The 72,089-nt window shown below is 35.4% G+C and overlaps 4 protein-coding genes across 4 annotated transcripts; all 4 read right to left on the bottom strand.

Moving 5' to 3' along the window:
• Positions 1-17,504: 17,504 nt before the first annotated feature.
• LOC110775332 (putative EG45-like domain containing protein 1) lies at positions 17,505-26,620 on the bottom strand. The gene is made up of 3 exons (XM_021979944.2): positions 26,464-26,620; positions 24,982-25,300; positions 17,505-17,788 (listed from the first exon to the last, which is right to left on the bottom strand). Exons 1-3 carry the CDS (start codon positions 26,576-26,578, stop codon positions 17,782-17,784), a joined length of 441 nt encoding a protein of 146 aa, XP_021835636.1. The 5' UTR covers positions 26,579-26,620; the 3' UTR covers positions 17,505-17,781.
• A 542-nt stretch (positions 26,621-27,162) lies between these two features.
• On the bottom strand, positions 27,163-52,757 carry LOC110775333 (transportin-1). Its single transcript, XM_021979945.2, has 30 exons — positions 52,560-52,757; positions 51,795-51,996; positions 50,137-50,424; positions 48,730-48,819; positions 48,536-48,613; positions 48,380-48,460; positions 47,952-48,002; positions 47,674-47,759; positions 45,336-45,402; positions 44,806-44,862; positions 44,684-44,713; positions 44,538-44,597; positions 44,283-44,393; positions 43,027-43,140; positions 40,872-40,970; positions 38,538-38,663; positions 38,384-38,458; positions 38,227-38,298; positions 37,975-38,085; positions 36,661-36,744; positions 32,704-32,811; positions 31,511-31,612; positions 31,312-31,374; positions 31,160-31,234; positions 30,042-30,113; positions 29,839-29,963; positions 29,076-29,127; positions 28,922-28,990; positions 28,775-28,834; positions 27,163-27,897 (listed from the first exon to the last, which is right to left on the bottom strand). The coding sequence occupies exons 2-30, from the start codon at positions 51,987-51,989 to the stop codon at positions 27,814-27,816; spliced, it is 2,685 nt and encodes an 894-aa protein (XP_021835637.1). The 5' UTR covers positions 51,990-51,996; positions 52,560-52,757; the 3' UTR covers positions 27,163-27,813.
• Positions 52,758-59,768: 7,011 nt separating this feature from the next.
• LOC130467557 (uncharacterized) lies at positions 59,769-62,385 on the bottom strand. The gene is made up of 3 exons (XM_056836099.1): positions 62,217-62,385; positions 60,353-60,606; positions 59,769-59,975 (listed from the first exon to the last, which is right to left on the bottom strand). Exons 1-3 carry the CDS (start codon positions 62,383-62,385, stop codon positions 59,769-59,771), a joined length of 630 nt encoding a protein of 209 aa, XP_056692077.1.
• Positions 62,386-66,739: 4,354 nt separating this feature from the next.
• On the bottom strand, positions 66,740-71,847 carry LOC110779435 (26S proteasome regulatory subunit 8 homolog A). Its single transcript, XM_021983951.2, has 9 exons — positions 71,502-71,847; positions 70,170-70,267; positions 69,311-69,535; positions 69,132-69,194; positions 68,851-69,014; positions 68,430-68,586; positions 68,239-68,337; positions 67,382-67,492; positions 66,740-67,144 (listed from the first exon to the last, which is right to left on the bottom strand). The coding sequence occupies exons 1-9, from the start codon at positions 71,656-71,658 to the stop codon at positions 67,004-67,006; spliced, it is 1,215 nt and encodes a 404-aa protein (XP_021839643.1). The 5' UTR covers positions 71,659-71,847; the 3' UTR covers positions 66,740-67,003.
• Between the last annotated feature and the right edge of the window lie 242 nt (positions 71,848-72,089).

The following is a 72,089-nucleotide window of genomic DNA, read 5'->3' as shown; positions in this document are numbered from 1 at the left end:
TTTATGAATTATTTAAGGTTGAAAGAGTATGAGTTTATATTTCATAAATGGCAAGGTTATTAAAGGTTCAAAGCGTTTAAGGTTGATTTATGGGTTATTTTCCCGCACCCTTCATAATGATTGTTTTGTGGTTATAAGCACCTAAATATATTTTCAGATAGGTTAAGGAAGCTAAGCTAGAATCTTAAAAAGTTATGCAAAAATATTATGTGATCGAGACCAAACATAATTTATGGTGAAAATATGAAATTGAGGCTACACATGGAGTTCTGAGGATTATACCAAAGGAAGTTATCAGGAATTAGTCTGTCAGTAAGGTTGATGGTGTTTTTAGTATACCTTTCCGCATCATTTATAGGGATTGTTTTTGAAAGAATGCTTGATGATCTACATAAAGAAAGATAAGCAAGGGAATGTAAGGTTTGCAAAAATGTCATGTGGAAAAATATGATTGATGGTGAAAGCATGAGATTGAGGTTGCATATTAAGCTTTAAAGGATTTTACCAAAATAAGTTATTGAGAATTAGTCCGTCCATCATGATGATGATATCAATGAATGTTATGGAATTCGAAAAGAATTATGAATGAATGAGGAATACGATGGAGTTGAGAATAGAAATCGACAAAATGGCATGTCTGTAAAACCAGGTAGTCTAAACTAAGTTTCTGGAAGCTAGATTGTTTATGATAAAGGCACATGTGATGGCTTAGAATTATCCGCCAAAACCCAAGTGTTTGTCGACTTAAAATACTAAGGATAAGTAACGAAGTCGTACGTCTAATGATGTAGTTCTTGTCACGTGGTTGGACTCAAACCCCCGCAACGAACGTAGTCAACGAAGTTGTTTGATGTAGAAGAAAAGATTGGAAATCGAAATCGAAACGAATCGAATAACGAAAGTCAACGATAAGTTTCCTGCAACAAAGAAGCCCAATGGCAAATGAAAGTGAAATGTCTCTAATTGTTCGCCATAAACGATATGATGTATGAATGACTATGTTTTCTATGGTCAACCATGCTCGTGTGTTAGATCAAATGATTATGAATGTTATGCTTATGTTGAATATGAAAATTTTCAGTTTATGAATTAAGCCCTTATGATATGGATTATGTTTATGCTGACATGATTGTACTGGTGATCTAATTGTTATACATGGATGCCGTCTCCGATGGAAGTTCTACCGAGCTCAGAGTACGAGATTGATATAATAAATAACTTTTACAAATTATTCGAGTATTGCAATTGATAGATAAATATTTATTTTCATTATATATATACATATATTTTCCGTATTATAATTTTGCATTAAATGTTACTATTTTTGGTGGAAAATATTTTCAAACAAGATATCACAAGTAAAATGGGAGCCTAGTCTATGCTAACAAGTTTGCCCCTTTATGTTCTTTGCTCCTCGATCCTATTTTATGAAGTAAAGTGGAGATACGAAAGACGATGGCGGAATGTAATTGACCTTAATGACGATTAAGGATCAATATATAATTTTGCCCCTTTTGTGCTCTTTACTCTTCGATTCTAGGTCTCGAGTTGAAGCGGAGTTCTAAAAGATGATGGCGGAATGAAGGCTAGACATTGTCAGAAGTGAAATTGTGAGATCTTGGTTTTAAAATAAAACATTATACTTTTATTCGAGTATTTTCAATTTCATCAATCATTTTTATAAATCTCATTTTCAAGTTTCGAGGACGAAACTTTTTCTAAGGGGGTAAGAATGTAATACCCCAAATTTTTAAAACTCGATTAATTATGCTTAATTATTTTTATTTAGCTTAAAATCGTTTTAAATCCAAAAATTTGAACTTTATTTTGATTAACGAAGTTTTATTTTTGAAAATCGTTACACGATTTATTATTTATCAAATTTTATAATTTAATTTCATAATTACGAGATTAAGCTACCTTTAAATTTTAAATTATATTTCGTAATACGTAGAAGATTTTAATAATTTCAAAAACGTTCTTATCAACGACTAATTCTATTCAAAAACTAAATTTATTTTGTTAGCACTTTATAAATGGAAATTAATTTTAGTGATCCTATTTTCATTCAAAAATAGCAATAAAATTCTGAAAATTTGTCCTACATTGTAGATTTACTAAAATGCCCTTTTGACTCATTAAAATCAAGTCAACCCTTCTCTCTTTTTCCTCTTCTATGTCGTGTAAACATGAGCATTTGGCAGCCATGGAGTTTGCCATCTAATTACATCTACAAACTTTAGGCTTGCTGATTCACTCACCTAAAGTCACTAGATTTCATTACTCATCACTACTTTTCTCTATTTTCTTACATTTGTCATCTAAAATCCTTCCAATCTGGATCATCAATCACGTAACTTGCTCAATGCCATTGCTATAAATAGCTGTTCAACTATACTGGAATTTCAACCCTCAAACCACCAACAAACAATAAACATTCCAATTTCAATTTTGATTTTTGATTTCTAAATTTACCTCTTAAATTAATTCAAAAATAAAAAAAAAATAGAAACCACCACAATCACCACCGTCTGCCTCGCCGGAAACCACCACCACTGCGACCAACCAACACCTCCCTAACTTCCCAACACCACCACGACCGCCCGGAACCACCACGCACCCACCCCCTTCGCGTCCCTCTCCTCCGCGCCAGCCTCCCCTGCCTCCCTCCTCAATCCCGACTCCCATGCCCTCTCTTCCATTCGCAGCCCTGCGCCGCCGTGCCGTTCCTCTGCGCCGCCTGACCGCGCCTCCCACTTCTCCCCCCCTCCAGTCGCGGACCACCGCCGCACCTTCCTCCCTTCTCTTCTCCCTCCTTCGTGCTCTGCTGCTCCCTCCTCTCTTTTTGTCGACTTGCAAGGAGTCAGGAAACCCAACTTCCTGACTCTTGCTTCCTTGTTCTATTATAATCAACCCAACTTAATAAAAGTTGGCCCAATCCTTATATTTGGGCTTTGGTAAGTTTTTAACTCCTTAATTTCCATTCCAGATTTTCTAATGTATTAAAAATTCTTTACGTAAAATGACTACGAATAATTATTCATAGAGGCTATAGTTTATTTCTGAATTTCTATTAAAATAAATTGAAATGATTTTTATGCAAATGGATTTATAATATAATTATTATTTCAAAGTTATTGATTTTAAATTGTTTATCGCTTAATATTAATTCAATAATTTAATATTTTGAAAGAATTCGGACTCGGAGCTCAGGAAGAACGAACCAACAAAAAGGCCTAGCAAATCGTGGAATTGAGGTAACGGTTATTGCTAGTACCCGCATTCCCTTCGAAATGTATTTATGAATGATGTTATGAATGATTGATGTTTTATAATGATGTTTTATGAATTGCGGGATTACAATTATGATTTGATTGAATTGTTTTACGATAATGCAGCTTTATGCAAAGTATTGATTTAATGAATTATTATTATTCCTGAAAGAAATGATTTTATGAAATAACGAGATTTAATGGTTTATTGAACCACCCTGAATGATTGAGATTTTCCTGATTAATGTTCGATTAAAAGAAATGTAAACATGATAAATAAAAGTGTAAGAACTGGTCAACTTCCCCTGATATGGAGCCCATGCTCCCCCTGATAAGAAGCACTGGCTTCCCCTGATATGGAACCAAGGTTCCCCCTGAAATGAAGCACTGGCTTCCCCTGTTATGGAGCATTGACTCCCCCTGAAATGAAGCACTGGCTTCCCCTGTTATGGAGCATTGACTCCCCCTGAAATGAAGCACTGGCTTCCCCTGTTATGGAGCATTGACTCCCCCTGTTAAGAAGCACCGACTTCCCCTGTTCGTAGGAGACGTCCTACCATGTTTTCCTGTAAAGTCATGAAGACCAGAATAATACTGTTAAAAGGAAAAAGATTAATGAAATGATGTTCCTGAAATTAATGTTCCTGAAACGATGTTTCGAAATGATGCTTCTGAAATGTTGATTTATTAAATGTTTTACTATATTCTATTCTCCCTGTTTATTAAATAAAATGAATTGAAATGATGTTACGATGCTAGGGTAACTCGTTACTGAGTCTTCGGCTCACCGTTTTGTTTTCCGTTTTAGGTACTGCTGGGGACCACGGAAACGAGTAGTGGCGAGGATTTCACTATTACCAAGTTTACCTAAGTTAATGTTAAGTTGTTTAAGTAAAGATTCTTGATTAAGTTATGTACTTTTATTAAGGAATTAAGAAGGATTATCATGTTAATTCTGGAGTTTAATAACTTATGATTGATGGTTGCCTGGTAACTCCTAAGAGGGAGTTACGGCGGGTAATGTCCCGACCGAATTAGTTTAATTCCGCTGCTAATTATGATTAAATAAGTGAATTAGAGGTCGGGGCGTTACAGTACACTTTTTAGTTTTTTTTTTTTTTCTTTTGGTCATTCTTTGGATTTTCGAAACACTTGCCCGTGTGACATTCATAATTGTTAGCATGTTCGGTTTTTTAGTGCCGAGCATTGTCGTCGTAGGAGGCCTAACAACGACGCAAAGAGTTATTATTTGTTTTACGAGTCGCTTTTGAAATCGAGTGCTTTTCTTACGCCCTCGTAGCAATTCTTTTTACAAACATTTTTGTGCTACGTATTTTCCTTTTGCGCGGGCACCGAGGCTGCTGCGCCTGACCAGAAGGCCAAGCAGCAACTTCAGCGCCCAGCGTGGGGCGTGAGAAATTCTGGCGCCCAGTCAGGGGCGTTGAAAATGCGTCCCTGGCTGGTTCTCGTTTTCTGTTTGCGTCTACTTCTGTTTATGCGACTTTGATTTGCGTGCTTGCCTAATAACGTCCTTTACGCGTTGCAGCGTTTGTGGGATTCGTTACAGGCCATCCCGAGCGTCGCTTATTTTTGTGGCGATCATTCGGGTTTGCGGAACACGTATTTCGGTATAACTCTTTGGCAAATTAGTCTATGAATGTTTGGGCAATTTTTAAGGTCGTTGGTTTTCTAGGATAGTTTGTCACACACAATCACATATTTCGCTACACATAACTAACATTCATCATGAGGCGATAATAACATGTCATGTAGTTTATGATAGGCTTCTATGGGTAGTTATTTGCGCCTGGCTTGGTACCGCTTCTATCGTAGATCCAACACATGCCCCCGTCGAGGTAGTGTCTTCAACAGACGAATTTCGCTCAAGAGGCCAAACCGCAAGTGCAAGCCAAGGGGGCATGCAGGCGAGAGGGACCTAATGAGCGAGCGATTGGGTTCGGGATAGGTGTACTACCTGCACAAGTACCGAGTGGGAAACATGCGCGGCGTATGCACCCCCCTATTGGCGAAAAAAGGTATCCTTAGTCCCAACTCCCGAGGGAGCCGAGATTCGTCATGCGGTTCTGCCCGTTCACATTAATATGCTGATTTTCAGGTCGTCCCAACTTGATGGGGAAATAAACGCGGGGTAGGATCGTTTCACCCTTCGGCTATTTTGATTACCTACAAGCACGAGTATTTCCTTCATTATCCCCAGTGGAGTCGCCACTGTGAGGGGGTCGAAACAGCACGAGGCTTATGCGTGACCTCGTCCCTCGTGGGTGTGACGATTCTTTTTTATTCAATCAAGTGTAATTTGGATTTCCTGTGAGTTTACACCCAATTGACTAGTAATATAGGAGTCGCCATTCAGTTTTTAACAACAATGAGAAAAACTGACAAAACCCGGTTATCGTGACATAAAGGGAGTGCAATTATGTTTGACCACGACGGCCGTAGGTTCCCTTGTGATCCCTGGTGTGGGGATCTCTCAACATACACCCGCAAGGTAGAGATTGAGGGTTCGGGGGACTGTAACTACCGAGAGGAGTACTCGCTCTTCGATAACTCCAGAGGCAGGATATCCTTACTAGCTCAGCATAAATAATTGAAGGGACATGCGTTAACTATTAAACTAATCTGAGTTGATTTTAGCAATATGCAACATATAATACTAGATCGATCGCGATTATCTGATTTAGATTGCATTAAGGGACCTAGCATGATAATCCAATTTCCCAAAAATATTATATTTGTTAGGCGTGGTAGAACAATCAGATTTAGTTAGTTTAACAGTTCATTAAAAGGGCGAGGAAAGCGATTAAATCATCGAAAAGGGACACATTACGACGCACCCTTGAGAGGTGCGTCACGGTTCTCAGAAAACTAACCACTTTGACTTTTCTATTTCTCCTTTTTATTTAATGAATCTCAAATTATGGGACAGGATACGTTCTGTTCGATTTATGGATCGATTGCGACAGAACGCGTGAACAATTTCGTAGCGTGAGGCTTAGGCTAAGGGTTGGAGTCAATACTCAGAATATGAATTGTGTGTTCTTTTCACGTCGAATTTGGGGCTGTATTTATAGGGAAGAGTTCGTGGAAAGATAGAATTGCAGAGTTCTAATCCACAAAGAATTAGGAAAAAACACGTACCCAGGTATTTTCAGCGCCCAGGCCTGGGCGCCGAAGATTTCGGCGCCCAGAGTCAGGCGTTGAAAATAGGGTCTGGGCTGTTTTCTTAGTCAGATTCGGATTCCTGAAATCCGTAGTGTTTGAGACTTTAATCGAGTCTTTTAGTGCGTATCAATTTCATGACGGAATGCGTCTGGGCCCGTTACGAACTCTAGGCTCGTTAGGATTTTAATTAATACGTAACTCTTATTTCCGAATCATATTAGGAATAGGATTCTCGCAGTTTTCTATCTCATTTAGGATTTATGTTGGAGTGCAACACCTAATTCTGACAGGTTTCTATCTTTTATGACTTGCCACTTTTAGAAGCTACCCTTTACGGCAGTTACTATTTTTAGCAGGTTTCCATAAATAGCAGGTTTCTATAAATAGCAGGTTTTGGGTGAAATGAAAAGGGGAATTGAGATTCGTTATTTTATAGGAGATGCGTTGTCAAGTGGAGATTTATGTTTTCATCATCGAACCTTTCCATTTCGGGAATGGGGACAAAAGTAGGTGTCTACAGCAGCTGCCCGTGCCCCAATGTCCTGAGCCCTGGAGTACGTCTGGACCCGCTTCAGCAACGAAACAACACCTTTCTCTAATTCCCCAAAGGAAGAGAAGGAAAAAGGAAAGAAATCGTAACCCAAAGCCCTACAACGCGCCGCATACTTATCCTGCTTCCGCTGCGCTGCAACCGCCACAACCCGACCCGGAACGAAGCCAGACAACCCAGATTGCGTCATAGGGGAAGACCCAGTCAAGTCAACACACACATCTAGACCGCCATCCCATGAATAAAGCAATATATCTGCAGGACGAAGAGCTCCATCACTCTCACTAGTCAGCCCAACATCAACCTCTTTGCGAGCAGAAATCCCCGACCGATAGCAAATATCCAAAAGGGTATCACGAACAACATTATGGCGATGTTTGATACCCACAACCCCAGCACCAGACACGGCATGATCTCCATAAATGTCCCCATCGAAAACCCGAGAGCAAGCAGAACACGGCGTCGAATCAGAGAACAACGGAATGCCCAACCGATAGCAAAGAACCGAACGATAAGTCTTACCCTTCATAGTCTGGCCTAAACCCGAAATGGGGACTGCCCACAACCAAGCTGAGGAGTAATCCCCCTGCTGTGATTTCCATAAGGCAACAAGACGTGAAGATAAGGAGTAGGCGGATTCCGCATCAGCAGTAACCTTCGTGAAATATATGTCTGCCAATTTCTTCATGAGTGTGGGGGCAGCGATCTCACTAGGGCTACTCATAAGGTCGGTGTCCACGGTCCTATTGAAAAGACCAAGAGCATCATCAAAGGCCGGTCCCGAACCATCAACACCTGAAAGCCGAAGAAGCGAATCCTGCAAACCAGAAGACTGCAAACGGGATGCAAGAAAAGCATAATGCCGAACATCACCAGCTGAATAAACACCCAATCCTCCATAAGAATAAGGCAAGGTGGCAAGACGCCATTTCCAGTCACCGAACCCAGGTCCCGAAGCACTCACGACACGCTCTAAAGAAGCCCGAAGAGCCACATCAAAAGATAATTGGGCCGCTTCGAAAAGATGAGGCGGACAAGTGCGCATAGCAAAGTAGAATTTAGAAACTCCAGTACACGCACGAAGAAGCAACAACTCACACTGGGGATCATTAAGCTTAGCTACAGCATCCATCAACACAACAGTCTTCGACACACGCTGCGAAACTAACTCCTTACAAAAAGAGGAATCCGTACTGACAGGACCACCAAGCAACTTAACACCAAGCGCAGGACGAGCAATATCCGTAGTAAAGACCCCCTCTAGACGACTGCGCAGGTCCTCTGAAGGCCAGAAAACCTCTGTCTTCTCAACATTAACATGGAGACCTAAATGAGGACCCTCCTCCAAAATCAACTCCACGACCTTTCCAACCACCAAAGTGTCACCAACGATAGTGCCATTGTCCAAGTACCAAGCATGAAGAGATAGATCAAAAGAGTCTCTGATTCGACACACCAATGGATGTAGAACCGGAGAAAAAAGCAAAGGGCCGAGAGGATCCCCTTGCTGCACACCTTGACAAGACCACAAGATATGCTCCCCATAATACAGCCGCGCTGGAGAAGAGCAGCAGAATTCAACCCAATGTGAAAGAGCAGGACAATGTAGCCGAACCTCACACAGAAAAGCCGATCGATCAACTAAATTGAACGCATTCTGAAAATCCACCAATAACATAGAAAGGCCAACATCAGCCCCACGAGCCTCAACCAAACGATTGACAGCATGGAGAATGGCCTCATCACCTGTTGGAACCCCAACTCCAAACTGAAGCCCTCCTAAGTAGTGTCCTAAACGCAGACCAATCAAAGCGGCCCCGGCCTTAGAAACAAGGCGCCTCCAAATAGTACCCACATCAATAGGCCGAATACCACCACCAGGCTTAACAAGTGGCGTAAGAGGAGCACTAGCAATATATCCTCCAAGCACACCAGGACACTTTCCAGCAAGAAAGAGATTAACTACCTGAGTAATAGAATCCACCAACTCATCAGAAACAGCTACAGCAGCACCACCCAAGCAATCCAAAAGGTGTTGAGCACGCAAGCCATCTCTACCGCACGAAGTACCACGCGGAAAGCCCCTAATCTGCTCCAACACAACAACGGAGGAAGCAGTAAGGTGATGATCAACAGGGATATCCGGTAAGGTAGGGCCCGGAAAGGAAGGGTGTTTTGCTTGCAAATCTGCAAGAGTAGCATCACTGTAAGGGGCAAGACCTGAGGACGAAAGAACTCTAACAGCAGCAGTGTAGTGACCGTCAGAAATCTTTCGCTTGCATTGCTTAATATTACGCTCCGCCGAATCATGGTCTTCGTCAACATCCAATGGAGACACGCTAGCCAATGTGTCTAGGACAAGCTGCTCAGAACCACCAGGCTCACACCAAGAACGAATAGCAGAGGTGATACTCTCTTCCTGTCGTCGCCGCCTAACACCAGAGGAACACTCACGATTACTTCGCGGTGAAAAAGTTGTGAGGACACAAAGAGGTAACACAAGCAACTGAACCCAACAAGCGATGTCATCTGGTCTGCAAATCACCTTATTAAGCGCCCCTTTTAGAACTCGCGAAAAACCCAAACGACATTTGGGAGGGATGGATTTCACAGAACGCAACCGCTTAGACAATAAAGTGTCTAGAAGAGCAACATCAAAGGAAAAATGATGTTCACGAGGCGCATCAGAAGAAGACAGCTTGGAAGTAGGAGCTTGTGGTTTTTTAATACCGTAGAGAATAAAACGAATAATACCATCCCCAGAATTAGGTGGGTTCACAAAAACAGTACTAGAACCACTGCCATGTCGACACCTAGTACGATGAGTATGTGTCTTGAAACAATCTCCACATAGCCAAATTCCCATACGACGGAAGGTCACCTCAGCCGTAGAAAAAACCTGCAAATTGGTAGTAAGGGAGTGACGGGTTACATCCCGCACACCAGAGCAACAATGACGATCCCGTAAGTGAGTGATCAGATAACTCCTCACCAAACCACGCCCACCTCCATCCTGGCACCCGCTAAGACCCACAAAAGGGCAATGAAACTTCTCCACAGCCGCCATATCAAAGCAACTCAACAGAAAGCCCAGAATTGCCAACACACCACAGCCAAAGCCACCAACACACCAACACACCACAACCACCCTAAACACCAACACACCACAACCACACTAAACACCACCGAAAGCCAGAAACACCACGCCACAAACAATGTCACAAACACTGCCAGAAACACACACGAGCAACACAAAATGCCTCCTCCGTACATCAACAGCTCCGCCCACTCAAACTCCGAACACCGACCTCCGTACACCAACAAAGTCCCACAACCAACAATATACACAACCAACAAACACCGCACACCAACTGAACGGCGCTGATCGGACAGCCTCTCGAACACAACAACGCACACCGGTAAAAGACAGCGACAAACCACTGACGAACACCACTGAACACCACTGAACGGCGCACAACACCCACACAAACCCCTTGTCGAACCTGATGACCGCCACTGACCTGATGAGAGCTCCGCCTGAAAAATAAAACCGCCACGTGGAACCGCCTGAAAACCCACGTCAAAACGCTCCCAAAACAGTCGCAATTCACGCCTGAAAACCGATAGAACCTCGCCTGAAAACCGAACACCCAATACTACCCTGAAACTGGACAAAAAAAAACGCCCAAAATACCGCTGAAACTGCACTGCTTGCCGACCAAAACAGCCCTGGAACCCGCCTGAAATGAACCCGAGACACCTGCAAGCCGCCTGAAAAACCCGAGACACCTGCAACCCGCCGCCGACCTGCCTGAGACCTTCCTTGAACCCGCCGGAATGATGAACTGCCGTGAAAAAAGCCCTAATCCCTAATCGCCCATTTTTGAGAGAAAAACGTGTTATTATATTGTTATTATTATTATTATTATATATCTTGTTCTCTCCTAATTTATATATAATTTTTTAATTATGTGTAGGTGCACGTGCTCGGGTTTTGGAGCACGAATTGAAAGGGCCTAAGGAATTGTACAATATGGTCGAGAAAACAGCTTAACCTACACCAGCCTATATCCAATCCTACACCACATCACAAGCCTGTCGCATCAACATACCAACACCAACCACCAAAACCCCTTCACGCACCACCTACCGCACGAACCCAGCCCCCCTGCAATATCACAGCAACAACAACGCAACACCAACAACAACATCATCCTCCAACATCTCAAATTCACTACAAACAAAATCACCCAAAAATCAGCAAGAAACAGAGTAAAAAAACAGAGTAATTGGGTTCGACCGAACCCGTATTAAGTTCGACCGAACCCGAATTTTTAGAGTTCCTGGTTGTATGAGGTTCGGTCGAACATCAATGGAGTTCGCCCACTGATATAGGGAAAAACTAGGTCGTTACTAGTCTTACACCTAAATCAACTTAAATACCTAAACTAAACACAAGAATCAAGTAGAGTGGCAAGCAAAGGGTCGATATCCACAGGGAATTGCGAGTTCCGTAGCTAGAAATGCTAACATAAGCTAATTCGAAAAGGGATTGGTTGTTGAAAAAGAAAGAAGATTCAAACTAAGCGATTAAAATGTTAAACAAGGATTAAAAAACACTAGGGGATTGGGATTCACCAAGGGATACATGCAATGGGGGAAATAAGGATTTGGGGATTAACTAAACTTGCAAAGACAAATTGGAAGGGGAATCGATCTTTAAAATCCTCAAGCAACGAATCATGCTTCCGCAATCAACCCAAAGCCTAAGAACTAATCAAAATAAATCCGATCGAAATCATACAATGCAATGACCTACAATCCCTTGCCAAATCCATGCATCGCGTTCCATTGACCAAGCAAAGTTACGTCTAACCAAGCAAGCAACAAGGACCCCCCAACTTATGCATTTAATTGCAAAACTAACAAATCCTACCTTAAAACCCCACACATGAAAACCCTAGGCTACACCCAAACCCCTAGATGAGAACTACTCACTCATGGATTTGACTACAAATTTCAACATGATGAATTCAATGGAAGTATGCATTTCCGAATAATCAAAGCAAAAATCCCTAACCAAAGAGTTCAAGCTAGTTTCATCATGGGAATCAAATCTATAGGCAAAACCATCATCCACAATACAATCAAAATCACCAAATCTCAAGAGATTAGCAAGGAAACTAATAAGTCTAATCATAAAGGATTAGGAAAAACTAAACAATCAAACAAGTAGGAAGGAGAAATATAAAAGTGCCTGTTTTTTGGGGTTTTTGATTAATGAGAAAAATAAGAGACAAAATAAGAAAATTCAGAAATTAATGACATTAAATAGAAATAAGAGTTGAGAATTTTTACAATGAAGCTTCAAAATCCAAGATTAGGGAGAATCCCAAGCAATATAATGAGCAATGAATGAAGTTCTCCTCCTTTCTCTCTCTAAAATTAATTTCAAACTACTTTTGTAAAAAACTAGGTTTTCTAAAAGCTCCTAAAATGCTTTAAATAGTCCCGAAAAGTGGCTCAGCACTGGCAGCAGGTTCGGACGAACATAAATGAAGTTCGGCCGAACTAAGAGGCAAGTTCGGCCGAACATAATGCAGGTTCGGCCGAACCTGGGAAGAGACAGGAGCTACTGAGTGCGATGTTCGGTCGAACAATAGGGGAGGTTCGGCCGAACATAGGTAAGTTCGGCCGAACTTTTGTGAATGTTCGGCCGAACTCTGGGCTTAAATCTTCAGGCTGTCCTGCTTTGGTTCGGCCGAACACCTCTGACGTTCGGCCGAACATCTTGAGTTTTGACTCCTCCCTTCCACTTCGAACTTTCCTTGGATGCCGTTGACTTCCATTGACTATTCCGTCCATTTTACTTGTTTCCCTACACATTAACAAACCCGTGAAAAGCAAAAGCTTGACAAAAATTAAGAAAAACAAGGCGAAAGGGCGGTAATTAGGGGAAACCGAGTCAACTAGCATGTAAGGGCAAAATGACTAAAATGAGCATAAAAGGGGAGGAAAACAAACAAAAACAAGAATAAAAAGATACAAAATACTATCCTAGGAGTGACATAAATGTCACTCATCACCCACACCGACAAAAGTTCGCCCGAACATCACAAGGGGTCGTCTGAACCTATTTAGCGCTCAATTTGGTATGGAATTAATGAAGCTCGACGGCTGCGATTAATTGGAATGGAACAGCACGTTTCGGCCCTTGGATTGAACGAATTGATGAATTGATGGTTGATTGATGAAGAATGAATGGTGATGGACGACGCTGATGATGGATGATGATGGACGATTATAATTGAGGAGGGGTGTGCGTTCGAATTGCTGGGAAGAAACCCCATGGCGGCTGCGAAGGAACGCCAGGAGCGAAAGGGACAAAGGAGAAGACGAAGTGCAGGGGCTGAGTTTGTTTGTTTTGGGAATTTTGATTCTTACATTTCTTTAGATTCCTTTTTTATTTTATTTTCCTTTTCTTTTAATCTTCTTTTAATTCTTTATGTTTATCTTTTCATAACTTCTAAATGCAGAAAAGATTTTCTTTTTGCAGAAATTAAAATTACCAAAATATCCCTAATTAATTAATAAAAACGGGAATAGTTTGGATTAATACAGAATATGCTCGGAACAGCTGTGATCCCTCCGCATTGAATGGGTACTCATTACTTTCTGAAGAAGCAATTCTACCATTTGGAACCCCCATAGATTCCGACTTGATGTACCATAATGACTCCGTATTACTCCTTATTTTAATATTATTCTGCCCAGCTTTAAACCAAAAAAGAAGAAGATGAAATTCTCATTTGAAGATTTAAACCAGTTACGGGTTTTATGCAAGTATAACTACAACATACTGTTAAACACCATAAACAATTTCATTGTAATCGTGGTTGAAATCGAATTATAGTTGAAATTTAGGAATGTGAAAGAAGGAAGATTATGGTTCATTAGAGCCATTTCCTGTTCACTGGAAATCTGAAAAACAAATTGCACAATCAATTGAACTTCAGATTTTACGAATCATTAGTTATTATCATAGTTGGAAGATGAGTTTCAGTTGGACATTTTATCGAACACTTGGTGTGCAAGCTCAAAACACCAAGAACTTCAATATCAAAGTACACAAAAGCCCACTCAACTAATAATCCCGTATGAATTGCAATCAATATAACCTCACATTTTCATTTTCTGATTTCTGAAGCGCTCTCTCTTTCACTAAGTATCAGAAGACAGCAGTTTGTATTCACCTCTTCTCAGGGGGAAGCTAAAAAAGAAAATTCTAACAGGAATTATCTAAACTGTTCAAGTTAATATTTTGAGTTTTGACCAATTTCTAGCTGATTGAAGGTTGAATGAGAATACATTTGGACTGAAAACTAATTCAACCTAGGTTCACGTATATTCTTTTAGTAATTTTTTATTAACTAATTAGGGACCTTATGGTAATTTCATTTTCTACATAAAGAAATTTTTTTCTGCATTTTAGTTTTACAATTTCTTTTTCTTTTCTTTTTTTCTTTCTTTTAGTTAGAGTAGTATAAATAGAACTTAGGGGCACAATTTCAAAACAATGTATTTATTTTAGTTTTAGTTCTCTCATTTTTTAGGGTTTATGCTTAGTTTTTTTAAGAGAGATAAAGTGAGGAAAATCAATGGAAATTAGGACTTTTCCATTTCAAGTGTGACAATTTATATTGAGCAACCAACAATCAATCAATGAGAACTTCTATCTCTCTCTTTATTTATTTCTCCATTTATTGCTTTATTTATTTATTGTTTTAATTAGTTTAATTGTTTTGGTTTAGCTTAATGATTAATGTTTGGATTAGTTTTTATTAATGTTTAGAATCGTGAATTAGTTGTTAATTTCGTTAAAGTTCATATTTTTAGGATTAGGGAGTAGTTTATTGATTAGGGTTTGGTGAAAACTCAACATTGATTGGTTTGGGTGTTTGTGATTAGAAATTAGGGATTTTCATGATTAAATTATTACATGTTTAAGCATTTCCGATAAATGTTGCATTTAACTTGATCAATTAAGTGTTCCATGATTGATTGGAGTAGTCTAGTTGGGTTGGAATGGGATTAAAGACCTAAACTTGACTATTTGGTTGAATTGGACTTTAACTTACCCCGGGATGATAGTGTAGAACGGGAGTTCATGTTTGATTCTTAGGGAAATTGCTCGCACGTCGGGAGATAGTTGGAGCTATTTGTGAATTCAAGGCCTATTCATGTAGTGCTTGTGAATCTTCCCCGTTTTTAGCTCTTTTATGTCCATTCCATGATATGTTGTTGTTTGACCCATTCCCTAATCTCGTTTACTTTTGGTTTCTTAGTTTAGTTTAATTAGTTTTAGTCTATTAGAATTTTCCAAAACCCCGTTTCGACCTAGCTTGTTGTTCGATTAGCATAAATTAGCGCACCTTAGTCCTTGTGGATTCCGACCCTTGCTTACCGCTTTACTTGTGTTTAGTGGTTAGTTTAGGTAATTTGTTTGATTAGGAGAGACTAGTAACGACCTAGTTTTCCCCTAGATCAGAGGGTGGTGGGAGGGTTATTTGGTCTTAGTGTGGATGATGATGATAGTGGGTTGGAGGAAGGAAGACTATGGACTATAGACTCAGACGAACGAGATGAAGGAGGAAGAAGACGCATTAAGAATAGCGACCTTCCTAGCCGGTTTCAAGTCACTTGTGTTCGATAAAAGTTAACAGCGTATAAAGGTTGGATTATTATATAATAATTCAAAGGTTGGAGTATTAACGGAAAATCGTCGAAAGGTTGGATTATTTAAAGTAATTTTTCCTAAACTTTATTAGTTACTATTTCTTTTCTCATTTGTGCAAAAAGTACAATATTTCTCATTTGTGCACTATATAACAACCAACTTTGACAAAAAAAAAAAAAATTCACCATTATTTAAGAAAAAACATAGTTAAGAGAGATCTTGTTAAATTTGGATCAATACGAGGAAACCAATCATCAACTTTTTATAATTTTACTTATATACAATTAGAGATATTAATGTCTAAATAAACTTATTTGAATACATGAAGAAAACAAATATTCCATGTATTGTGAAAAGGAAGTAATATAATCTTCCAAAAATAAAACCAAAAGATAGTGTATGTCAATTGAGATTAGCTCACTTATAACGATAGCTAATCTTATATTCCATTTATCCCACATTAGTCGTTACACTTCAATTTTCATCTGTCACACATTAGTTGTTAGTTGTTACACCTTTAAATTAAGTATGGTCCCACAATATTGTATTGTCTCTCCTATTCCAATTACAAAGGTTTGGTCCTCACACCCTTTTTTATTCAATTAAAAAATATATATATTTCACTAACTCCTATCACATTTACTTTTTCAATAAAATACAATTGATAATCAAACAACCACTCATCACCTAAAACTTTGTGAAAAATTAAGTGTAACGAGTAATGTAGAATGGAGGAGGTAAGTTGTGACGGTGTCGTCACTGTGAAGGTGTGACGGAATTTATGTAGTATTACATGATGTAGTACGGAGTAAACTGTTTTAAAAGAAGCTTAATGATATGTTACAGTACTCCCTCCGTCCCTTAATACTCGCCCTGGTTTGACCGGCACAGAGTTTTATACAATTTAATTAACTTATTAATTTATTGTGTGATAGTTGATAGTGGGGTATTTTTTAATATAGTTAGTGGAAAATGTGTCAAATTATTTTGAGGGATGAGTGGGGGGTTGAATTTTTTAATTTTTTTTTAGAAAGTTGGAATATGAGTAGGTACTTGATTAGGTGAGAGAAATTATATAATATAAGTAAAAGTATGTCATTTATAGAAACGAGGCGAGTATTAAGGGACAACTTTATAAAGAAAACGCGGCAAGTATTAAGAGACAGAGGGAGTATCTTTGTTTCATTTTGTTCTTTATGCTTTCCCCATTAGTCGGTACCTTTTTCTCCCCCTTATTACACTTCTACAGTTCTACTTGCATCGTTGCACACTTGCACCTCTTCTTGTTGTGTCTGTAATTACAAGAATTGCCACACTAGCTTATTAGCTAGGTTTTGTTGTGGAGGTTGAGTCCTTTCCCAAAGTTTTATATATCCCAGATATAAGGTGGAACACAGGGTATCATATTGGATTATGCTTTTTTTCTTCCCTGAGGGGAAGGGGGATCGGATTATGTTAAGGCATAGACCTCCAAGTGTATTCCTTATGTACATAATCTACCGGGACAACATATAAATACGATCACCGTAGTGTATACGTTAAAATAAAATTCTTAAGAATATACTTCCTCCGTTCCGGAAATATCGCACCATTTGTTTTTTACACTATTCACACACTATGACTTTGGCCATTTGTTGTGATTCTTACGTAAGAAAATTTAAGTCACGTGAGGTCATTTTAGATTCGTATCGATAAATATTTTCTTAATATTAATTTTTTATGATTTTTACTTGCACACAATTTGAGATATTAAGAGTCAAAGTAATGGTTAGAAGGGTAAAAGTCAACCATAGTGCAATATATCCGAAACAGAGGAAGTATATAGAGTATTTATCTATATATGTACGACCAACAACAACAAGCTATGTCAATCGTATTTTAAAAATAAGATCACAATAATTTATAAGTCGTTCATCTCCTCTGTTTGATAAGCTTAGCCATATTGAAGTTTAGCAGCAAAAAGGTTATAACGTAACACCAGGCCACCACCATGATATCAAATGCAATGTGCCACATATTTCCATAACCGGCCATCCTAGTCACACCCTGCATGCATTCAAAAATGCATTACATTATACTCACACTAGTCTATACCCGTGTTAATGCACGGGACTTATATAAAATTAAAATGCTATTAAAATAATGTATAACATTACATAAAAACAACTATGTATAATGGAAATGCCAATAAACATGAAGTATTATAGGTTGCAATTAATCAAGGATGTACTCATTTATGTGATAAATAATGTATTCTTAACGATGTTAGATAATTAAATTGGAATTAGATGTCTACGATAAAAAGTCATGCTCCAATTAATAATGACGCAACGTATTTTAAAACAGTTGGTAATGACTTTGCGGAATTAATTGTATGATTTTATGGCTGTTAGCTAATTTTTAGAAAATAAACTTTTCTACACTGATTGATCATTTATGTTTATGTGTAATTTGGTTGTTAATATATGAATTTCTATAATTGTATTGTGATTTATTACTTATACTGAGTTGGGTATAAATAATTTGGTCTACATTCTATTGAATGAGTTTCCATATTTTCTTTGTTTATATGATCTATATACCAAGCTCTGTATTTTGATTAAATGTGTATAATTGCAATAATGTTTTGTTCTTTCGACTATGTGTACTTATGCGATATTATCTACTTACTTACATGTTTCTCGTAACAATTTTTTTTCAAATGGCAAAAATTGAATATTGGTCAAGTGTGTAGTAATATTGGTAATACTACAATACTATCTTTTATAAAGGGGATAAGGGATTAGAATGTTATTTCATTCTATTTTTTTTATAATATACTAGTTTAGGGCCCGTGCAACACACGGCTACTACTAAAACAATTTATTATTTTAATAGTAACTAAAAGACTTGTGATATTAGGAAAACATGAAAGTAAAAAGGATATATGAAAAAGTATAAATTCAAAGTTGTGTAAAAAAATATTCAAATGAAGTAAATTTGCATATTACTATGCAAAGTTAAAAATTATAGGCGTTTACTTGTATGTAGAACGATCTAACAACGTTAGCAAAACCCGAATGACTCAAGACTAATTTTCGAAAAGACCTGAGCATAACCGAGTTAGTCAAATACAACATATTTTGAATTGAGTAAAATCTTGATAAATAAACTTATATGTTAGTCTACTTACCATGTATTATTATTTTAATTAACATTCTTACTTACCAGTTACCATGTATTATATTATTAATAGTAGACTAACATTAGAAGTTCATTTATCAATATTTTTTATATTTCTTATCAGATTAAAAAGTTATAATATTACATAAATAAAATTATATCATAAAGGAAAAAATAATATTGATTTAGGTTTCCTCCAATAATATATTATGCAGTACACATCTATAGTAATTAAAATATATTTTTATCTTAGTTTCCTAAAAAAACGTAATGTAATTTATTTATTTTAAAGTAAATTAAAAATTAAAAAACATTTTGGCGGGAAAAAATCGCACCAGGAAATGACACGTGTCATTCCTGGTGTCTCTTTTAGTATATAGTAATAGATACTACAAAAGTTATAATGGTATCACCAATGAGACAGAGCAGTTTAAATTTTTTAGACCTCAGTTGAGCCTCGACGATGATGATAAGCTTTAATTTGATCTTGCTAGATTGATTTTCTTCTTTTAAAGAACAACAAAGGGGTTTGGATCGAGCTCCTGTCTTACTTATGAAAATCCATTGCTCTACTAAACCACCAATAAACCCTACCCAACTACTTTAAAATTCTTCTCACCACCTACAAAAATCGTCTCCCAACCAAGCCATAACCAACTCATGCCATCAAAACCTCCGCCATCGATGAAAATCGTCTCACCCCATCCACGTACGACACAAATAACTATATACCCTGGTAAAAACCCATGAAACCACCCTTAACCCCTACCCACCCACCATCCCTCTAAGCCCACAAAGAATCATGAACTTTGGCTTTTGATGGTCAAATTCGATTATGAAAGCTCTAGTTAAAAGATTAATTGTGGAGGTCTAATTTGACCGAGTAAGATTCAAATTAGAAAACTAATAGTTATGCAAAAATTTATATTATCCACTTTGTTACATGTTTCTCATAACAATACACTAGATTAGATCCCGTGCACGCACGGATATTTAAAAATTATTATTGACCATCTTTTTTATAAAAATTTTAATGGAATTATTTATCCCTTAAATCTATTGCGTAATTAATAATCTCGAATGTACTCATTTTATCATATTTTAACATACTATGTATTATATATTTTATATGTTTAATATGATGATCTGACTAAAATATTTGATATATTTAATATGCTAATTTGACCAAAATATCGAGTAAGAATATTTTCTATTATTGACATGACAATTTGACTAAAATTTTATCAAACTTTTAATAATGGCATATTCCATAATCCTATATTTTTTTCCATATACAAACATTTATACAAAAGGAGAGAAAATAAAAAAAGAATAAAATAAATATGTCTTTTTAGGAAAGAGTTTTTGGCGGGAAAATTTTTCACCAGGAAATGACACGTGTCATTTCTGGTGTCTCTTTTAATATATAGTAAAATATATTCTTTTATCTTAGTTTCCTAAAAAAACGTAATGTAATTTATTTATTTTAAAGTAAATTAAAAATTAAAAAAACATTTTGGCGGGAAAAAATCGCACCAGGAAATGACACGTGTCATTCCTGGTGTCTCTTTTAGTATATAGTAATAGATACTACAAAAGTTATAATGGTATCACCAATGAGACAGAGCAGTTTAAATTTTTTAGACCTCAGTTGAGCCTCGACGATGATGATAAGCTTTAATTTGATCTTGCTAGATTGATTTTCTTCTTTTAAAGAACAACAAAGGGGTTTGGATCGAGCTCCTGTCTTACTTATGAAAATCCATTGCTCTACTAAACCACCAATAAACCCTACCCAACTACTTTAAAATTCTTCTCACCACCTACAAAAATCGTCTCCCAACCAAGCCATAACCAACTCATGCCATCAAAACCTCCGCCATCGATGAAAATCGTCTCACCCCATCCACGTACGACACAAATAACTATATACCCTGGTAAAAACCCATGAAACCACCCTTAACCCCTACCCACCCACCATCCCTCTAAGCCCACAAAGAATCATGAACTTTGGCTTTTGATGGTCAAATTCGATTATGAAAGCTCTAGTTAAAAGATTAATTGTGGAGGTCTAATTTGACCGAGTAAGATTCAAATTAGAAAACTAATAGTTATGCAAAAATTTATATTATCCACTTTGTTACATGTTTCTCATAACAATACACTAGATTAGATCCCGTGCACGCAAGGATATTTAAAAATTATTATTGACCATCTTTTTTATAAAAATTTTAATGGAATTATTTATCCCTTAAATCTATTGCGTAATTAATAATCTCGAATGTACTCATTTATCATATTTTAACATACTATGTATTATATATTTTATATGTTTAATATGATGATCTGACTAAAATATTTGATATATTTAATATGCTAATTTGACCAAAATATCGAGTAAGAATATTTTCTATTATTGACATGACAATTTGACTAAAATTTTATCAAACTTTTAATAATGGCATATTCCATAATCCTATATTTTTTTCCATATACAAACATTTATACAAAAGGAGAGAAAATAAAAAAAGAATAAAATAAATATGTCTTTTTAGGAAAGAGTTTTTGGCGGGAAAATTTTTCACCAGGAAATGACACGTGTCATTTCTGGTGTCTCTTTTAATATATAGTAAAATATATTCTTTTATCTTAGTTTCCTAAAAAAACGTAATGTAATTTATTTATTTTAAAGTAAATTAAAAATTAAAAAAACATTTTGGCGGGAAAAAATCGCACCAGGAAATGACACGTGTCATTCCTGGTGTCTCTTTTAGTATATAGTAATAGATACTACAAAAGTTATAATGGTATCACCAATGAGACAGAGCAGTTTAAATTTTTTAGACCTCAGTTGAGCCTCGACGATGATGATAAGCTTTAATTTGATCTTGCTAGATTGATTTTCTTCTTTTAAAGAACAACAAAGGGGTTTGGATCGAGCTCCTGTCTTACTTATGAAAATCCATTGCTCTACTAAACCACCAATAAACCCTACCCAACTACTTTAAAATTCTTCTCACCACCTACAAAAATCGTCTCCCAACCAAGCCATAACCAACTCATGCCATCAAAACCTCCGCCATCGATGAAAATCGTCTCACCCCATCCACGTACGACACAAATAACTATATACCCTGGTAAAAACCCATGAAACCACCCTTAACCCCTACCCACCCACCATCCCTCTAAGCCCACAAAGAATCATGAACTTTGGCTTTTGATGGTCAAATTCGATTATGAAAGCTCTAGTTAAAAGATTAATTGTGGAGGTCTAATTTAAACGAGTAAGATTCAAATTAGAAAACTAATAGTTATGCAAAAATTTATATTATCCACTTTGTTACATGTTTCTCATAACAATACACTAGATTAGATCCCGTGCACGCAAGAATATTTAAAAATTATTATTGACCATCTTTTTTATAAAAATTTTAATTGAATTATTTATCCCTTAAATCTATTGCGTAATTAATAATCTCGAATGTACTTATTTTATCATATTTTAACATACTATGTATTATATATTTTATATGTTTAATATGATGATCTGACTAAAATATTTGATATATTTAATATGCTAATTTGACCAAAATATCGAGTAAGAATATTTTCTATTATTGACATGACAATTTGACTAAAATTTTATCAAACTTTTAATAATGGCATATTCCATAATCCTATATTTTTTTCCATATACAAACATTTATACAAAAGGAGAGAAAATAAAAAAAGAATAAAATAAATATGTCTTTTTGGGAAAGAGTTTTTGGCGGGAAAATTTTTCACCAGGAAATGACACGTGTCATTTCTGGTGTCTCTTTTAATATATAGTAAAATATATTCTTTTATCTTAGTTTCCTAAAAAAACGCAATGTAATTTATTTATTTTAAAGTAAATTAAAAATTAAAAAAACATTTTGGCGGGAAAAAATCGCACCAGGAAATGACACGTGTCATTCCTGATGTCTCTTTTAGTATATAGTAATAGATACTAGAAAAGTTATAATGGTATCACCAATGAGACAGAGCAGTTTAAATTTTTTAGACCTCAGTTGAGCCTCGACGATGATGATAAGCTTTAATTTGATCTTGCTAGATTGATTTTCTTCTTTTAAAGAACAACAAAGGGGTTTGGATCGAGCTCCTGTCTTACTTATGAAAATCCATTGCTCTACTAAACCACCAATAAACCCTACCCAACTACTTTAAAATTCTTCTCACCACCTACAAAAATCGTCTCCCAACCAAGCCATAACCAACTCATGCCATCAAAACCTCCGCCATCGATGAAAATCGTCTCACCCCATCCACGTACGACACAAATAACTATATACCCTGGTAAAAACCCATGAAACCACCCTTAACCCCTACCCACCCACCATCCCTCTAAGCCCACAAAGAATCATGAACTTTGGCTTTTGATGGTCAAATTCGATTATGAAAGCTCTAGTTAAAAGATTAATTGTGGAGGTCTAATTTGACCGGGTAAGATTCAAGTTAGAAAACTAATAGTTATGCAAAAATTTATATTATCCACTTTGTTACATGTTTCTCATAACAATACACTAGATTAGATCCCGTGCACGCACGGATATTTAAAAATTATTATTGACCATCTTTTTTATAAAAAATTTAATTGAATTATTTATCCCTTAAATCTATTGCGTAATTAATAATCTCGAATGTACTCATTTTATCATATTTTAACATACTATGTATTATATATTTTATATGTTTAATATGATGATCTGACTAAAATATTTGATATATTTAATATGTTAATTTGACCAAAATATCGAGTAAGAATATTTTCTATTATTGACATGACAATTTGACTAAAATTTTATCAAACTTTTAATAATGGCATATTCCATAATCCTATATTTTTTTCCATATACAAACATTTATACAAAAGGAGAGAAAATAAAAAAAGAATAAAATAAATATGTCTTTTTAGGAAAGAGTTTTTGGCGGGAAAATTTTTCACCAGGAAATGACACGTGTCATTCCTGGTGTCTCTTTTAGTATATAGTAAAATAGATTCTACAATGCTTCAAAAAGTATAAATAATACATACTACAAATGACATAAACCGAATATTGGTGAAGTGTCTAGTAATATCGACAATACAAAAATACTCTCTTGTTTTTAAGAGGAGGAGTTTTGAATATTATTTTTGTTCTAGTTATTATTATATATAAAAAAAAAAAACTCCGTATAAGATATATTTACTACTCCGTATCATTCAACTAAAGTTTCAATTTTTATTAAAATGATTAGAGTAGAAGTAAGTTACTCATAGAAATAAAAAAAAAATGTAATGTTTTCTATATTTATTAGATTGATTGAAATTTAGAAACTTTGAAAATATATTTTAAAATTTTCAATCCATATTTTTTTTTTGTTATTCAAGTTAATTTCCAATTTAAACATTTGAAGGCATTTAAGTTGATTTCATTGTTTTTTTTTTCACAACATCACGTTTCTTTAAATAACAGTGTAGGAGAGATGAGTATTGGGATTTTGGAGCCCTCATAATCTCTACCGCTCCGCTTTAATAATGAGTAGATTTTTATGTTCGTTTAGAATTAATTGTACGTTACATAGTCCCAATAAGCCCTTTGTACCTATTGTCTAAATTTCGAACATTCTCGACTAAGCTACTCCGTACTTTGGTACAACTGTACAAGTTATTGTAAGATGTCCATACAACGTACGTATGTATTGCATGTTAGAACTCGATACAACAGTTAAATTGATCCACTTTTCATAATCAGCCGCATTTTTTTAATTGGTGCACTTTTTATTTATGTAAAATTTCCTTCTTACCCCAAATACCTCATTAGTCATTAGTAATATTGTATTATTTATTCATTATCTTTTCTTTTCTTCAAATACGTTATACGTTAATACCTCCACTATCTTTTATTACAATTGTTTATTATTTATTAACCAACTTACATCTCATTTTAATAAAATGAAGTCATTTTCATTATATTTGGAACCAGTTAAAGTGCACCAATTAACTATATACGAAGGGAGTATAAATTACTGAGAAAAGTGAGAAGATAACTTACTGTTGGAACTCAATATTGATTGAACTCGGAGGTGAAGAAGAAGAAGAAAGATTGAGTAGCATCGCGTAGGCGGTGTTGGATAACAACATAGTTGTGGCGGGAGTAAGCAGAGGATGTGAAACTGCAGAATTTGCATAATCAACAATTTTAAGTTGAATAGTCTCTGGATTTTCACAACTTGCTGGTTCTGGTGCACTTATGCATTTTACCAAATATTGCCTCCCACAAGCTGCCCCGTTGTCCCATATGCCGTCTCCGGCCGCCGCGAATAGGTTGTTTGATGGAAACTCTGCCGCATCACTTGAGTAGCATGATGTTGCTGCTTGCATTGTAACAAATTAATTTAATACTATAACTTTCTTCCTCAAACCTAATAGACGTTGTAACAGGCAAGTTGCAACAGGTTCATCAAAATTTAGAACCGAAATAACATGTCCAAAGATTTATATAAATTTTTATTGTCAAAATATTTATAAAAATTATCTAATTTACGGTTAGGATTTTGATTGTTTTATATTTTGGGTTTAAATTGTAATTCTATATTTATATTTTTCAAAAATGAGTATGGATTATATAATATTTTGGGATTATGTTGTTGTGAATTAAAAATGTTCAAACTAATTTGTGATACAAACCGTTAACAAAATTGAAGAACTACGCAAGAAAACCAAGCAACGAAAATAAGAAAGTTTACTGTGGAAACCCGAGCACCGGGAGGAAAACCTATCAATCCACTAGAAACTATGAAGATTTACAAAGAGATTATCAAGGACCCTGCACCCGCATTTTGGGGTGCGGGATTTGCCGAGTTGAAACTGTGAGGGTACGGGAATGGACCCCGCAATCGCGGGCTTCCCCGCGGCTCCAAGAAACGCTCCTCCAAGTTCCTCTTTCACAATGGCAGATCTTAGGTATGGCTGGGTATAACTTAGTTAGTATTTGGTTTGACTTTTTGACGGGGAAGTTAGTTGTTAATTACGAGTTTTTTGATCAGTTGATACACGTCTTAATCTATTTAATGTTTTTGGTTGGCTGAGAAGCTTTTAGCTACTGTACCTCTAGAAAAATCGAATGTATTTTCTTTCTAGTTTCCATTGTTTCTAGAATTACTTATTAGCCACTCCATTCATTTCAATATAACTGACCAATTAATACTATCTACACAACATTTTATCACTCTATCACATAATTAACAATGACCAATATATTTTAGTGTAATTACTTAAGTCAAGTTACTTAAGCTAAGCTTAAACCCAAATTCAAAATTGAAATACGAGGGAGGATCCTCTTCATTTCCTAAAAGAAACAGTATGGTCTATTTCTTAAACCAAATGTTAAAATTCTTGTAAATGCATGATGAGGGAAAATAAGAGATATGTTTGAAAATGTTCTATTTACTACGTGAAAGGTGTAAGATCTTAAGATAGAAAATGAAAGAAAAGAAATGAAATGAAAGAGGATTCTCGGTCGAAAAATACTTACGGAGATATGGAGAAGAATACTCGGCCGCAGCACCAATATCACCGGAGCATGTACGAAAAATATAAACAGTGGAAAGGATGAAGATGGAGAATAATTTAGAGTGAGACATGGTCATGGACTCGTTTCACCTAATAATAATTACAAGGAATAATTTTTGGATTTTATTATTTATTTTTGTTGTTTTGAGTCAACAGACTTTGCAATTGGTGGAGGGTCCAGTCAACGCTTGCATGGCAAATTATTATTCAAGGCAATAAGTGAGACGACAACTTAACTTTCAATGATTTTCAGCGTCTCCTTTCTTTTGATTCAAAGGAAAAAAAACATGCAAAACAAGACCCTTTTAAAAGATACACACAATGCGGGATGAATCCTTATGGAATAAAATATCGTACTGTCTTTCTCTTTTTTTGAGCAACATATCGAGAGAGAATTAGATTTGACTAAACAATGTTGGTTGGTATATAAGACCCGGACTAATATACTAGAGATCATACCCTTTGTTTCTACTCTTTCCAATTGTGTAAAAGCTTACACATAATGACCAATCGCTCTTTCGAATAAGGATGTATAGCTACCACGCCGATCATTCGGGGAAGGTGGGTAGTTTATCCGGGAAAATCGCCGGATCTTCAAATTTTACGCAGAATTAGGAAATTTGCTAACATTCAGTCATCAGACTCAACGTACCATCATCACTGGTCAACAAAATAAATGAAGATTTTTTTTATCACAAGTGAATAAAATGTAATATCACATTACACTTTGAACAATATCTCGGAACCTTGAAGAATAGTAACCAGAGACTAGACCAAAACTAATGCAATAAGTTGCACTCTTGATCAAAACACCCATCCCAATATGGTTTGTAACCAAAGACAAAAATGTTGATTGTAGGACTACGTACATCAAAACTTATCAGACGCGAATAGGTACATCAAAACTCGTAGGAAACTGGTATAACGTTATCAAATGAATGGGGGGAAAAAGAATTACCCTCAAATGTGGAGAATGTACACAATACATAATACATTGCCTTCTATCCTAATATAGGAAGGAGAAGACAACCCTAAACCAAAGCTAATATAACCAGTTGACACATGTATGTCCCACGCCAAGCTTATATTCACTTGCTCATAGTTGGAAATATGACCCATCAGCATACCTGGGCACGATATATGTTGCCTTGCCTAAAATTGCAACCACCAGTCTTGGCGCACAAAGAATCAAACACTAGAGCCATACGAGACTTAAGATATGATAGAAGACTCACAAGTACAATGCAGTAGCAAACTCTCTTACTGTCAAGACAGTGAGACGCCTGTCTCCATTCAATACCCAACAAACTCATTATATCTGATACTTGAGTAACTTTTCCTTCATTGGCGGTTCCAAAGATGATATACATTGCTCCCATTGTCCATTTCCAAGCATCTAAAACATACAAGAAACAACACTCAACTTTCGCAGCCATTAAAATGTCACTGGTCCAGCCACTTATTCAGACACAAGAATAATGCAAAATTCACACTGCATACATTTAAAAAAAAAAAACAGGAAAAGCACAACCAAGATGCATGATGCACACCCTATTTTCCTAATTAACAATAAAATTGCCATAGTCTGATGTCAGATCAAGGTCGTCACAGCTTAATAATAGACTTTGCACATAATGCAACTGGTATGATGCACAAAAAGTATGATGCATGTAGCCTGTAGGAGCACTTAAACACATACTAATTCCCAAATCACGAACTCATTTGTACTGTTGTGCGTCTCAGTTTCATTACCAGCCAAATACCTAGGGAGCTACTCTTAGTTTATTGGATTAAATCAATTAAAAATGGTTGTGCCGCCATATTCATTTAACATACTTCCTCCAATTATTATTTACATGACACAATTTCCTTTTAGGGAAATTCCTTTTTAGTTGACACAATTCTATTATGGGAAAGTTTTATTTGGTGAATTGTCATCTTTGCCCTCACTTTTAAAGAGGTGAAAGTGATGGTTGGTTGTTGTTGTTAAGGGTCATTTTTGTCCTTTAACTTTCTCTATTACCTATCCTTAATATGTATGCCAAAATCAATTGTGTCATGTAAAAAAGAACGGAGGAAGTACTTTGAAAAATGATACAATAACATCAGAACTCAGAAGCCACCCATGATACCCTGTTGAGTAATATTGTTAAGAAGCACCATATAATGACAGTTGAAGTTAATTACAGCAATGACTGAATTACAGTAAATTGTTTTTAAAATTTTCTAAGGAAATAGAATGAATGGAAGACTGATATTGAAGCATTGCAGACCTGTTTATATCCATGCAACACCTGACATACTTCACTATGCAAATCCGGGCTTTTAATTTCCTGTGGTCGAAGAAGCAACAACATTAGCAGCTTAAAGAAATCAAGAATCATTCAATCCGTTTAAGTGACCAAACAAAATATTCTTACATGCCAGCTAGCAATTGCTTTCACCAAGACGGGAAGTGAACTCAAAGCTCCATTAGGATTCATTTTAACCTGAATGAAGTGAGATAAATACATCAACAACAAATTACGATACTAGGCCAGAAAATAATTCACGATCCATGAAAAATACACTTACCATCGCACATAAACCTCGAAAAGCGTCTTCCTTTTCGATGTCATCGCGTATCCTGCAATAACACAGTTGATTAGTTTAGCGCCAATATTCCAGTCATGTTCTTACCGGAATGCCAGAACAGTTTTACTTTTATTTTTTGGGTCAAGAAATGTGTATTCAGGTACGTGTGTGTGCACGTGTGATTGTATGTCATCAGTGCACAGCATTTCTTTTTAATTCATCTTTGCCCAATTTCTAAAAAAATTTAGAAGCTTTTCTCATCCAGCTCAAAGGAATGCCAAACAGAAGAAACAGCTTTAATACTCCATTTATCCATTTAGAAGTTAGAAATATCATGTTAGGCATGGGCGCAAATATTACTCCGTAAGAGTAAAAAGTAGGGGTGTACAAGCAGTGTTCAGTTTTTGGCAGTTGATGTATTTGTAAAAGTAGGTTATTTTTTTTATTAGAAATAGAGTCAGTGGGGGACCCAAACACATAGAGAGAGAGAGAGAGAGAGAGAGAGAGAGAGAGAGGAGGGGTCCAAATCACATGGGTTGTTGGGAGTCAAATTTTCCATTGAAGGTAGATGGAAGTTTATGTGTTCCACAAGAGGTTTATTTGTAGACGGATGGAATACCATATTATCACAGATTTATATTCATGCTTCAAATGTCACTATACAAGATCTATATATTTTCTTTCCTTTTTGCTGAGGCCTAGGGGGCAGGTGAAGCAAATAAAAAATACAAAAAATGTTTTGACTTCTGATATTGGTACTCACATGGCCAAAGCACTGCACCATGGTTGCATAAAATGTTCCATATGCGGAGATACAAGCTCAGGACAAGCCCAGGCAAATCTTCCAAGCGTAATTGTAGCATTCTCTGTAAGCGACTTATTAAGCTCCTGATGATAGCAAATCACAGTTACATATATGAAAAATCCAGAACAGAATGTCATCATTAATCAAAGAAAGGTAGTCACCTGTGCATGTTGAAGTATTAGAACTAGGGAAGAGATGACTGTCATTACAACTGGTGAAATATCTTGCTGAGCCTGAAAATTATGGGTTATCAAAAGCTGTATTTACATAAAGAAGCATCACACAAAATAGATGAAGCAAAATGGACAACGGACAGCAATCAATTTTTTATTTTTATTGGATAAGAGTAGACAACAATCATAGGTGAACATTATCACAAGCTTTAAAATTAAATTATAGGTGACCATTCCATGTAGCAATATCATGAAGCCTGTAAAAAAGACAAAAAGTATAAGAAAGAAGAAGTAACATGTTTCGAGAAGCATTTACAGAAGATGGTGTACATTTTGGAATTAAGGCTTTGTTAATGTTGTACGAGTATGATAGAAGATGGAAAAGTCACCTACTACAAACGAATAAAGACCACCTCATAATTAGACAACTGCTAGAAGGTCGAGAATTTATCAAACATACCGAAAATGAAACAATCGCTGTGCTTATTTTCTCTCTTTAAGTTACCCATGCTAGCCCAAGCCTACCAAGAGTCAAAATCCTACAGTTCAAAAAAAGGTATCTTTTGTACGTAGTAGGTGGTAGACTGGTGGTATAGATATTGCCATGTTTGTGGTTTCACGATATTTTCAATAAGTTGATGTAATTCAAATTTGTGGAAAATCTCACTCTCGTTTCCACTTTGAACCCTAAAAGTAGATTTGACATCCAAGACAAGGCCAGACTTTCAAGGCTCAAGGCTAGGTAACCAAGGTTGAGTTTATAGATCCCAATTTCCACCCATATATTTTTGGCATTCCCCTCAAACAACATTTCAGCAAAAGCACACATGCCAGAGTTTGAACAAGTGAAATAGTAAGGATCACATCAAAATGAAGATTGACCATGTAAAGGTGGGTAGACGGAAGACACCAACTAAAAAAAACCTCATCTCCTTTTACATGAGGGTAAAAACTACCGCCGCACCAACAAGTTCTCTTCCCTTGGAATCAGAAGACTATTCTATTCCTGGCTGAGGCCCATCAGAACACACAAAAAAAACTCACTCTAATAAGAGATCAGTCTCTTGTTGTAAGACTCGTTTATACACAGGTAACAGTCAGCATACCTTCACTGCTAATTCGCCAATTGCCCAACAAGCATTGTTTGCTACGGAAATCGTATCTTTCAGCTTGGAAATGTCCTGAGGTTGAAAAGCCATAAAAGTGATTCTCAATTCTGTACATAAATCAAACATTTGAAAATTAAATCCACGCCTACCAATTGCTTTGCTGTGATATCTAAAAACTGCGGCAAACAAGGGCGAAGATGAATAGGACAAACCTATCAACAAGAACAAACACATCAAATCTAATCTGGAAAGGGAGAAAATAAATAATTTCAGAGGAGAAAGCAACCCCCAAGTTTGAGTCCATGCCTTTCTTATTTTAATAAGCAATAATTTATAATCGCAACTTACTCTCGCAAGGTCACCAAGAAGTGCAAAAGCACTCTGCCGGACATCGGGAGCATCATCCATACAACATTGCAAAAGCAGATCTCTCAAGATACTCTGTGATACCTATTAAATAATTATACTATAATATGTTACTGATGAAGGTATAGGGGATATAAAAGGACAGTGTAGATCATTTAAATGGTTCAAAATTCTATGGACAAGGATTTTCAAATGCACCACATGGACAACAGCAAAACTTTGTATCAAACAACTCAAAACATTAAATATATATAAATCTCATATTTACATAATGCATCAAGAATCCTCCTAAACCAACTTCAGATCTTTAGATTGACTAGGGGGAAATGTTTTTTTTACTTTCTGACTCCTTTAAACGAGCAGTAAATTCCTTGTTCTCCACTAATTTGCAGGTACTTATATTTTTTTATTTGGTATCTTTATTGGAGATTAGTTATTGAAATGGTAATAATAAGGTGAGCGGGAAGGGAATGCTCATATAGTTTCTAGTGTCCCCAATATTGGAGGAGTTGTACAAGAAGATTTGATTTAACTTTGTACTCTTAGGTTTCAAATTCTTACAGAAGAATGATATCTTACCACAGTCTGAGAAGTCCATATCGTTAAAAAAAATCAGGGTTAAAAAGGGATGACAATCAAAAATTCAAATAAAAAATTCGTTTAAAGACACCAAAAGAACTGACATGTTTGATCAAAGCACTAACTAAACAACTCTTATAGTTGAAGCTATTTTGGCTAAAAGAGAAATACCCAAATATTCTCGAGAAAGTAAATATGTACACATAGACTGTTAAAACATAGAGACAAGAAAAACTGAAAATAAATGACAATTTTTTTGACAGAATGGAGTGCTGTAGAAAGCAGGTTAATGCCCAAATTCCCAGACTTTTTGAATGTCCGGTTAGAGGCTTTTTGAAATTTGAACTAGAAGCCCAAATTCCCAGACTTTTAGGCAAAAGGGTCGGGTTCAAAAGTAGATGGAGCAGGAAACTTAACAGAGTCCTTTTAGAAGAGGGAACGGGAGAGGGGTGAGAAAGTTAGGCAAAAGATAACACAGTGACTTAAAGCATATCGGAAAAATACGCACACTAATGACAAAACAACTTTAAGAATATAAGAAAAAGATCAATCAGTAACTATAAATTGTGTACAGAAGCAAGAGATAAGAATATTACCAAACTCTCTATGCCACTCCCAAGGCCTTCTACGAGTCCAGAAAGCAGATCAAGAGAGCAAACAACGAACTCTCTGTCGTATTGAACCCCAGTAGAAGTTGGATTGACCTAGAATGGAATAATAATTAGCAAAAAAAGAAAAAAAAAAAAAAAAAAGCAGGCCAATGCTTTACTATGCACTGTATCTAACAAGGAACAAAATTAGTATGAATCTACCTCACAAAAGCAGATGATTGATCAAAAAATAACAAAAATACAAATTCTAATGTACTCCCGAACAATTTTCATGATAAGATACAAAGATCAACAGAAGAATCAGCTTATTAGTATTTAAAACAAATGAGAAATTATCATTATAATGTCCACATATTTAACACAAAAGAGAAATAATACTGATGCCTCCTGATATGTTCTCATCCATTTAGGCGAGACAGCTATCATGCCAGTAGCATGTTGCACTATTTGAGGCAGTGTAGCTAATCCTTTCTAGATGTGTGTCACTTGGGAAATGATGATAGTGTACACAACTACACAAAAATCATCCTAAAGTGCTAAATTGCTTATCACAAATTTCAACTTCGTGGGAATTTGCAAATGTTTGCAAGAGGAGATATGGCATCGGTCCAAAAGCCATTCAAAGCATTCCAGAAGTTATCTTACACATCGGATTTGAGAATCCATACAGCAAAATGCTTGTCTTTTTAGGAGTAGTAAATCTGATGATAACGACCTGTAAAACTAGTTCTGATAACGACCTGTAAACCGCTAACTTGCAGGGCCTCGTGAAATCTGTGTTGTTTGGTAATGAAAATGGTAGAAGCTATATGTAAATAATTTTATTTTCATCACTCAGGAGGAGCATTGAAGACCAGGAAAGTTTTGGTGTCATGGAAAGAGTTACGCACTTACGCTTACCTAAAATGCAGGTAATATAAATTTTATGGTAAAGATTAAGTACTATGGACATTTTATGGGCGTGTTCGTCGGTAGTGATTGTGGTAGCGGGTAGTCAAAACGCTACTGGATAAAAATTGGGGTGTTTGGCAAGTTAGCGGTTTGAGTAGCGGGTAGCGGGGGAAGTAATGGTTGGTTAGATTATGTAGAACGCTAAAATTATTAGCGGTCTAGGATTACAGTAGCGGTGGAGTGATTTGCTGTTTTGGTTGTATTTTTCCATTCAATTTTCTTTTCCCCTTTAATATACTAATATTTGACTTTTACTTATAGCATTTTTTAAAAAAAGTTTGGCCGCATATGTGTTTTGTTGTAATTTGTAAAATTGTAACGTAAACATTGCACTAGTTAAATATAATTCATTTATACTACTCCGTACTAACTATTATCATTAAAAATTCTATCATATTTCTATTATAATTTCAACCGCTATTTTATACTAAAACTCATAGTATCATTTTCTCTAAAGTTTTAACCACCAGAAAGTACTCCGTCTTATATATTTGTTGACAAAGGGTATCCGAAACGAAAGGTTATTTATTTAGTAACATATAAGAAGATAAGTATCATAAGTCACAATTTGAATACGTCCTCCGAAAATATGTGTATAAGTATAATTTTTTCTACACCTTTTTAATATGTTATAATTATTTTATTATTGTTATTAAAATGCCGCATTAAATATAATTATTAATTCGTCAAATTGTAATTAGTATTTGATTTAAATTAATAATCTTTATCGTATTTTACGATTTCAACCTCGAGTTTTACCAAACACTCATACTATGAACCGCTACTCTGACAGCTACCCGCTACTCTTGACCGCTACCCCCTACCCTAACAGCCACCCGCTACTCAACCGCTACCCGCTAGCCGCTACCGCTAGTTTTGCCGAACAGGGCCTATGTGTTAGTTAGGCTTATTTATTTATTATTATTATTATCTTTTTTTTAAATGTACTTATTTTACTTATTTATTTATTTTAAACTTTACTTATTTTTATTATCCCTTATAATATTTTTTTCTGTAGCATATATATATATATATATATATATATATATATATATATATATATATATATATATATATATATATATATATTCCCTTATCTTACTTTCATTAGTCCACTTTCTCCCTCTTCCTTGTTTATTCTTTTAACTTCCCACTCCTTTCTGGTTTAATTGGTGACAATGACGATTTCCTACGACAATTCATGTTAGCCGACCCCAAAACATTTTGGGACTAAGGCTTTGTTGTTGTTGTTGTTGTTGTTAAGTACTATGGACAGACTTCGTTATTTGGATGTAAATCCTGATTTACAATGTATGTTGTGCAACCGGGATGATGAGTCCATATAGGCAATACAGCATCTCTTATTTCAATGTTCATAAGGTATTAAGGTAGCATGGTGTGGCAGAGCCTAGAGGGTGTCGTAATGGTTGGGATATGAGCATAAAGCTACTAACTTGAATGAAGAATTGAAGTTGTTCCTCGGTTTTGTGAAGGAAGATCAAGTCAAGCTGATGCATTGAAAGTTAGACTGGCACATAAAATTTGCAAATTGGGAAGCAAGGAATAAACCTGTGTTCCATGGTAAAAAGTAAGAGCAGCAATGGCACAATGCATTAATTTTTGGCAGTTATGTATTCAATTTCAGTTGAAACCAAAAATAAGTAAGAGTTCAGAAGTAGGGGTCGCTTTAATTCCTTCCTTGAGTTAGTTGTTAATCTAGGTTGCATACTTGCATAGGATGTTCATTTTTAAAAGATGGGCCGAATATAAGGTATGATGCAATACACCAAAGATTATGCTATGGGTTGCAGTAGTTGTTTTACTCTCATAGCTTGTATGAAATGTATGGTATTGAGAAATTTGGTTGCTCACATAAAAAAATGTCAACATATTTCTGAATATTTCCTAGGCCAAGAAACATGAGTTTATCTTTTTCAAAAGTCTAGAAATGTAGAAGATAAAGAATTATTTATATACACGTGTTCTGATCTCTTTTTCACCTAACAATTCCAGACTCAAGTTCCATTGGAAGCCACGTAAAAAATGGCAAAGTAGCACACTTAGAAGATATCAACATGCGGAGTGATTCAGAGCAAGGCTGGAAAATTACATGTCCTGCAAGCAACTAGGGGTGCAAATGAGCCGAGACTCTCAATAAACTACTCGGGTTCGGACTCGGTTAAAGCGCGTTCATGTTCGTTTATTTAATAAATGAGCCGAGTTTGAACAACTTTTGAAGCTCGTTTAATAAACGAGCTTGAACATGAACATGAACATATTTATGCTAGTTCATTTATGTTCATGAACAACTCGTTTATTTATGTTCATGAACAAGCTCATCTATTTGTGTTCATAATCAAGTTTCCATACAAAATTGTATGATCACAAGATAAAAATCGTATTCTGACTTTAATTTTAACCACCAAAAAAATTATATCATAGAATAAAGATATTTTGAATTTAAATGGCTAAATTAGTGCACATTCAAAATAAAATTTTCAAATGGTTAAAATTTAAAGTGCAGAGCTCGTTTAAGAAAAAAACTCGTTTTTGAACTCGGCTCGGTTAATAAACGAGACGTTCATGAACCGTTCACGAACCGAACTTTACTTAAACGAACCGAGCTTCAACAGATTTTTGAGCTCGGTTAAAAGCTCGGGCTCGAGCTTGCCTAAATTAAATGAACATGAACATGAACAGGGTAGTACTCAGCTCGGTTGCACAACTAAGTAAGTTTGGTCCAATCCCATCTGTTTCTAATCATTATGCAGTTCGTTTTTCACATTTAAGGATTCTTTTGTAGAACAAACACACAATATTTGGAGTTGAACGTTATTTGAAAGAATCTTCATTTGATAGCAAAGAGCAAGCTGAAAACTCAGTATATAATAATTTTTATGCAGTACTAACACGGTAACTTTTGGAAAGTAAATAGCAATGTCTTATCAACACAGCAAGCAAGAATTAATTCAAGAAGAATAGCTGGTTAACCTTTGCCATTTGTTGCGTCTGGATAATGTTAATGCACCTCTGAAATACAGGCTCAGCAAACTGAGAAAATCCTGGACCCAATGCCTGAAAAATGCTGTTTATGTCAATCTTCATTTTGATACTTTTTTGAATGAAGTCTACAGTTATATATTTAAAAAAAAGAATAATGATCAGCTGTAGCCCACTCTAAACAAGTCCTTATTTTTACAAAGCCCAACTTATCGACCTTTTCAGTTTCCAATTACTTGCTCTCACCTAATTCTTACACTTGTCTATCTTTTTATTCTATTTTTATTACACCCACCTTTTCCAAAATTTTCTTTCTTTGCGAATCTAATAGAGTAAGCAAAGAGAAAATCAAAGGTAGTACTCCGTATAAAATTTTGATATATTTAGAGTTGAAATCAAAGACTCTTGAACTACTCTTCTGTCAAAAAACTTAAATTACTAGTTGTTACAAGAATACTTAATTGATGTTTAATGGAAATTTGGTAAACACTACCTTAAGTTTGATGGTTTTGAAAATTGCTACCTTTTAAAAAGAAAATTATATTTTACTACCTTATAAGTTTGGTTTGTTTGACTAACACTACCATCTGCCGTTTTCTATTGATGTTTTCCGTCTTTGAACTCCACTACAACGGTTATTTAGTATGGCAAATGAACAAAACGACAAATGAACAAAGATATTTAAAAGAATAGAACAAATACACGGCGGAAAACATTAACGGAAAACGTCAAACGGTAGTGTTAGTCAAACAAACCAAACTTATAAGGTAGTTAAATTTAAAAAAGTTTTTATAAGGTAGTAATTCACGAAACCACCAAACTTAAAGGTAGTGTTTCACAAAATTTCCATGTTTAATAATCCTATATATTTGTTATAAACCCATTGGTTTTAAAATCCTGGCTTCGCCCCTGCACCTAAACCCTCCAGGCCTTCATGTCATCTCTTAAATAATATTTTTTGCACTAAGCATCTTATTTTTCTTATTTTGTACTTCAGACCTACAAAAAGGCTGCACAACTCCTTCCCCATGTGCTCATCAATTCAGCTGACTACTTATTTTCCCTCCATGGCCATTAAAAAGAAAATTCAACAGAGAAGTGAGAGTAATACACTAATACATAACAGTAACAAAAGAAAGGAATTCAGTATAGTAATAGTAGCAAAAATCAGAGAAGATATCATGGTAGACCTCACCCATCCTGGGGAATTTTGGATTAAAAATCAGTTCACTCATCTAAAACAAACTTCAAATATCCTTTTTAAGTAGAAAAGGTAACTAGCTCTAAACAGAAAAGTGGCATTACCTGTGCTATGGATGTGAAGCACTCAAGCAATGGGAAAATATCCCTATCAAAACTGGAAAGTTGCTGCCACTTTGATATCAGCGGGGGCATTAGGATTTCTAGATACCTAGGCTGCAATTATACACAACATGAATCATGTTTATTGTAATCATAACATACTTAAATTAAAGGATAAAAGATAAACTTCCCATAATAGACAAGTTCAAAAACATGATAAAACATTCTAAAACTGTTAACTGAAAGAGAGGCTACCTGATTTAGCTCCCCTCCAACAGCATCCGCTAAAGTTCCAATAGCATCATAAACAATCCTCAAGTTCTTTTTCTATGGAGTGCAAAAGCAGCAAAGGCAACAACAGTTAGGAAGAGTTGTAATGAAAAAAAAAAAGTGTCAAACAGAAGCAACAAACCTGGTACTTTCCAAATGCACACATCAAGTGCTGCAATATTATTTCTAAGCGTGGTGCCAGCTCTTCAGCAGCTTCCTGATATAGAGAAGTACAAATGAGATTTAAGGAAAAAAACAGAACTTTGTGAAAAGGAAATGAAAGTTACAGCAAGAACCTCTTCAAGTGTTGCAAAAGCTGAACAAGCAGCTTCCTGTACACGTTTGTTAGGGTCCAGTATTCTGTGTAGAAGACCCATTAATACCTTCTCGAACTGTTCGGTGCCGTTTTGATCGCCAATGCCCTACAATTTCACAAACAGGCACTCAGAATGCAAAACTCAAAGGTAATTTTAGAGAAATCAAAACTCACCTTAATTTATTCATCAATCCACTTCTTGTGATATGAAAGAACTAGTGTTGATGCACGCGATGTTTGCGTGATATTGTTACGAACATTATAATTTTATAAAACAAAGGTCAATCATAGACAAATAGAAGATTCTATATTTTTGGTTTGAAATGATCAATTATTCTAGAAATAGATTAATGGAAAATTTGTAAAAAATAATCCAACCTTTGACCGCTCTTCTAAAAACAGTATCATCTTTGAGTAAATATGGAATAATCCAAGCTTTGGGGTTTATCTTCCATAAACAGTCCGTAACCGGTTGGTGACCAACAAAAGAGGTAAACATGACAGGTGTCTCTGTCGGGATGGTCTATAATTCATTTAATTTTAATGTAATTACAAAATCCTTTTAATTTCTTAAAAAAAATTATAATAATTTTTTTAAAACCATCCTTACTCTCTCCTCCTTCCCCTGCTACACAACTCCCTCAGAAATCCCACCACCGCCACCACGTCTCACCCTCCTCCCTCCTTCCTCCACCAAAATTTTCTCTCTCCTCCTCACCACCACCACCGCGTCTCACCATCCTCCTTCCTTCCGCCACCGAAATTTTCCCTCTCCTCCTCCTCCTCCTCATCCTCTTTCTATCTCTCTACTTCCTGCTTCTCTCACTCACCCGCATAAACCCAATAAATTCCTTGGATTAGTCATACCATCAGGAGTAGGAGGCTCGGGTGGGAGAAAGAGTCGACCCGCAGGATCGTAGCAGCGAGTGGGGCGGAATGAGAGAGAGTGGTGGGCGAAGAAAGCTGAGTTAGGAGGATGAGCGGTGGTGCAGTTGGGGTCACGGCAAGCAGAGCATCTACTAGCGGTTCTACTAGCGGTGGAGGTGGCGGGGTTGTGGAGTAGGAGGAGGAGGAGAGAGTGAATGGGAAAGGAGCAGGAGGAGATGGCGGTGGGGGGAGGAGGGAGGAGGGAGAGTATACGGTGTTTTTTTGGTGAGGGAGATGACAAAAGAAAAGTTAATAATTAAGATAAATTAAAAAATAATGAAACCAATTAAAGAGCCACAGGTGGCATATTTAACATTTTTTTTAAAAAAAAATGACCTGCAGTTAAGGTTGTAGGTAAAAAATACTGTTTATAGAAGATAAACCTCAAAGCTTGGATTATTCCAGAATTACTCAAAGATGAAACTGTTTTTAGAAGAACGATAAAAGGTTGGATTATTTTTTACAAATTTTCCTAGATTAATTAACTTTTTTTCATTTAAACAAGTATACTCCGTAACACGTTAGTAAGGTTATGATATGTATAAAACAGGGGGACACCAAAAAGTCAAAGACCACGGGCATTCCCTTAAAGAATAGAGATAAAAGAAAATGCAACTCAGTGACAAGGTAAAACGTCAATATTGTATAGAGAATAATGGGTATCATCCTTTGGTACAGAGAAAATTTTCCTATGGGTCTTTAGGAAACCACTTTATAATATTTTGGTTGGAAATGAACATACTACATCCAATACCTGGCTGCTTTTCATCATTTTCTTACCATCAAAGCTAAAACAATCAAGAATAAACTCTCCAAATGTTTATTTTAGAAAATGAATTCATTAATCAATTGACTAAAATTACACATTATAACCAGGAAAAAAAAAAGCATGTCTGCACACACACACAGTCACACACCAATATCCAAATCCAAATCCAAATCCTAATTCCACCTTAATACCAGAAATGATAAGGGCTATAATAAAGTCTACATTCAATAAAGAGTTTAAACAATCAACGAACATACTTTACTAAGTGCAGTTCTGCAGTCGATCTAGCTATCAAGGATAGAAATTTACAAATAGCTCTAAACCAGGTTTCATAAAGAATCAAGCTAAAACTTGTCTTCAGCATCTTCCTGATGAGAGAATACCCTCGCATATATCAAAGAAAACTAAACATGAAAAATCCCAGTGCACATTCACGTCAATTATCCAAGTTTTTTCAATTTGAATAATGACAAGCCGTCAAATTGTTAAGTGAACAGTATCAAACAACTTGACGCAGTCATATATTTCATTACTCAGAGACACTGTATAGCATACATGTCAGGAACCAGAATCCCAAAATCCAATGTCTCCAATACTATCCACATGTGTACACCATACCTGAACAACATATTTGCTAAAGCGAGAAAGCGTCCAACAAGAAATGCTCCGAATAAGAGGAAATTTATCATCCAACAGAGGAATGAGAAAGCCAACAATCTGCAAATGAAAAAAGAGAGGATAAAAAGCCCATGATAAGTTAAATAAAGGGGGAGAAGGCAATAATGTAGTAGTCCTGCATGTTAGGTTGCAACTTGCAAGGATAAAAAATTGAGAACAGCTGCAGTACTAAAAGGTAAACGTATTTGAACAAAGCCATGATGAGTGCAGTTCTATGCATGAAAACCACAGCAAATTCAACCACTTAATATAGGAGGTTGAGGGTGACAATCTGTTGACTTATTGAATACTAAAAATTAAAAATAAATAAAAACCTTGCCAATCACAACACTCCCCCCCCCCCCCTTTCTGTCTCGTTCCAGGAAGTGTGTGAGAAAATCAGAGCAAGATAATCCCACGAGATTACAGACTTAAAAAGAACACACAACAACAAAAGGAATACTGAAGTGCTTGGTTCCTGATAATTCTAGCAGTCTTCTCTAACTAAATACATTCCACAACAGTGGCAATCAGATTCCTACATAAACCTCAAGAGTGATGACTGATGAGAGAAACCCAACATTCACAACAGATGATTTGGGAAGTGGAAGTATAATGCAAGGAAAGAAGGCGAATCCTAAAAGGTGTCTTCCACTAGAAACCATTAACCTTTTTATGAAAAAAGAAAGTATGAAACTAGCTAAAGAAAGTATCTTGTACAATGGCTACTTCATGACTGTTAAAGATTTGCAAGGCTAGACAGAAGTTAAGCTGGAAAATCGCATGGATACCATGAAATTTGAGGAACGTATGAATGTATGATTATTCTTAGAATAAGAAAATTATTTAGAGCTTGTTCAGCATCATTTAAAGTTTTTAGTTTTCAGTTTTTTTAAAAAACGGAAACTGATTTCAGTTGTTGTTTCCTTTTTTCTCAAAACTGCCACGAAACCATTGTTTTTTTTTACGGAACTGCTTATGCCTGTATATCACTTTGTACTACGTATATAATATTAATAATAATTTATTATGTTATTTATTGTTCGTGTATAAAGTTATAAGCTAGATGAATCAATTTTTTTTAGTATGTCGTAGATGAAAGACATCTGCCATCCAAAGAAACCCATTAAACCCACCTGTAAAGCATTATACCCATTTTAATTTTCTGTTAATTATAGAAAAAATCCCTTTGATCCTTTATCTAGCTTATTTCTCCCTCCTCCTCTATCTTGTTGTTTCTATACTCTCGAAAAATCAATAGGGTGGGAGAGATTTATATTCATTAATTTTACTGGACTTGTAACTTTCATTTGGGGGAAAGATAAAACTAAGAGGATTCTAAGATGAGTAGCAAAGAAATAAAGACAAGAGGCGTAGGTTGCGGCAACTGTAGTATCGGCCGACAGCGATGAGTGTCTAAGACGTCGCTGATTATGCAGAATTCAGGGAGGCGGTGATGACATCACATTCCGGCAACGACGAACACCACGACAAACCTTTTGTAGGGATGAGTGACATTCGTATATGGCATACAGCCAGACAGTCATAAGCCTGTTTCTAAAAACGAGAAATACAAAACCACTTTTTGTGGTTTGGGTTTTTCCGCTTTCGTTTCGTAAAATTTGCCCGGGAGTAGTTTATTTCAACGGTTTTGGCGAACAAGTTTTGTTTTATATATTTTAAAACCAAAACGAAAAACAGGAAACCAAATCAATGCCGAACATCCCCTTAGGATAAAAAAACTTGTATGCTAGAAAACATATATTACTACAAAGAAAAAATATCTGATAGAGAAATTAATTACAACCCTTACTTTGTTGGGAATGTCCTTGTTATTTTGGTGGTTTCCAAATACACAACCTAAACATCCCTATCACTCTTGTAATCAATGTGGTATTCTAGTATCCTGTTCTCCCATAAAGTGGTCTCAGGCAGGATTCAGGATACTGAATAATAGTTTGTCCATCCATAAGAAAAAGGTTCCATCTTTCAATACGATGAGGATAATTAAAAGAAGCAATATACATTACTAATTTACCGCAAAACTCAAAAACGTACAGGAGTATCCACAAACTACATGTACCAATCTGGAAACATGGTCAGAAAAAGGAATTACCTCTGAGAGATGAGGGTACAAACCATTAATACAGCCCTCTCCCACAGCACCGATGGCTAAAACAGCAGCTTCCCTCTGTTTCCAGGACTGATCATCACTAGCTGAGAGATTAGCCTATACAAAACAAAAGTATATTGTAATATTATGCTATTATCGTTATATATGCGTTCTTCAAAAAGAAAACCCCAAAAACTAAAAAGCATAATATTATGGGATGGTGTTTTAGACTTTTTTTCCCCAGAGAAATGCAAAACAAATTGCTGTTGGCAATATGTAAACCTATAACAAAATCATCAAACTGCAAACTCAAAGTTTAACCAATAAAGTTCTATCGCATATCAGATCACATGTAATCGTGAAATTAGTGTCTGCAAATCCAAAGAGACACCAGCAAAACCATCCATCACGAAGGGGAAGAATCATCAACATCCAGCAGCTGTTCTCAAGCCAAATTAACTAAATAACAGCAAATATCACATTTCCAATATATTTAACTCTCCTCGTCCCGGCTGGACTACCTAGAAGCCTCTAAATTAGGAGAGCAACCCCAACCTTCCCAGACACCTCAAAGAACTAACAGAAAACATTCCAACAAAATGGATAATGCAAAATGAAGTATACATTTGTTCGATAAACATTGGAACTGTTGAAAGTCTTGAAACAGGCACCTGGGCAGAATTCACATTCAACAGCTGAGATTTCTCAGTTATTATTCAGACAAAGCAATGAGACTCTTGCCCAATCAGTTATTAAGATACAAAGGTGATTAGAGGCACAAAAAATATGAAAACAGAAATCCAACAGATATTTCTGAAATGGAGTTTTACAGCATGTATCCAAATGGGAAACAGTGATTTCACCGACTTCTAATGATAATTCGAGAAAACCTAAGTGAATTAGGCTTACCTTAAATTCAATACTCCCATTGTCCTAAAAAAAACTTTTATCAAAATTTGTGACTCATAACAGTGTCACAAGTCACAAATTCCACAAGGAACAAAAACTTCAGGGTAAAATGAATACCACAAAGAATTCAATCAGCATATACCTTGAAGAACTTATCAACTTCAAATTTTTCATAGATCCCATTCGAAATAAAATGATTTTCTATCCCAGCTACTAGTTACAGGTCTCTCTAAAGAAATCCGTAACTACCCCCTCGTCGAGGAAACTGAATACAAATGTCGAAAAAAATACAGAGAGCGAGAACCTACAGGATAATGATGGGTTGTTTCATCACAAGGATCGAACGATACCTGAATTAAAGGCATTAGTGTAGGAAGAATCTCATCCCCAAACACATTGGAGAGAATATCCATAGCAGCTGCACTACATTTTCGTAGGTTCCATACATTGACAACATCATCCTATAGAACATCAAAGTCAGGATGAAAAAAGTTAAGCAATGTGCTACCTCTAGCAAAATGGAATTTGAACTGTCAAAAACAATCAAATTTAGAGACATCAATAACGTCAATCAGAATTTAATGTAACAGATTCAAAAGACATACATCTTCCTCCAACTCGTCTGAGCCATGAAGACGTGATGAATGAAACCGAGGCTTCAAATCCTGTGACACCACATTTCAACATTGTTCTGACCATCAAAGATGATAGATAAAGAAGATCAAGAAGAAGTAATTTAGACTACTATTACCTGATCGCGGTCAGGTACAGACTCATCCTCCTGCAACCATATGATCAAAAATCGCAGATTATAAAAATCATACATAAAAGAGATTTCATACATCATTTTTAAACAACAGCACACAAACTTACCTCTGCTTCAGTTATTGTCTCGTCGTCATCGGCATAAGCCATATTTGACAGCAAAATCTACCACAATTTACAGCCATTAATGATTAAGGTAGCCCCCTTACTAGGAGATAATCAGAGCATAAAAAAGCAGGATAGAACAAACTTTACAAGAGAGGAGAGTTAAAAAACACTGGCTTTAAATTAGACCAACAAAACATGCATTTGCACACTACACACACGCTCCCCCTGGAAAATTTTATTGTTTGCTACACTTCAAATTCTGTGGTCAAACTTTGACCATAAATTCTCACATCAAAAGTATTGAAGTAATATCATGTGGGATCTTGTTAGAATCTTAACCCTTTGCATATTCACATAAATTGAATTTATGGCCAAATGAGAAGGCAACTTTAAATGCAAATCTGCAAAACGGTAGGAACCATAAATCTAACAAGATCTCACATGTGTGTATTTGTGCGGCTGTGCTTGCATTACAGCAGGCAAGCTGGCAAAGTATTCCTCAGAAATAAAGAAGTTTAGACAAGTCTTACAGGAATAAGCCGAGGTACAAACTCCTTCAAATTCTCAGGTGGCAATTGTGCATCACAATAAGCAGACCTGCAACCCATTAATGATAGCCCTTATGTTATGAATGCACATAAAAATATATTTCCAACCTAAGATTATTGTTTCTTCAAGAAAGAGATACAGCAAAGCACATGCAGAACAAATACTACCTCCATTTTTTTGTTATACTCACTGTAGATTCAAAGTTTAAGAAATACGTGGAAAAGGTGAGTGGGTATAAGATAAAAGTGTAAAAAGGTTTGTGTAAGAAAAAAGTGAGAGAGTGTAATAAAAAGTAAGAGAGGGAGTGCAGAAAGGTGTAATATTGTGGGGTAAGAATCGTAAGATGGTAAAGACTAAAGAGAGTATGCCAAAAATGCAATAAAGTAAAAAGAGTAGAACAAAAAAAAAAACCATAAACGGAAAGCGAGTAGAGCAAAAAAAACGGAGGTAGTACAAAATTACAGGAAACCAGACTATATTACATTATTACTTAATGAAGCCAATAAAATAAAACATTATAATTCTTTTTAGAGATTTCTATTTTAAAAAACTCCATCAGCAATACCCATTTCTCTTTTTTGTTTGGCAATAAGAAATACCCAATTGAAAAACATCAAAGCACTTCCAACTTTCCAAAATAAAAATTCAAAGAGCTCAATCCTAACACTAAATTTTATAAGTGAACAAGTCTGATGTTTAACATCCACAAAAATCCATATAAATTCTTTTAAACTCCCACATGTGGTGCATATAGCATACAATTCTACTAGAAAAAAATTAAATAAATGTGCAAGCCTTAGCAGGAATTTTTTAAGTTTAGTTAAAGTTGCGCAAAGGAAGGAACCAGTGTGCGGAAGAGAAACAAACAAATTAAAAATATGAAAAAACCTTTCATAGAAACATATGACACGATCAGCATCTCTCATGACAAATACCAAATCAAAGAAACTTCTTTTGTGAACAGCTGAACACTTCAACAAACCTCTGCCTTGCCTTTTCAGTTCTCTTTCAGGCATCATATCATATAATATCTAATAAGGTTGAAACCCTTGAACATCGTAAACCAGGTATTCTACCAATATGAACATGACTGTATACCTTGTCCTACTATTTCCAACTTAGCTGAATGAGTGAATGAAAAGGATCGTATTAGTCTACAAATTTTGAAAATCAGATTATCTTCCTCACTTATCCTCCTCAAAAGGTAATGTAGAAACCTGTTGCTTTATTCTGTTCATGGTACTGTATTTTTTTTAAGTGTAACATATAATGAGAGACTATGACAAGAGATAACATAAAAAAAATAGAAACAGTTGCCTGTGATTATTTCAAATAAAAATGAAATTTTAAAGAAATTGAGAAAACCAATGCTTTGACATATTCTTCTGGATTGTGTCAAAAAAAAAACATTACTTCTGGATAAGCATTGTCGACAAAAGCTCAATGAGGCCTTTACTCAGTGCTATCTGTGGAGCAGGTATACGAACAACATGAATGGCATTTTAGAATAAAAGGAGACAAGGAATTTATTGATTTATTGAATGGCATTTTTTCCCACTAAAACATAAACAATTTTCTTTTCAAAAGAAAAACCGAAGCCACAAAACCTTGAGCGGTTTTTTAACAATTCCAACATAATTATCCTTAGAGAGAGAGGTGTGACATGAATTTCCAAGGAAATCAGAAAGAAGAGGCGTAAAAAGACAAAAAGACTTCAAAAAATTTCCATGTGACACCCCCTGCCAAACAAAAAAAGAAAAAGAAAAAGAGAGAGAGAGAGAGAGAGAGAAGAGGATCAGAGAAGTTTAGAAACAAAACTATGTTCAGAGAAAAGCAAACAACAGCACAGAAGAAGGTACAAGGCTCGAAGCCACAAACAGTGCGCATTGACACCAACCGATCTCCCCACATTAAAGGATTGACCCAAAATTTGTGACTCGCATTCAATTTATTGACACAGGGTTACCGTTCAAAAGTCAGATTTCATAACTTTGGGGTGGGCTGCATACCTTTGGAGTTGCTTCTTTTTTAAGTACATTGGCCTTTTATTTGCCTTCAGATGCATCACATATATAGTCCTACTAGAGGTTTGGAGGGAACAAGGGAAGGCAAATTTAGAATAGGGAAAAGGCTTGGGGCCGTTGGGGGAATATGGGATAAATTATTGTGCCTTGTATTTCTTTAGTGCCACTCAAAGCTTGATTATGCAAAGTACGATTGTTATTAAGACTCCTTATCATTCTTTTTTTTTCCAATCAATTTAACAAAAAATAATACCACTACTGAGAATCCAGTTTGATACTCTATGGGCTTACTTACCAAAATTCACAAGCTTCAAGCGCCACTTCATCATCACCATCCTTATTGACTTGCAGCATGTATTCTATGAGATTCCTCAAATGGGGCTGCAGTTTTGTATAAACCACTGTGACTACATAGTTCCATCCGGAGAGTGGGGGGGGGGGGGGGGGGGGAGGGTAAAAACAATCTAAACTACAGATGCCACTTTCCTGTATTAAAATCCCATAAGGAACAAAATATAAACTCAAGCTTCTTCAGTGAACAAGTAAGTCAATCATCATAGTCAAGATGCTAACCTCAAGAAACGAAGGCTTAACTTCAACAAGCTGAACAAAAGCCGAACAGACCTGCTCAGTCATCAAAAAAAATTAGAACAGGCACAAGATCCATAAACTTAACATCTAAGAGACACAAACACACACGCACACAATAAAAATGTCTCTCACAATAAAAAAAAATAAGAGGTCTCTTAAAATCAATAAATAAGAATGTCACTCACAATCAAAAAAAATATTAAATTACACTCTTACAAAAGTTACACATCTATCATAAACAATAATATGTCTCTTACAATCAAAAAATAAAAGGTATCGCACTCCATCGACTAATAGTTCATATGAACCAACATGTGAGTTATGTAACTTGGCTGGTGAAAATTTGCAAGATAAGTAAATCATGTGCAAGACTGCAAGGAAACTAATTACATGATGCATGAAAAGCTTACCAGTTTCCGCACCTCTGGAGCAGGGTCATTAGCAAGAAGAAACAAGCCGTGGAGGTATTGGTCCATTGACATATACAGAAACTGAAACCGAAACCCATAAAGAAGATAACCTTGAAAGTTCATCTATCTACAATGTGAAATTTTCAGGAGACTTACAGAGGGCATCAACATAATGTACTGATTGACTGAACTCAATGCAAGCTTCCTCAGCATGGCATGTGTTGATCGAAAAAACTGCTCCGTGTGATGGGGAAAAGGGATAAAGTAAGAGAAGCTAATATCAATAATGAATCACAAAGATTCTAGCATAATGAAGGAATGGATAAAGCAATAAAGCAAGCAAAAAATACCTCGAACAGTTTTGGAAGGAAGATGTTGATTGGGCGTTCAGGCATTCCTGGAACCTCCGAATCGAGCACTTGAGGTATATCTTCACAAATCTGCCAAATCACAACTTACTTCAAGTCGGATATATTTCTAATAAGGTGAGCACTTTTGAGTGATAAGGGCTTAAAGTGCAACATGTATAAAATCATTATGAAGTACTCAACAATGTTGAGTTGCAATTAGTTGGCTAATTGAATATCATTTATAATACAAGAAAAGTAACTTCAAACCTCTTCTTAGTTACCCATCCCCTTCATGCTCATGATGTGTAACAAGAGAAAATAACTATATATACATTGTCACTGACATACTCTGAGTATGGCAGTGTACCACACGTTCACAATATGAATGACTGCAGTGCTACGTTCACAACATGAATGACTAAAGTGCTACGTTCACAACATGAATGACTAAAGTGCTACGTTCACAACATGAATGACTAAAGCGCTACGTTCACAACTGACCCACGTACCCACGGATCTACCAATCAAATTCAAGTAACTGAGAAACACAAAGAAGACTAGCATAATATATACGTTCAGATGGTCTATGAAATTTTAACCTTATGGCTAAATTACACTTTTGTAGGGATGATGAATATGGCCAATGAGCCTAGGAAATGGCTTCTTACAAGTGCTACATCAATAGGCAAAGTCATCGTGGCACTAAAATTTAAAGCATCATTATAATTAATCCTTTTTATGAGTTACAGCTTTCAATACTTTTTTTTAAAAGAAAGAAGAGGTTCCAACATTTATAATCAGCTTATGAGACAAGATTATCTCTATATGTGAAATTCAACTGAATTGATAGGAGAATATTTTAGTTAAAAAGTCAACGGATAGAAACCATCTATATAAAATCCCATCACATAACCTAAAGTTGAAAATCATGGATGTAGCATAAGAGAATGAGGGCCTGTCTTCAGCATATCAGCCATAGCAATATCTAACTACAAGCTGGCATACTAAACAAAATGGACAAAACAACCTTACCCAATACACACATAAACAGATGTCATATGTATGTTTTAACTTTGCACACCCAGAAGTAAAATGAAAATTCAGAGCCACTGTTGCCTATCAATTACAGTAACATCCTTGTAAAAGTTGGCATGCATCGGAAACAAAAATGATAAAGCAAGCTTATAGAAAGAAGCTATACAGAATACATAGCTGTCGGTTTCATCCTGGGCATCAAAATTAAATTCATAATCGAGAATCCCTTTTTGTGTGAGTAGAATTCATTATCAACTATTGAAATAGTTTTTGATGGTCATCAAAAGAAGATTGGCAATGATCAAGAAAAGAACTACTGTTTGTCGTAAGTATTTGATTAACTGTTGTATATCAACCAGTGGATACCCATACCTTTGATAAAGCATCCATAGCTCCTTCGACCTGATTGAGATCAGTACTGTCTAAATAAGTTAAGAGAGCCTGCAACAGCTCAGGCCAACCAATAACTCCCACAAGCTGCACAATAACGCTAATTATGGTCCCAGCAGTTGTACGGATGTGCCTATCAGGTGATCCAAGACAAGGCAGCAGCTCTGATTTCATATATTGCTGATTAGCTGGGGCCATAGTTTTGAAAGCAGTTCTAAGATTATTTTTCAGAAGTAAGCCAGCAGCTTGACGAACTTCAACAGGTTTTATCTGCAAGGAGAAAGGAAGCAATGTTAGGGGGAAGGTTCACCAATCCTTCAAAACATAAGGATTTGGAAGCAAATAATAGAGCAAAAATTCTCTGTCTGGCCTAAATGTCCACAACATAGCAGCAGCAGCAACATTCATAAGGTGTGCCGTGTGCAGTGAAGATTGTCTCCACAAAAGAGACTTGTAGACTCTTTACTCAATAGAAGAGGATAGTACAGAATAACGGCACCAAGTCCTCGAATATTGATACAACAAGAAACTAATCTAACAATGTCTATAACCATGCTACAGGATTGAACAGCACCCTCTGGCAGATCATAGAGAGGTCATAAGGAGTTAAAAGACTATCCTGTGCTTACTTGCGTTCTACCCTTTAACTTACAGAGCTTTCAACATTTTTACCTACTATCTTTATCTCAAACAGAATAATCTGAAGAACTTTCTTTTTTCAGTTAGTAAAGAATATGGCTCTTACTTCTCTAGCAGTCTGCACAACATTTTATTTTATTTTTTGAAACTTAGGAGGATTGCATCGTACAAGAGGGTCTGAGTAATTGGAAATGAAACTACAAGTGAGGCCAATAAAAATACATTGAATTCAAAAAATTCCAAACAAGATTTCATGGTCCTCAGCAACTCCTCAAAATAATTTATTCAACAACTACTCAAACACTTACTAAAGCAAAGCATTATATTTAACCAATTCCAATTATGTTAAAACTCAATATTTACCATATCTTCTGTCTTCTATTCCACATTTGAGATGCAACTCATATGTTTAATAAAACAAAAATAAACACACGTTAACTCATCAGATTTTATTCAACAATCCCAAGCATAAGTTAAACAACGGCTTAGCTTGAGAAAGAGAAAATCAGCACTGTCAGTTAAAACAAATCCTATCACATTGAAAGAAACCTCTAATGACAACTTAGCATCTATAATCCATATATGGAGCTCCCAGAAGATACCTAGCCTAGACAGACAGCTAGCCGACTGCTACCACAAATCTTCCCTAAATAGGTTCAACTCAGAAGTAGAATATAAAAATAAAAAAATTTGCTTCACAATCTCCAAAATTTTGGGGGGAAATTTTCATGCATTACCTTCAAAAAGAAGGTTAATTAAACATTTTACTAGTATCAAGACCATCTTATGCATCAGGCAAAGGCAACATCTTGATCAATTATAACTCAGCATACTTCAGTGGTCATCCACAAATAACAACATATGAAATCCGCAAGTGAACATCATATTGCCCACACCATAATCAATTCAATACTACTAAATAAGCAGGCATGAAATCGATCAGAAATATCAATTAGCAAAAGTCAATTGAAAGAACAAAAATTGACAATGATGAAATATACTTCAGCATGAGACAAAATGAACGAAAGGTAGTTATTGAAATCGGGAAACTGAGAGTAATGTTGCAGCTGCTGCCAAATCTGAGTTTTATCAGAAGTTGAAACAGGTGATATTTGCTGCTCTAATAATCCGCAAATCTCCTTGATCCCTTGCTCTTGTGGTTGCCATGAAGAACCGTTTGCTGTTAATGTCGTCATCTCTTTACTGTTAAAAGAACAAAAGGGCATTTCCATGTCAAAAATCAAAAACTCAAATAGAATAATTCTAGTCCTAAAGTCCATTTTATACATTTGAACTAAAAAGGGTAGCAATTTCTCTCAAGACTCAAGAATGAATAAGTAGCAATGCAAACGAATGTTACTTAATTTGACAAATTCCAGCAAACGGAAAAAGGCGAATTAATTACATGAAAGTAATACATTTTGGCCTAATTTACAGAACTATGTTCCCATGCCCAATCGTATACTGGCAAGTTAAGTAGCAGTGATGCAACTACAGTATGATCAGGCCCGTCCCTAGTCCAGTAATCCTAATCAATCTTATGAGAATCATATCGAAACGATGATACCAATTTCAACTAAAATTTTGAACTGCGTATAAACTAATTAGACATAAAACAGAACCAAAACAAAGCTAACAGGAAATCCAACAGGATATATTTATCAATTTGAGACCATCATATCAGAAAATTACAATTTTTGAATCAGTAAAATTACAAATAAAATCAACAGGAAATCCAAAAAATATTGATAGAAATTAGATAATACCGGTAATAGCAGCAGCGGAGGAGAGGTAGTTGGTAGAGGCGCCTCCGACTAGTGGTGGTGGTACAAGTAGAAGATGGTGGTTTTGTCGGAGGGTTTTAAGAGGAGGAGGAGGAGGAGGAGGCGGGAGGAAGGGGAAGGAGATACAGAGCAGATGCGACTATGCGATTTGGAGTCTGATGAGAGAGAACATTCATTTCTTTAATTATTTTTATTATTTTTACTTAATTCCCCTAAAAAAAGTAAAATAACTTATCTTTTTTTCGTAAAAAAAAAAAAATACGGAGTATATATTTTACATATCTGGACTTATTCGACAAAGTTGAGTTCAGATAAATTCAACAAAAAGTTAGTTCAAATAAGTTTTAGATGGACCATTTACCTCAAAAAATTTCCAAACAAAATACAATAGTATGATAACAACAATCAAATAATTGTAGGATTCAATCATGAGTTTTTCATATAATGGCATAATCATGGTTTTCAATGCAATGACCAGGGCCATCGTCCAGGACCATAAACTAATTGGTGGTTGAAATAGTGTGTTGTCAAGTGTAAAAATCATAGTGTTGCAGGTTTTCACCTAAATGAAAATTGACAAAGTGAAGGTAAGAGATGGTATTCAAAGCTAGCAAAAGCTAACCCAACCCACCAATCCAATTCGAACTCAACCCAACAATAGGGTTGGGTCAAGATTTTCAACAATTTATTTAAATGGGTCAACTCAACCGTATAATTAAATGGGGTAGTTAAGGTTGAAATTTTCAACCCGAAAGCAACCCGCCCAACCTATATAACTAATTGGGTCAGGTCAACCCGCTAAAAATTGTTTTGGATTTTTTAGTTGTTTACAATTATAAATATGAAATACTTAAACTAACGTTTAACAACCGCCAATACTTATTTTTCTCTCTCAATACATATTGGAGTATTAGTTTTTTGATTTGCCTTAAAAAAATGATTTATTTAGTTATAAACTAGATTTTAGCCCGTGCGATGCACGGATTCTATTAAATTTTTATGTTTGAATAAAACTCCTATGTATGTACCAATTTTATATTCTTTGTATTAAGTTAGATTAATTAGTTTTTGATTTTGCATTGAATGTCATTTTAGATTTTTTTTAATAATTATGAGAGTGTTTGTTTTTGGATGAAATTGTATATGCGCGCATTACGTGACACTTAATTATTTATCTACGTGGCACTCGACTTTTTTAATTCAAAATTAAATTTGAAATCTTATTTTTCATTGGCCAAAACCATTAGATTTCCTACGTGGCGCTCTAATATTGGATTAATGTTTGATTTTAAATTGAATTTTATTTATTTTATTTTAGATTAGTGTTTGATTTTGGATGAATTTTATTTTAGATTTATATTTTAATTATCAGAGTGTTTGATTTTAGATGGAGTTGTATATATTAGTAATTAATTCATTAAAATATCTAGTGGCACCTTATTAATTTTCTACGTGGCAATCGATTTTTTTAATTCAAAAATAAATTAGAAATCTTATTTTTCATTGGCCGAAACCATTAATAATCCTACGTGGCGCTCTAATAATTCAGCAAATATGCCTATTGGATTAATGTTTGATTTTAAATTGAAATTTATTTATTTTATTTTAGATTAGTATTTGATATTGGATGAATTTTATTTTAGATTTATTTTTTATTTATTATAGTGTTTGATTTTAGATGGAGTTGTACGTATATATTAGTAATCCTTTAATTAAAATATCTACGTGGCACCTAATTAATTATCTACGTGGCAAACGATTTTTTTTATTCAAAAATAAATTAAGAATCTTATTTTTCATTGGCCGAAACCATTAGTAATCCTATGTGGCGCTCTAATAATTCAGCAAACATGCCTCCTTTATATATATATATTAGATTCAAGTCAATTTACACTTAAACAGAACAAAAAATAAAAACTTAAATGGGTCAACTTTAGGACAATTCGTTTATAATCAGGTCATATTGGGTTGATAATCTCAACCAGTTTTAATAAATAGGTCGCGTCGAATTCAGGTCGACCTATTTAAAAACGGGTTGAGATTTCAACCCGTTTATAAATGGGTCGACCTGACCCTACCCAACTCATTCACAACTCTAGTGGTGACTATATGACGTAGCCTATGGCCTGAGGGGTAAATAAAACGTAAACGGTTTTACGCAATGTTTGTATTCTACAAAACTTGGATTACAACAATAACAAAAAAGTATATACTCCGTAACTCTTTCCTTTCCTTCGGCAGATTGTAGTAACAAAAAATTCATGGTGAAAATCTTATAATACATTTGTTTTTTAGGTTTGACTTTAGGGATTATTAACAAGGATTTAATTTCATAGAAAAGGAGAATAAATAGTACTCCCTCCATTCCTTTTTGTTGTTCCCATTTCCTTTTTTGGCGTTTCTTTTTGTTGTTCCCCTACTGAATCTTTACTATTTTTGGCCATAGTTTTTTTACCAATTTACCCTAAGATTCCCCACTATTTACCAAAAATACCCTAAGATTCTACCCTTTCCCACCCACTTTTACCCCACCCACCTTATTTAATTAATTAACCTAACACCACCCCCCCTCCCTTTATAACCCGTCCCTATCTCATATCCCTCTCTCACCTCTCATTCTGATTTCTCTCTCTCACCTCTTCGGATCTCTCTCTCTCTCTTATTTCACTCTCTCTCTCTCTCTAAATCCCTCCCCTGTTCTTGAGAAAACCCTAGGTTTTCCGCCTCTCATCTGAGTTTTCCTCTCCAAATCTCACAAATCTGAAACGTTTTCGCCGAAAAACTTTCATAAAAATTACTCGGATTCATTTTCCGATCAGATCCCCTCTATTTTTGTCCCCTTTTTGGTCCCTAATCGTCGCTGATCTCTGTTTTTCTGGTTCTTTATGGGTTCTTCTTTGTCTAGAACTCGAGGTGATTCTGGGGTGGGAACTTCTGGTCAAAGAATCCCCGATTCCAACTGTGGTTGGGGATCCAAGTGCAACTGTCCCAATAACGAGCATTCCTACTCCGCCGAATATAAAAACAATCTGTATTTGGCCCAAAAAGAAAATACGAGTACTCGAAACTATTTGGAAGAATGGTTTCGGAAGAGGGAAGTGGAGCCAGGAGAGGAGGTTGAGTCAAAATATGACGATCGGAAACCCACTCCCTCAGATCTGCGTTTTTTCGGTGAAGGAGATTCCGATGAGGTATTACTTTTGATTTTTTGCGATTTATTTAGGGTTATTGATGTCGGTTTTATTAAAATGGTTTGATGATTGTTTGCATGTCTAAAAAAGTGGGATTTGATAAATGTTGGATTTATTTGGAGTATTGTTCATTAAACTCGGATTATTTTTTGGATAAGTTGGTCTGATTTTCCATTGCATGTGTTAAAAATGCAGACCTGGTATTATTTCGAAATTTTTGGGAATTTTTTGGAGATCTGTTGGATTCATTCGGGCTTTTTATGTTATTCTTTGCTCTGTTTTCTCATTGCATGTTGTTAAAATTGAGTTCTGATTGTATTTTGTGCTCTGTTTTTTCATTGCATGTTGTTAAAATTGAGTTCTGATTTTATTTGGAGCTATTTGGAAATTATTTGAAGAAAATCGGAATATTCATGTGTTTTGTTGATCTGTTTTCCCATTGCATGTGGTTAAAAATGGGATCTGGATGTATTTGGGATATTATTTCACAGTTTTTGGGTAAAAATGGGATCTGGATGTATTCGGAAAATTAGTTGGATTTTAATGGAATTATTGTGTGATTTGCTCTCATTTATCTCATTGCATGTGGTAACCATGGTTATCTGAAATTATTTGGAACTTTATTTTGAGTTGTTTGATTAAATCTGATTTTAATTCATGGTCCCCTGTTATTTTATGATGGCACTAATCATGTTGTTTGTCCCCTATTGATTGCAAGGAACCAAGTGGGTCTGATTCATTTGATCTGGTGTATGTTGGAGAGTGTGAAAATGAGAATGGTGATGCTGTTGGGTCTCCAGGACAACTTTCATCTGGTTATCCCTCCTCAAAGAAAGGAGAAAAGGGGAAAAAATCGGCTTCAGCGTCTGATGATGCTTAGATAAGTCTGTCTCCTTTCTCCCTTTTTTCATTTTATTGAATGCTGGCTAGCTGTGGAGTCATAAGGTGGATGCCAACAACTGTGATCTGTTGTTGGCCAGGGGTGTTGTTGTTTGGATGATGATGTTGTGATTAGTTGTATGGATGTTGATGTTAGATAATGATGTTATGATATTGATATTGATAATGATGATTGGATGATGGTGTTTCCATATGGTTATGAAATTTTGTGGAATGTTGTCTGTGTGATGAACATGATTTGATGGCTTAATGTACCCTGTTTTATGGTATGTTTTGTGTATGATAAATATGATGCTTTGGTGAGTATGAGATTTGATCAGTATAACTATGTTTTGGATTAGTAAAGGCATGAAATGAATATAATTTGGGGATAGGGTTTGAGTTATTTCAGTCCTCTCAGTGTGGCCTGGTGTTGAATGCTTAATGTCCAAGCATGTCCCTTTAGGATACAATAATGTCCCTTTATTTATTGTGATCGATGATGAGTCTTTTTTTTGCTGAGGAACAAGTCCAACTAACCACAAATGCTCGTGCTGCCATTAGTATCAGTAATGATATTTCTCGGGCGCTAAGTGTTTGTGGTTTGGAGTTGTTTTAATGATGCTTGGGGACATTCTGAGATCAATATTAGGAGGTTTGTGATCTTCAATGATGTGATTGTTGATATTCTGAGATCTTTGTTTTGATAATTGTCCTTTAACTTCTTTTGTCGAACGGAGTGAATGTCATTTCACACAATGGAATGTGAATATCAATCATTCCGTTCGGCAGAAGCATGTTAAAGATATGATAGTATTGAAACTACTTGATCAATGATGTGTGTCAATATGTCTGAGAAATGAAACCCTACATTTTAATGATCTGTTTAATGCTTCATGTCCCATGAATCAGTGGAGGTCTGTGATGAGTCTTTCATTTGATGAGGTTCAAACCCTATGTTTTGATCAGTTCATGGTGATCTGATGCATTGTTGATTGTTATTGTTATGCTTGATCTGTGATGAGTCTTTCATTTGCTGAGACTCAAACCCAATGTTCCAATAACACTTGTGCACCATTAGCATCATTGATGCTCTTCTGGAGCTAAGTGTTAGGGGATAGGGTTTGTGTCAATGATGCTTGGGGACATTCTGAGATCTTATGTCAGGTTAGACAGGAGAGGCAATTCATGTCTTGCAAAACATGTATAATGTGTTTCTGATATTCAATGATGTTAGTGTTGATATTCTGTGATGTATGTGTTGATAACCTGAGATATTTGATTCTAAACATGTCCTTCACCACCAATTACCAAAGGGAATACAGATCATGTCACATCATTGATTGATCTAGTATCCCCTTTGGTGAATTGGTGGTGAGGTTGTAAATCATTTAGAAACAAATCTGTCAATGATGTAAAACAACTTAACTGAGATTCAATGATGTTGCCTTGTTCATTGCTTCCTTGTTTTTGCTGCTTTGTTCTTGTTTCCTTGTCCATTACATCTTTTGGCACATCGGCATCCAATTGGGAAGAATTTCCATCTGAAAATGATGTGATATGCATTCTTTCCATTTGGATGCCGATGTGTTTAGAGATGTGATGTGATAAAGTTTTGTACTTATGCCTTGTGATCTGTGATGAGTCTTCATTTTATGAGTGTCAAACCCTTTGTTTTTCAATCAAACTCATGCACCATTAGCATCCATGATGTTTTTCAGGAGCTAAGTTTAATTGGAAAGGGTTTGATTCAATTATTTTTGGGGACATTCTGAGATATTTATGATTCTTTGTTTATGTGAGGCATATTCCATGTGTTATCAATGATGAATTGATTGTTTTTGTCAAAATTACATCTTTTGACGCATCGGTTTCAAAATGGGAATAATTTTCATCTGAAAATGATGTGATATTATTATTTATTTCCATTTTGAAGCCGATGTGTTTAGAGTTGTGATATTGCAAATGCTGCCTTGTTCTTAAGAACCCAATGCTGCCTTGTTTATAGTGTTGCCAATGCTGCCTTACCTCTTGTGCCTTGTACTTTTTCTGCCAATGCTGCCTTGTTTATTGCCTTGCCTTGATTACTCTATATTGATGTGAATAAGAATGAAGAAAAAAAACTTTACTAAACTTAAACATGAGATTCATTCATTGATGCTTCCAAAAGATATGCTTACAAAATGTTTTGCCTACATGTTATGCTTGCATTTAAGCTTACAAAAGTGACACATTGGTTTTACTTGTCAATTTAAAAACATGTCCCCAAAACACAAAAAGTTATCTAATTGTTTTCACTTTGCTTCACTGGTTTGCTTTCCATTCATCATAGAGTTGCATGCATTCATTAACTGCCCATATAGGTGCTTTGACTTGCTCTGGCAGTCTGCCTTCATCTTCTAAAATCTTCTTCTTGTTGTGTGGAAGTTGGTAATCATTGTTGCCTTTGTGTTTTAGAATCTCATTAGAAACAAACTGCAATGTCATCCACACATTAGACAATGTCTTAGGATGCAACTCATTAAAAGAATCATACACTGCTCCACTTAAGTCCTCCACAGTTTTAGGCATTTTCTTGTGCATAAGTGATTGTATTGACCTGAAAAATCCCAAGTCCAAGATGTTGCAATCTGGACTGTTTGCTGGCTGTTGAGTCAACACAAAAGTGAACCCATCTTGTTTGTAGTGTAGTTGCCATTCAGGATCACTTTGCAATATATGTGCCTTTGCATTATCTTGAATGATATAGATGACCTTTTCCCCTTCATGTGGTGGCCACTTGGCCTTGATTGCTGGAAGTAGGTTGTTGATCATCATTGCCCTTGTCTCTATTTGATTTACAGACTTCACTGGCTTTGTTTCAATGGTCCCCTTGAGTCTGTTTTTTGATGTCCTCTTGGCTGCAATTGCATTTGTGAATGGAAATATGCCTATTTTACCATCAAATTCACATTCCCCATTTTCACCCCACCTTGGTCTGGCTACTGCTGCCATGAACATGAATTTTGGTATCTTGGTTCTTGAACTTGCACTTCTGTGTGGATAGGGTTCATTGTTTGCAAGATAAACTCTCTGGTTTTTTTGAGTCAAATAAAACCACTTCTCATCAATATGAATGAAGTCATACATGCTGTAATATGTTGGTTCTTGTGGTATAGTGTAGTCCATTATCAGTCTGATTACCCACCTTATCCTTGCCATTTTGCATGCTTCTGAAATGCCTGGATGCAAGGGACTTGAGTGTGGCTTTATAATTTTCCTCTTGATGAGCCTCCATACTGTTGTTGGTCCCAAATTCAGCATTCTTGCAAGATCTATGATGCATGTTCTGTCCCCCATGCCTATTTTTGCAATTGAGTCATAGGAGACTTGAACCTTTTTCCTTCCACATCTGTGATATTGGCTTTGCACAATATATGAATTCATTGCTGCCTTCTGTTTCTTTGCTTTGTCCCATATTTTGCCTATGGTTTTTCTGGTGTAATCATATTCTATGACTGCATCCCTTATTGCCCCATACAACAAAGTTTCTGAATCTGGAATCTTTCTATTGAGCAGGAACACCAATATTTCTAGCCTCAATTCATTATTTATTCTTGGAGTCCTTGGCTTGTGATGATCTGTTGTGTGTGTTGCTGTTTGATGATGATGAGGTGATGCATTTTCTGATGGTGGTGGAAAGTTCAAATCAAAAAGAAATGGTACCTCTTGAAAGTTGGTAGTTTGCTGCTGCCCTTCCCCTTCTACTTCTGGTACTTGCTGTACATATTCAGTGCTGTTTGGTACATCTTCATTAAACCCAATGTCCCCAAATTCAGCAGCAGTATTTTGAGAAGCTTGTACCAAGTCAGCAGCATCATCACCTTCCTCCGAGTCAGAATCGGAGTTAATGCCGTCGCCTTCATCATCAGAAAAACCGAGGAAATCATCTTCCTCTTGATCTGAAGCCATTATGTCCCCTGTTTTTTAGCTATTTAATGCTGAGTTGAGGAATAAATTTTGGTGTGTGTTTGTATTTATTGAACTTGAGTTGGATCAGAATTTTGGTGTTTTGTGGGGAAAGTCAGCCTATTTATAAAGGCATATCAGTTTTTCAACCCCTCAAAATTTTGGAGGGAAAAACAAAGTGAATGTGTAAATGTTTCTGAAAATTTGGTGGGATTTTTGGAGGGAAAAATGGGAGTCAGAATTTTGGGCAAAATTTCCACCCAAAAATACGTGACTCATTGTACTGTGATTGGTCCATAATTTTTCATTTGGGTCCCCCAGCCCAAGTGACAGAAATTGTAACTCAATTTATTGTTTACTTTAATAAATATCTACTTTTTCCCCAATTAATTTAATACTTTCTCTCTCTTTACTTTATTCTTTTTCTTACACACAATCATTATTCTTACACCCAATCATTACCCATATCCCAATACAACCCAAGATTCAGTTTTCTTAAAATACCCCCAACATTCCTTATGGGTACAACAAAAAGGAATAGAGGGAGTACAATGGAAGGAACACATGAGAAATTGAACGAGGATATATCACATTTATATTATTTCAAGCCGACCTTAATTTCTCATTAATTGTCTTGATCAACCTTTATAGTCGATTTTCTCTTTTTTATTAGTGATGGAAAAGTTTTAAAAAGGAAAGACTTGAGAAGCAGGGAGAAGGTACTTTTTTAATTCAAAAAGTATGGGATATTTCGCTAGAAATTAATTGAAAGTACATAAATCTTCATGGAGGAAAAGATTTAAATTCGCTTTTACTCTAATGGATACTAGTCTTATTATATGCACTAGTTTACCGCTATCCGTACTCAACCGCTTAAAGCTACCCGATCGAACCTACCCGTTTGACAGGTGTAGTCTCGTTGTATATTGTTTCTAGAGAATTCTAGAGGAAGAGACTGATTGAGAGAACATTTGAGTATTCGACAACTAAAGCAAGATCAAGTGATATATTATTGAATCAATCTTTTAAAGTTCAAATCATCAGAAAGCAAATTACAACAAACAAAAAAAACTTAACGACTTTAACCAAGAACAAGTATCATTATATTGATCATAAAAAGAACCAAATTAACGAAGAATACTGTACAAATATGTTGTAATTGGATTGTCATTAAAGATATAACTTTTTGTAGTGTAAAAAAACTTAACGAATATAACCAAAAACAAGTATCATTGATCATAAAAAGAACCAAATTAACCAATAATACTGTACAAATATGTTGTATATATCTAATATCTTTGAATAAAAAAAGTTGCAATAATTTTACATGTAATTAATCTTGGCAGCCTTACAAGCAGATGCGTACAACGTTTTGGAAAGTGCATGACGTCCAACCTCCTTATGATCGAACTTACAAGAATGCACTTCCGGGTAGCGGTGGGACCCACAATAGATTCCGTCGCACTTGCACTTGAATCCAATCAACTTGATCCGTTTCTTGCAGGAATCACACCGGTTTTTAGTAGTTTCATGATCTATATTGACTTTAGAAATAGTACGTACGTGCTTTTTTTTGCACTATTTTCACGAAATATTGCCTCCCAAAACGGACTAACTGTACCGTTATATTGCTTCACTTTCGTCTCAATAGCTCTACCGAACAACTCTTGAGTTGCCGGTTTACCAAAGAAACCACATCCATTCTTCGTTGCAGAGTTTGATGCTAGTTGGCGTTGAACATTATCAATTGTGTTGTTGTTGTTGTTGTTGTTGTTGTTGTTGCTCTCCATCTTCTTTAATTCTCTAATTGATCTAGAGTGAAGTATTATTTTCTTGTATTGTAATTTGATGATTAACGTATTTATATGTTGGAATTGAAGTTGTGTGGGTCCAATTCCTAATCAAAATAGAACTTGACTAATTGATCTGAATATGTATTGTTTTCATGTATAATGTATTGTTATTTAATGATTACTACCGTGTGGTGTATTTATATGTTTGGATTGAAGTTATGTGGATCCAATTCCTAATCAAAATAGACCTTGCCTATTTTTTCTGTTGTCGGACAGTAACTTGCAGTTCAAGGCAAGTATTATTCTCTCAATAGGTCTTGTGCGCACAAGGTGTACAATAAATTTATTATACAATAAATTTATTATACACCAAGATAACTTTAACCTTTTTTTATATAACTTTAACCTAATTTTGATTAACTTTTATATTAGTAAAAAAAATTGATAGATAAATATTTTGAAAGGTTAAATGATTGATTTTATACATTATTGAAGAAATAAGTTTTACTAAAATGAAAAAATTTATTACTTAAAAATAGATAACTTTTACATATATAAGCTTAACTTTTAAGCATTTTGTGTTAACTTTTACTTCGGTGTACAATATTTATTGTACACCCATTGTAAATAAGAATTTGTGATATTCTCTAGAGCTGATACGGTTGGTTGAAATTGTAAGAATATATGTTAATATATTCTGATTAATTGTAAAATTTTGTAATTGTAAATTAGTCAAACATTAAATATACTAGATTTTAGCCCGTGCGATGCACGGATTCTATTAAATTGTTATGTATATACCAATTTTATATTTTTCGTATTAGATTAAATTCTTTTGATTTTGCATTAAATTTCATTTTACACTACAAGAATTTGTATCTTTTATGATAACCTAATAACGACGGGTAAAAATCCTGTCGTAAAAAGGCTTTTGCGACGGGGATAACAACCCAACAAAGAAGAGAACAACCGTCGCAAATGTTTTTTTACGACGGATTAACGACGGGATTTTCCATTAACGACGACCCCCTTTTATGACGGGTTTGCGACGGAAAATCCCGTCGTTAATCAACAATTACTGGCCTTTAGCGACGGGTTTTCCCGTCGTTAATAGTACAATTTCTTGTAGTGTTAGATTTAAAAAAAATATGAGAGTGTTTGTTTTTGGATGAAATTGTATATGCGTAATATTATTAATTAATTAATTAAATTATCTACGTGGTGTTTAATTATTTATCTACGTGGCATTCGACTTTTTTAATTCAAAATTAATTTTGAAATCTTATTTTTCATTGGCCGAAACCATTAGATTCCCTACATGGCGCTCTAATATTGGATAATGAATTTTATTTATTTTATTTTAGATTAGTGTTTGATTTTGAATGAATTTTATTTTAGATTTTTTTTTTAATTATTATAGTGTTTGATTTTAGATGGAGTTGTATATATTAGTAATTAATTAATTAAAATATCTATGTGGCACCTAATTAATTATCTACATGGCAATCGATTTTTTTAATTCAAAAATAAATTAGAAATCTTATTTTTCATTGGTCGAAACCATTAGTAATCCTAGGTGGCGCTCTAATATTTCAGCAAATATGCCTCCTTTATATATATATATATATTATATTAGATTAGATTAGTTAACAAGACTAGTATCCATTAGAGTAAAAGCAAATTTAAATGGATACTAGTCTTTTAATTCAAAAAGTATGAGATATTTCGCTAGAAATTGGTTGAAAGTACATGAATCTTCATGGAGGAAAAGATTTACATTCGCTTTTACTCTAATGAATACTAGTCTTATTATATGCATTAGTTAACTTCCCTCATAAAAAATATGCATTAGTTAACACCTGTGTAATGCACGATTTCATTAAAAAAAATTAACAATTAATTTATTCAAATGTTACATTAGTATGAGTAGCAATGGATAATTTTAAAGTGGACATTAGTTAATAATGTTAATTTTCAATGCCAACAACTAAAAAGTGAGTTGTATTTTTTTTTTGATAAACAAATTAATTCATTGATAAAAAGTCATACGACATCTACATAAAGATTTAAATCTAACAAATACATAACAATCGAATCAAATAAAAACTTTCTTTCACCATAGCTACGATCGCAGTATATCAAACATTCTGTATACCCTCTTTTATATCGCTGTGATTTACCGCCTTCATTGACGAGGGGGTCTATAGATCTGTTGTAGCCGTGACAAATATGATTTTTGTTTGATTCGTCTGATTGTAGTCGAAAGATTGACATTCTTCGATCCCGCATAAATCTTTACCAAAGAAACAACATGAACTAAATTAAACACACAAAACTTAACTAAAAACAAACTCATCATAGGGGTACTGTTATAACAGATGCAAAGAAAGAATAAAGAATGTAATAAAGAACGCAGAGAATTTAACGTGGTTCACTAACAATGTGTTAGCTACGTCCACATGCAGAGGGGAGGAAAGCTTTATTGATCTTGAGGAGTACAGATTACAGAATACTACTAGGTTATGACCTAGAGAGTTTATATAGTACTCTCTAGACAGATGCGGAAAAGCCCAGAAAATAGGCCCAAAACAAATAACCCTAGTCCAGAATAACAGATACCGTAAAGTTCGGGGGCGTTGCCCCCGCACCCCCGTGCTGGGGCGTTGCAGTAAGGGGCATGACCGATTCAAGGCATTATTCTAACAGGTACTTTCTACATTGAAACAATCAAACCCACCATATGGGTACTTACTACACTGAAACTATGTAATTTTATTAAGATCTAACGCAAAAACACAACATAATTGAAAGAGAAGGGGCGGAAATAACCAAATTTCCGAAGAAATTTGGCTATTTCTACCCTAGAAAACCCTCATTTTTATAAACCCTAAAAAGAGAGAAAAGAGGGAGAGAGAGGATAAGCGGCTACCCTTATAGAAGTATATTATCCCCTATGAGGCTATAAATGAGTGGTTGCACTTAATATCTATAAGAGCATTAAATTACAAAAAAAAAACATGTAAGGTTTTGGAGGGAAAAAAATCGCGCTTTAGTACAATATATAGATGTGACGCATGCGAAAGTAATAGAATAAATAATTGGACAAATTATTTTTTACCACCTAAAAAATCGAAAAATTATTTTTTACCACCTAAAAAACTAAAACTAGTATTTTACCACCAAAATAAATAAATTAAAACTTGTTTTTTACCACCTGTAAACGAAAAAGTAGATGAAACCTTTCTGTGTGGCTACCAATTCAATTTACCTCCAATTTTTTCACTCTTGGTGTGATTTTTTTTTAAAAACTCTTTCACTCTTCTATCATTACTTTCATTAAATTTTGTCAATTTTGTGAATTAATGGTGGTGAAAAATTATGTTAATTCATGGAAAATAAGGAAGCTAGAGAAGAAAAGAGAGTTAAATATAAAATCGTGGAAGAAGAGAACATATCATAAACATTACCGTTATTGTGTCCCCTCACATAACATTTTCATCTATTTTTTTCATTTTCCAGGTGGTAAAAAATAATTTTTAATTTTTTTTAGGTGGTAAAATACAAGTTTTAGTTTTTTAGGTGGTAAAAATATTTTTCTTAAATAATTATGTCGCTCCGGTTAACTTTGTTATTGAATACGTTTTTTAAATAAATTTCCCTTTATTTTGTTTATTATCAATTGATATTAAATTTCATAAGAACTTTAATCAACTTTTTTTGAGGGAAAGAATTTTAATCATTTAATCTTGTTTTACTACTAAATAAATAATTTTAAAATTAAAATCTTGACATTTTACCAAAACCATCAAGTGTTAGCTAATAATAGAATAGAGAAATTTCTGCCAAAATTCCTGCAAAAAAAAAAAAAAAAAAAAAAAAATAGAATAGAGAATTTTCTTGATTCAGAGAAAATATAAATATTTTGCCACAGAACAGTTATGTCATAAGAAAGAAGTCAATAATTATAGCATTCTTGTATTATATGATGGCTTAATGTACATTTCTAGTATGTCAAAGCTTCAAGTCCGACCTTGGATCTTGCAAGCTGCTGCAATAACCACTTCGGAACTGGTTGAGTTCCAAATTGCTGACTAAAAACTTATAATTTTTAGGTTTCAATCTCCAAAATGAAAATTTCCAGTTTTGCTTCGGACTCTATGATCGTAACGAGATCCTTCTACAATTTTACACAAGAAGTGGTTACTTTTTTCGTTCCGTAGCTGTGTCAAGTCTTATGATTAACTTTTCATGAAGAGTCAATCACAAATCCACAAACTCGCACGTATTAAACCAAAAATAACATTTAGCTTGTTGATTTACGACCAATCCGAGATCTCCCCTTCTACATAAATTTTGGGATATAAGAAGCAGTAAATTTTTATTCGGGGTGTATATTGGAACTACATACATACACCTAGGTGTAAGTGTAACAGTTCAGCGTGTTGGTAAATACAACGTAGTGCCTTACAAAGTTACAAGTACAAAGGAGGTACAAAGTAAGGAAAGGGAAAAGAACTTAACAGCTAGGATTAATGGATACCAAATGCAACGTGGGGTATGTTTCATTCTACTACCAGTTCACCAATCCCCCGTAAATCACAAGGACCTTTTTGTTCTACTTCCACAGCTTTCGTAGGGACATGTTTTTATCTGTGTCCTTCTTCATAACCTTGGCCACTGCCATTTCAAAGTCTTCTTGTGTTACATGAATTCTTCTCTCCCTCAGAGCAAACATGCCTGCTTCGGTACAAACCGACTGTCATTTTAAAAGAGACGACATTGTAAGTATCTGGAAAATCATCAGACTCCACACAGAGATACCAAAAACAACGACATCATTAAAAGAAAAAGGCCAATTGGAGCAACACATTCCACGGAAGAGAACTTCAAAAAAGATGGCATGACATTTCACTTGTTAAAGCAAGAAAAGTCAAGAGGGGTTTATATAAAAGTACAGCAACTTTGTAAGCAGTAAAGGGGAAGTGAAACAAACCTTAAGTTCTGCACCAGATGCACCATTCATTTTATCTCCAATCTTCTTAAGATCGATTCCTCGCATTAAGTTCATTCTTCTTGAATGAATTTTTAAGATGTCAAAACGTGACTGCAAGCGTATGAACAAGCAAGATGCATTCAGAACTTTATAATGTCGTAAAACTGGAAAAGTAAGTGAGACTGCAATTGAGACATTATACTGATGTATTGACACAAGCTGAATAATCAGGAGAGGAACCCGATAGTTCTTACTACTCCCTAGTCCCCCGTCCAAAATAGTCTCCCCACTTCTTTTGAGCACACGATTTTAGCAGAGTTCTTAAGGTGGGGTAAGGGTATGTGAAGTATGAAAAGAGACTAAGCTGGTGAAAGTTGTTCATTCTTTTTAAGCTGTGCGGGAGGGGGCAGAGAGAAATGTTGAGCGAGTGGGCGGGTCGATAGGAGAGAGAAAAGAAGAACAAAAACTAAAAGGGAGGGAAGGGTTAATAGTTTCTTATTCGTGGACCCATATCAAATAAGGAAAGAAGAAGACTATTTTATATTTTTATTGATGGACCCACACCAAATAAGGAAATCAGAAGGCTGTGTTTGGGACATACGGAAGTGGCAAAATGGGCAGACCAATCTGTGATGGAGGGATTTCTCGACATCTTTTGGAGAAGTAACGACTCAAGCATAAAAATCAACAATTTTAGAGTGAAGAACCCAAACAAAAAAAAGAACTGTCTTCAAGTACTTCTGCAACTCATAGCCACCCCTAACCTCCAAAGTTAAATTTGAGCACTATAAAAAAGATCCTGCAGAAAAGTTCAAGTCTGAGCATTTAGACACTTTTATAGTTAACATACAGCATACCTCTTCAGTGGGATTCGGGAACTCAATCTTCCTATCAATTCTTCCCGGCCTCAGAAGAGCTGGATCTAGAATATCAATTCGATTTGTAGCCATCAGAACCTGCCAATTGTAAAAAGTTGATCATCCTCAACAGTATTACATCAAGTACACTAACTCTACATCTCAACATAAAACAGTACAAACAAGCAAACCTTGATCTTGTTGGATGCTTCAAAACCGTCGAGTTGGTTGAGAAGCTCCAGCATTGTTCGTTGAACTTCACTATCACCATTACCAGAACCAGACTCCATTCTAGTAGACCCTATACTATCAATCTCATCCATAAAAATAATTGATGGAGCATGCTCTCTGCAAGCAAACAATACAGACATTTCCTAGCATTAGAGGAAACGGAATATTCACCAGAATGCAATTCAATCAGTTATTGAAAACCATTTCGAAGTAAATGTCTGCATAACCACAATATTCCAAGGATTTTTCTTTTGTTATCTCATCTTTTGTCAAATGACTCGAATGAGACGAAATGCCACCGAGAATGTACAGAGGAACCATGCTCAGCACCATTCTCAAATTATATACATAACTTTCTCAATGTTTCACAACATTACAAACCTGGCCATCACAAAAAGTTCTCTGACCATCCGAGATCCTTCACCGATGTACTTCTGAACTAACTCAGATCCTGATACCCTGATGAAAGTACAATCTGTATGGTGAGCAACAGCTCTTGCTAATAAGGTTTTGCCAGTTCCAGGAGGACCATAAAGGAGGACACCCTGATAAAAGAACCATTCACGCAGTTTAGGCTAGATGAAAACATACACCTTACACTAATGCACTTTGAAGATCATAACTTATAAAATAAGCACATAGCATTTAACATTCTAGGATACCTTTGGTTGAGCAATGCCAAGACTCTCAAACAATTCTGGATGTTTTATTGGTAGTTCAATCACCTGAACAATTCATGAACAATTCATGAACAAAACATGCGTGAAATTTCAAGGAGACAGACAGCCTATCCCTAAATAGTACGAGTAATAAGATTCATTGAAAATAAACAGAAGAAAACCTCTTTAATCTCTTTGATTTGTTGGTCAAGACCACCAATCATGTCATATGTAGAATCAGGAACTTTCTCAACTTTCATAAGATTGACCAGAGGGTCTACTTTACTTGGCAATACCAGATGCAGGACATAGCTGTCATTCCGTAATGCAACTCGCGTAGTGGGTGTGAGCTTAGTGATGTCAATATTCTTATCAATATCAACAACATATTTCCCTTCTGGATGCACCTAAAAACATAAGGGGCAACAAATAACAAAATAAGCCAGGAAGAACAAGAAATAGGATCAGCCAATGACAACGACCGAGCAATTTCACCCCCACACTGTCTTGTATTGGATAAGATGCAGATGAAGTCAAGTGTGCATATATACAAGCCAGAAATAGTTGATATAAAATGGAAATGTGTACAGCGGCAATAGATAATTCTTGAACATATTCTGAATGTCTATCAGTCAATGACGCAAATCTGTTTATAATATCACTCCCATAGAAAAATATGAGTTAAACTCATGTTTAAAATATCACACAATTCGTGAATTTGTTAGAACAAAGATTGGAAAATAGATTGTTTTTTTAATCACAAACACACTGTAGAAATTCATAGCGTTCCATGGGAGAAGAAACCAATTCATATGTCACTCCCACGGAACACTATGAACACTATGATAAAAACAGCAATTATTAAGGAGCTTTATTCTGTTTGAAAAAGAAGGTAAACCACTTATCTGTAAGATTAAAATGAGTGACCCGGAAACTGAAATTACGAAGAACATCATTGGTGTAAGACCAGGTACAGAAGACTTAGGTATCAATAATTCAATACACGTGAGGGGTAGGTGGAAAAAACAATCGCCCACTTACTTTGACAAGAACCTTGGACTTTCCCATCACTTTGACAACTTCACCAACATATGAGCCTGGTTCTTGAAGTAATTGTAGCTCCTCTTTCAGTGCTCTAACTGTCAAATTTACATACTTCTATGAATTAGGAGGATGCTAAGCTGCAGTACTCGTGCCAAATGGTGAATAATAAACTTCAATGGGTGAAGCATCAAGGGAAAATCAAAATGGGGAGGGAGGAATACTACCACAAGCAACTTAAAAATAATAACTACCGGGTGCAACAATCTTGTCACATATGATGAATGAGATTTATAAGAATATTGTATAAAACCAAAAGTGTTGGAGCTGATAACTGGAAATTAGTTTTAATTTTAATAGATGTGTACCCAATGTGTAGAAGTGAAATGGAAGAAAACAGTAGAGAATAAAAGGCTAAAAGCTTCCCTCCTCCCCCCTCCTCCTTTAATCAACAAGTTTTTCTTTCTCCTTACTTCTGGTTGGCATGGATAATTTAAGTACTAGGTCGGGACAAAACAATTGAAAGCTACCTGATCTAGATTATATCAAAACATTTCCTTCTTTAGACATGAGGTATACTTTTGTCGAGATACACAAGGAAAAAATTGAGACTTGTCTAGCTCTATGGTTGAAGGGAAGTGGAATTACCTTATGACCGAAAAAGGAACTTCTACTTATTCCAATTGAAAATAAAATCCCTTTTGTTTCCCAATAAAAAAGGCAATAAAACTCATCGGATTTGTGTCTTTTTGCTTAAATTATTGTGTCTTTTAAAGGCTCATGTTACTAAAATCAGAGTCAATATGAGGTAAAGTGAGTGAAAAGGAAACCAACATCCCCTTATTAAATGGAAATTGTTTACCTCTTTGGGGAGGAAAAATACAAACAACATATTCCCCCACTAATCCTCCTAATCTAGGGGCATATCTAGCAGTTCTGCAAATCCTTCTTCGGTAAACTTTCGAGTTTCAAGAATAGATTCTGCAAAGCTTTGCGAAAATAAGGTTTACAGGCTTACAGTTAACCTAAATTTCTTTCTTTTCTGATTCCACAAACACTCGGTTGTTCATGTTTTCAGTATTATCCTTGTTTGTGGAACATTTGAGCCATTTACACAATCAAATGGCAGCAAAATCAAGACCATAATACCGTCATAAGTTGCTCAACTATAGCTGAAACAATTATAACAAAATAAAATCGAACAAATAATTGCCAATATAATCAAATTCCGCAGCAAAATAGAAACCGATTAAGAGAATTCCAAGTCACAAAGCAAAATTAAGCATAAGAGGCAACCAAAAATAGAGAAATTTAGGGTTTCTGATATCGAACCGTGGGAATTGAGGTCGTTACGCTGAGCTTCAAGACGCTGAAGATTGTGGTTTTTGTTGCGAACACGAAGCTGAAGTTCATGGATGTGCTGAAGGTAGTACTGTCGTAGTCCTTCACCTTGCTTTACCGTCTTCTGGTCTGCCTCCATTGTCGCCATATCTCTCTTTCTCTCTCCTCTTCTCTGCGTGTTCCGATAACAAGTTCACTTGTTTTCTGGATGTTCGGTGCGTTTCTTGTTCAGCTGACAGAGAGAGGGGTTGGTCGGATACTCAAATGGATAATGATCACTTACTATATTTTAACCCAGATAGGTCGGCAAGGTGCGGAGTTGTTTATAGGCGCGACACGGTACGACCGGTAAATCTCGTTACTCAAATTTATATTAAGAAAATTTGTCAGAAATGACCTTTTAAAACACAAAAATTGTGAGAATGGACCTTTTAAAAAAAAGTTGTGAAAGAAGGCCCAATTCAATTTTTTTGTTGTGAATAAGGACCTTAAGCCATATTCCGGTGGTCAACAACTGTTTTCCGGCGTTGACCATCACGTGACACGCACATGTATAACATTTTTTTTAAAAGTTTCCCT

The sequence above is a fragment of the Spinacia oleracea genome, chromosome 2 (assembly GCF_020520425.1).
Source record: "Spinacia oleracea cultivar Varoflay chromosome 2, BTI_SOV_V1, whole genome shotgun sequence".
In the NCBI taxonomy this organism is placed as follows: Eukaryota; Viridiplantae; Streptophyta; class Magnoliopsida; order Caryophyllales; family Amaranthaceae; genus Spinacia; species Spinacia oleracea.
This window is presented reverse-complemented; position numbering and strand designations above follow the sequence as displayed.

Coding starts and splice junctions, on each gene's coding strand:
- LOC130467557 (XM_056836099.1), bottom strand. CDS start 62,385: ATGGAGAGCAACAACAACAACAACAACAACAACAACAACACAATTGAT. Junction 60,607..62,216: donor GAAAGTGAAGCAATATAACG/GTACAGTTAGTC, acceptor GCTAAAAAACAG/GGGACATAATGGCTTCAGAT. Junction 59,976..60,352: donor AAACTACCAACTTTCAAGAG/GTACCATTTCTT, acceptor CATGGGGGACAG/AACATGCATCATAGATCTTG.
- LOC110775333 (XM_021979945.2), bottom strand. CDS start 51,989: ATGACGACATTAACAGCAAACGGTTCTTCATGGCAACCACAAGAGCAA. Junction 36,745..37,974: donor GCTTCACATCCATAGCACAG/GTAATGCCACTT, acceptor AGCATTTTTCAG/GCATTGGGTCCAGGATTTTC. Junction 29,128..29,838: donor TGGTGCAGTGCTTTGGCCAT/GTGAGTACCAAT, acceptor GTGTTATTGCAG/GATACGCGATGACATCGAAA.
- LOC110779435 (XM_021983951.2), bottom strand. CDS start 71,658: ATGGCGACAATGGAGGCAGACCAGAAGACGGTAAAGCAAGGTGAAGGA. Junction 67,493..68,238: donor TCCCGAATCCCACTGAAGAG/GTATGCTGTATG, acceptor ATACGCTTGCAG/TCACGTTTTGACATCTTAAA. Junction 67,145..67,381: donor CATCTGGTGCAGAACTTAAG/GTTTGTTTCACT, acceptor TTAAAATGACAG/TCGGTTTGTACCGAAGCAGG.
- LOC110775332 (XM_021979944.2), bottom strand. CDS start 26,578: ATGACCATGTCTCACTCTAAATTATTCTCCATCTTCATCCTTTCCACT. Junction 25,301..26,463: donor GTATTCTTCTCCATATCTCC/GTAAGTATTTTT, acceptor CAATGCAAGCAG/CAACATCATGCTACTCAAGT.